This window comes from Malus sylvestris, chromosome 13, assembly GCF_916048215.2.
Source record: "Malus sylvestris chromosome 13, drMalSylv7.2, whole genome shotgun sequence".
Classification (NCBI taxonomy): Eukaryota; Viridiplantae; Streptophyta; class Magnoliopsida; order Rosales; family Rosaceae; genus Malus; species Malus sylvestris.
The window spans coordinates 24,252,605-24,324,693 of record NC_062272.1 but is presented as its reverse complement, the minus strand read 5'-3'; the positions used below and the strand labels follow the sequence as shown (position 1 = coordinate 24,324,693).

Sequence of the window (72,089 nt, the reverse complement as noted above, 5' to 3'; positions counted from 1 at the left end):
CACTTTGGCAACGAAGGTTTCTGTTCGTAGCACAAAATGTAAACGGTGACATAGGTTTCCTCACACAAGAAAAAGTTTGTCAAGCGATAAATTGGCTCCAAATCTTCATTTCACAGTATTTTCCCTATAAATTGTGCAATGAATTACCCAGTTCGTCATGCAAAGTCATCTTGCGAGACGAACTTCTTCGTCACCTAAGGTTTTCAAGTTTTCTTGGCCGTGACGATATTTTGCGACGAAAGTTGAGCACTTGCACGGTGAAATTTGCCTCGTCGTCTAAAATTTTGTCGTGCAAATAATTTTTCTACTAGTGTGATTTGATATAAATATGTATCTCCCTAATATTACTCAAAAAGAAAGACTGGTCAAACTACCCAGTCTCCTAATTAAGAAACACCAAATGGGGACATTACTCGCCAGTCGTTCTTTCTGAGCGGAATGGAGAAAATTTGCAGTAACGTTATATTAACATATATATGAGCCAAAAAAAAAAACTAGATAAGTTAACGTGTACAAATATTCCTGTTTCTACACGTATTACTTATTTATCAAAACATTCAAAACTGTATATGAAGCCCATGAAATTTATTTACAGACTAGACCTGCATGAATATATATAAACACAGATACCCCATTACCTATATATACGTACATATACGAGACCTATAACTTTGCAAAACCACTACTTTTTCTAACGCAAGCTACGTGATCTTCTCAAGGGGCTTAGGCTTACCCAAGTCAACCATCGATCATACTAAGCATATAAACCCCAATAACCTACATGCATACATCCAACATCATGAATTTTCAATACAACCCCAAACAAGCGCGCACGCGCGCACACACACAATATTAACCCCATCCTCATGAGTACGAAGGCTCATGATTCATGAACATACGTAGTTTTCTTAATTTTCTTTCAACATTTTTACCCTTCACCGACTGAAGTAAGTACGGGGAGAGAAGAGGCGACGGGGTGAGAACATCCCCATATACCTCGGTGAAGCAAGGCCGTCAATTGAGCGGTACTCGGGCATGATGAACCCTCCTCTCTCCTCTCGAGGTCCGCTTCGGTTGGCCCCATTGAACGTGCCATACTTCACCAACTTGCCCATCCAAGACTTCTTCTTTGGCGGAGTCTTGTGGCCACCATTCATTTTCTCACTAAGATACTCCTTCACTGAATGCAACCCTTGCTCAAACACCTCAGGAGGAGGAGAAACCATAGGGTTTCCTTCCACAATGAGCTTCTGAAGCTTCTTGAGGCATCCAATGGAGTCTGGTAGGGCTGTGATCTTGTTGTAGCTGACGTCCAATTCGACTAGAGACAAAAGGAGGCCAATGGAGTACGGTAGGGTTTCGAGGTACTGGAAGTTTTGGCTTACATTGAGAACTTCAAGGTTGATAAGGTTCTCGAGATCTTCAGGAAGGGACCTGAGGCAGTTGAGACGAGCATCGAGTACGTGCAGAGACGTAAGATGGGTGAGGGAGCGTGGTAGAAAGACAAGCTTGTTGGAGTTCACTGATAGCTTCTTGAGGCTATTGAGTTCAAAACCAATGGTGTCTGGGAGGTGGCTCAGCTTGTTGAAGTTGGCATTCAGCTCTTCCATTGACCTGAGTCATTGTAAAATCACAATTAAGTCCAATTGGCTTTAACAATAATCTAGTCTGATGCACAATTATACATACATACATACATATATATATATATATATGTATGTATTATGAAATTAGAGATTAAAAATATATAATCAAATTTACTGATAATATTTAGAGATTAAAACTACTCATCTCAATTGAGTATGTGTTGTATTATCTCTCATATGTAATCAATTAAGCAAGTGTTTTAGTTTTATTTTTCACTTATTTCTTTCCTTCCCTCTTGGTGTACTGGCTGATATAAGTGCCTTGTTTACTTGTGAGACCGCTAGTGGTGAACTATTTTGTATTGGGTTTGACCTCGTTAAAGTGCCTTAACCAGTTTGTATTGTTCAGCTTACGGTTGTACGGCCTAGGGTTACACCATGTCTTTGCATGCGCGATACGTGCAAACTGTTACTAGAATTTTCAGTTTGACATTAATTACACTTTTGACTTTTTTGGTTGTAAGTTCTCCACCCACACCATTCATTTGGCTCCCACAAGTCAAAAAAACCAATCACCGCATCAAGACGCACTTCCAAAAATATTTATAGTTTTATTTGGAAGTGATCAAATTGTTGACTGCTAAGTTGATTAGGCATATACAAATAAGACTCACTCAAGTACTAGAGCATTCTATGTGCCTTTGGGACAAGAAAAGATACACATCAACCAGAAAACAACGTCTTGTACTGGAAGGAAAGACAAATCAGAAAATTAACGATCTTCCTTGAATAAATTAACTAATCAGAAAATTAACGATCTTCTTGAATAAAGTTAACTATATTTTTTATTCAATATCAAATTAATCTGGTCATGATAAGGACTAGATGTGTAATTTCTGGTTTACTTAATTGTCAATAAATTTCATGTGATGCAATGGGGGTCCAATATATATATATATAAGAAAGGATGACATCAGAACACTTCGTGTTGATAAATATTAGATGTACGATATATGATACTAATTAAGGTTTTAAAAAATTTGCATGATGTCATATGTATAAATAAAAAAATGCATGTAAAAACAAACCACGAGGTTTGCAGATTTGTTAGCTAAAGATTCACCTTAATAAGATCGCTTGCTTTGAAATAAAAATGCATGTAAAAATTAATTTACACCACGGCCAAGTGTTTTTTTTTTTTCCCCTCTCCTTGAAAGAGAAGGGCTGTAGTGGATTGGCTAAGACCTCCATATTTAGTTTAATTACTAACTAGTATATTCATCCAGAATGTGCCAATAAATTAAGGGAATTCTTCAGGTACCAAATTTATTGTTTTCCATGATCCTAATTTTCAGAAAATCACTAATAAATATATAGAGATAACGCTTGTATATACATTTATATCAAACATTAATCAATGAGATTGTTCTTAACTTAATTGGAACGAGGAAGAGGAAGAGATGACAACGAACCTGCAATTTTCAATAGTTTTTGGGAGATATGAAAGAAGGTTTCCGGCAACATTGAGAACCTTAAGCTTGGACAAACAACCAATTGAGTTTGGAAGAGATTTCAGCTGATTTGAGTGCACGTCCAGCACCACCACGTTTAGTAATCTTGCTGTTAAGGATTCTGGTATGTTCTGTAAAATTTAGAATACGAAACAATATTAAAAGAAATATTTATATGAATATAATTTTTACATAAAAATTCATTAAAAACCTAAATAGAACAACGCTCTCTGAATACCTAAAATGCTAAAAGGCAGTAATATAAAAAAAAAAAAACTATTAAAATTATGCCCATTCACCAAAAGATCTCACAACTACGTACCTATCGTGTAACGGGAGCCAATTCTCTCTAATGAAGATTATATCCTTGCAGACGTGACGTGATAATACAAATTATGAGATAGATGATGGAGAGAATTGGACGTATAACACAAGGCTTTCCCTCTAATGGAAATGGAAGCATATACAATTCAGTGATTCACCTAATTACGTACCTGAAGATTGTTATTGGAAAGGTCAAGCTTGCAAATAGTCCCCAAATTAAGGGAAGGATTGGGAAGGGCATCAAGAGACATCCCACTCAAATCCACAATTTCAAGCCTCTCTTCTTCTATCGATCTCTTCCTCTCATGAGCAGCTTTTTTCTTCGTGTCCATTCTAATTTGCTGCTGCTGCTGTTGCTGCTGCTCGTACATCATTTCGCCAACCCGAGAAAGATTCTTCAATTCCTTCACGAGAGAAAACTGAAAATCAAAGAGAGAAATTTTCTAGAAGAGGCGTTTGTGTTTGTGTGCTGTGTTTAGTTACGTGCTTGTTTGGAAGGAAAGAAAATTAGGTATGGATATATTTCTAGAGAAAGGGAGAGCGTATGGAACGTACGGAAAGAAAGGGAGAGGGAGGGAGGAGGTGAAAGTACTAGGTGACACGTGTGCATGACGTTTGTCAGCAAGTACAAGTCGTATGCTTTGGGTTAGGGGTTGCGTGGCCATGTTCCCACTTGGATCAAGTCAACCCTTAAACTCCGGCCATCCGCCAATGTCGCCCACTTTGGCTTGTTCCCAATATTCTTTATTTTTAACGGTTGCATGTTCTCATTATTTTTTGCTGCCTATTCTAATCACCTAGTATTTCTTGGTGTTGGACCAAATCCAACTAGCTTTTTTATTTTTATTTTTTATGTTTAAGACTTTAATCATACTACTAACATCTTGTAGTTTCCTTCAAAAATTGTCAAATGGGTAAGAAGAGGGAGCTGTTGTAAACATGTAATGGCAATATTTAGGGCTGGTTTGGTATTGTTGTGTTTTAAAAAAAAAAATTACTTCTGCTATGCGTGAGAATATGCTTATTTTTGTTGTTTCACGTTTTCAACTTTTTTTCACCCAAAACTGCGAAAATAAGCTTTTTTTAAGTGTTTACCAAACACATTTTTTAGCTCAGCTTTTTTTTATACCAATTTTTTATAAAAGCATTTCAATACCAAACCAATACTTAGAATTGTTTAACTGAGTTGAATTATTTAAGGTCCATTTGATATTTAATCCAAAACCTTTAATCATATTTTAAAACAACGCAAAAGAACTTGTCTTAAAAACAGTTTGTTTGGTATTGAACTCATAAACTGTTTTAGGTCAGGAAGGTCCCGTTCCTATTGATAAAGTTGTTGGACCAATATTAGAAAATACGAAATTAACAATATAATTCCAATGATAATAATCATAAAAAATTTCACAACATTAATTATATATGAGATTAATATAAAGAACTAGAAAGAAAGTTAGAAAAACTGACAAACTTGGAGATTGAGGCTTGCATAAATGCAATGTCCTAAAGACAAAATTTCACCCATACTTTTGTGCTTGTAGTTCAGTAGGCGTCCATCTCCCAGGATTCAACAATCTATAATCCGAAGTCAAAGCGCTTAATCTTCAGACTCTAGCGAACTTCATAAATTTCGTACTCTCAAGACACAACTCGAATTTCTACTAAGATATTAGAGAAAACTCTTCTCTTAATCCTATTAGATAGGTGGGATGCTTGAGTTTATATAGAACTCAAGCCACCCTTTTTGAAACAGTATGACTATTGCCTAAAGTTCCAACGAACATATACAACTCATGAATTTGAATTCAACTATAACACATGACTCCTATTTTTCATTCATACAAAAATTAAATATTATAATATATAATTTCCAACAAAAGTAAATAAATTAAGATCCCATTGGCAACTCTCTTCCCCACCTTCTCCACCACATTGTCGACACCATCCAACGCCGGCAACTCCGTAACCTTTCCGTGGTAATAACTAGGGGTGGTTCGGTATGGGATACCATACCGAAACTAGTATCCCGAATCCCAAACCAAAATTTTTCGGGATGGGAATTTAAAGACCAATCCCAAACCAAATTTTCGGGAATCCCAAATTTCGGGAATCCCGAAATATTTTCGGGATTTCGGGACAAATTGGGAATCCCAAATTGAAATATGAAATTATGAATTGTTTTTCAAATATATAATTCAAGAACACATTCATGAACTAGGAATGTCATTTCATTCACACTACCATTTAATCTAAAACTGGCATGTCTGACTGTTTTTATCAGAATCAAAATTCAAATTAATTAAACCCTTTTTGCAATCTGTTGAGAGACAAAAGAATCAAGCTTTCTGAAATCATCAGCCATGGTAACAGCAATAATAAAATCCAAATGAATATCAAACAAAACATGAAAAATATGCAAGGTGTAGGGCATTTCAGGTTGTGGAGCATGAATTAGAAACTACTAGCATCAATTATAAAAGAATAATATATATAATATATATGTATATATATATATAATAATTAATATTATATATTTTCGGTTCGGTATGGGATTCCCGAAATATCGAGAAGCCAATCCCGAATGCCGTACCAAAATTTCGGGATTGGTTCGAGATAGCATCCCGAAAATTTTGGGAATTTCGGTTTGAGAAATTTTTGGTCTGGGATCGGAATTTTTTCAGTTCGGTTCGAAATTTTCGGGAATTTTTTCCATCCCTAATAATAACCAAGTAGAGCTATGGCGGAGTCGAATCGGCACTTGAGACGAACACAAATTGGCGCTAGCGTTGGACCCGAATTGACACCTGGCGGCCGGCTGGACCGATCGATGCTGACAGCGAAGAGGGAGATGAGAAAGATGAGGGAGAAGAGGGTGAAGGTAGGGTTGTAGAGTTTTGTGGTTGGAGGTTGCCGAAGGACTTTATTAGTTTGGTGTTTAAAAACTCTAAAAAAACACACCTTTTTTGTTTTTATCAAATATGCAATGTTTTTAAGTTATTCTTAAATTCAATTTTTTAAAACATGCCAACTAAACAAATATTTAAGTTTAGAACTCAAAACTTGTTTTTGAGTTATAAAAACTATATCTGAATTAAATACCAAACAGACGTAATTTCTTAATTTGATTTGTACAATCGTGAATCAGATTTTGGGAAAAATCATAAACAATAATAAGTTGTATATACAAGTCATTTGGCACAACTCCATATTTGATGGAACAAGCTTCAACGTCTCTATAGTTAGAATACAATATATAATATTGTTAAGGGCCTTTTTTTTTTTTTTTTGTTGGAGAGAAGTACAATATTTATTGATATAAGGTAAAAACGTAAAAAACGGAGGATGATGTGCTTAAATGGGCCTCAATAAAAAAAACCTTGTTGGGCTTTCAACTCAGTCGAAGGGAAAACGAGTATCCCACACAAACAACTAACTTTACCTATCCTCACACCAAGAGAGAAAACAGCCAAAATTATAAAGAGTTGTCTTCCATAAGAGTATCCAGCAATAGCTCAGCAACAATCTCGATCGAGCAAGTCGAAGCGGAACTGAACTCCTTACGAACATGATTAAGCTTAACGTGGGCAGCGGAATTGGCCTCCTTTCGAACATGTTAAGGGCTTGTTTGTTACACATCGTTAAGGGGAGTAAACTAGCTGCGACTATAATCCCACATTTGGTACGACAAATGATTAACTTAAATGAGACTAGCTCGGATTCATACTTCACGGATTGCTAAGAATTTTTTCAAATAAGATGTCAAAATGTCTAAATTAGTAATAACGGTAAGAAAAGACATCAATAATGTTTTCCAACCGAGCAACCAAATGATATGGCATAACATGGAACATCATCTGTTCTCATTGCTGTCAAATTTAGGAGCAGCTTCAAATATTTTTTTAATTCATTATTTAATGTTTTTTATTAAATTTTTTTTATCAAATCTCCAACTTTCCTCTCTCACTGGAACCTAGAATCTCAGTCACCACTCATCCTTCTTCTTCCCTTTTCTGGGAACCAAACCCAAAAACAAACCTCACGATCTCAACCTAAAACCTAAATGTAAGGATTGCTGATTTGGCGTTTAAACCTAAACGTAAATCTGATGTGGGGTTTATTTTTGTCTTTTATAAGAGCATCGACGCTCGTCCTTCTCTATTTCGCACCGTAGCTCAGACAAGAGCTCTTGAATCTTCGTTGCAATCCCAAAAAAGAAAGTCCATGGAGTCCATCACCACACCTGCAAACGGAGTTGCAGGCCTAAAGGTAAAATCCGCTCTTCCCTTCTTTGCCCTGGTCCTCATAGTTGGATTTTTTCTCTGCAATTCACCTCTCTCAGACCCTGCGTAAAACGAGAGCTTGTGCACTGGGTACAACGTTTTAATGGAAATTAATTCGTGTTCTTATCTGTGCACAGGATTCTCTCTCCCGTTCCACAGTTCCTCTCGTCTTTCTCCTTCCTCTCTCCTCCCTTTCCACAGTATCTTGGAATCAGCCGTTTTTCAAAGAAGACTTTGTCGAGCACCACTCTGTCTAGTGGAAGCTGCATCAATCTTGCGAATCCAGATCCATTAAAATATAAATATCAATTTTTCCCCTACAGCAATCCCTTTTTTTTTTTTTTTTTTTTACTTTTTCATTTTAAATTTATCATCAACGAAACGAGAAAAAAAATGAGATTGAGAGAATGATGGAGAAGAGAAGCAGGTGGATATCCAGAGTTTCAGAAAAGAGAGAAAGAAGATGATCAGGAGAAGTCTAAAAAGAAGGGCTGGGCTTCGTTTCGCGTTTAAAAAATAAAATAAAAAATAAAAATAAAATAGTGTAATAAAATAATAGTTTAATTTAACATATTATGTGGAGAATAAAACTTAAAAAAATATCAAAATGTTACGTAAGCCGTCAAATTCAAATTTTATATTTAAAATTTAACATCTCTTTTAGCAAGACCCTCCATTGATTCTTCTTCTATTGATCTTAAATTATAAAATTAGTGGTAGTTGGTAAAATAAGAAATGAGGTATATGCATTTATTATTGAATGAATTTAAAAAAAAAATTTTAACGAAACACTTTTGGTATTGTTCACTTGTAACGAAAAAACACATTTTTATCTTTTTTTCTGGTATCATTCATTACACCTTTATTTGTCTTTTTTCGCTAAAACTAAAGTTTTTTTAACTTTTCGTTAGTTTTCTTTTAAAATAATGCAAGGAAGGAGGTTGCTAGGAAAGTTTAAGAAAAATAAAAATGGCAAAAAAGAAAAGTTTTTGAGTATAAAAATATTATAGTCCGAGACATAGTCCGCAATTACACCAAACGCTTTATTATTTTTATCCATTGTAGTTTATGTCAAGCCAGTCTAACTTAGTTCCTAAAACTAATCTAGTACAAGATAGTTTGTTGTAACAAAAGCACCCTTGTTGTGCTATCACAACTTGAAATATTATTAATACTTGCATGAAGAAGGAAACAAGAACTAATAATTCTAAAGGATAAGATGCACGGTTTTTGTTGGATAATACTTGCATGGTTTTTTATATTAACACTACACATATTGAATACACTTCACATTAAAATTAATTATTAAATAGCTTATATATCTTAATATGCAATGGTAATTTCGACCGCATAAGGTTTCAAGAAGTTCTAAAACACACCAAATCACATTTAACGTGTATATGAGTATATCTCAAGATTATTATATCTTCTTCAACTCTCAAAACCACTCTTACCATTCATTGTAGAACAAAACCCTAATCAATGGAACTACAAACATGTTGATTGAAAAAAAAAATTATTTTTGACCAATGGAATGAAATCAACGTTTTAGAAAAATAAGAAAATTTCGTCCATAATGGATTCTCAAATCTAAATATCATTTTTTTGAAAGGGAGGAGAAACAACATAAAAATCACTTCATAATTCAAAGATGTGAAGAGTCTGGGGTGTAAAAAATAAAAATAAAAACATAAAATATGTATTTGCATCTAAGATGTGAAGAGTGGGGTGTATGTTTGTTGGGAGAACGAGGTGCGAGGGTATAATGAGAAAGTATATGGGGTTATTAAGATTAAGTGAAAAAACAGATGTAGCATGTATTAAGTATGTGGACGCTTCTTCAACATAGAGAGTTTATAATCAGAGTCGTTAATTTATTTTATTGCATTTTGGTAAGTCAACAATCACCAATTTGAATGATTTTTTGTAGAGAATATTTTCAATTGAAAATTAAGAGATTGAACAATTCTGATTATGAAATTTTTATAGTAAAAATACGGTACTTACAAGTAAAAAAAAATGAGCTCAACACTCAAAAAGAGAATGCAAGCATTATGCGGTGCTTATTAGCTCAATTAATATGGTTTGTATGTATATTCAATTAATCTTAGTTACTTCGCTACTGAGTCCTAACAAGAAAGAACCAAATAGTGAAAGAAGCTGTACTGGTCAAACTAGATAATTTATTAATTAAAAAAAAAAAAGACTTTGGATGTGGTCTCTAATTACCAATATTCTTTGACTAAAACATTTGTGGTTTTCAGTTTTTTATCGAAGTCTTCAACATTAATGTAATAATGTATTTCTATGTAGATTATTATATTTTTAAATTTAAAATAAAATTTCCAGTTATTTATATCAATGAGATTTTAAATAAAATCCATAATTTATGGAATTAAAAATATTAAAGACAAATTATACTATCCAATAGATTATGTATATATACACATGGGTACGTTCATCAAAACTAACCAAAAAATTATTGTACCAAAACATAGGTACATTTTTCAAAAACACAAACAAAAGCAAAAACAAAAAAGATATTAGGCTTTATAACATTATTAAATTTCTTCTATTAAACTTGATATGGATACATTTTCAAATCAACGAAATAGAATGTACCCATATAAGTTAAAAAAATGAATTAGAAAAAAGATTGAATGAATTTTATATAAAAAATGAGTACATTTTATATTTAAAAAAGGGTACATTTGACATATACCAAATTGATATATTTAATTAGAAAAAATTGAAAAGTTATATGAATGGGTACATATAAGATTAAAAAATTAAAAATTTTGTATAAAAATTAATGGGTACAGACTTATTCTAATTTTATTTTTATACCTTGGAAATGTTATGAATTGAAAATTAATTAGGAGTTTAATAAGGGTGCGAGTATTAAAAACCTAAATCAATTACTAATTTTTATTTAAAAAATTATGTAACTGACATGTGGTTCATTAAACATTAATGTTAGGGACTTTGATCAAAATCTAAAAACTGATAAGGTCTTAATCAATGAATGTTAGAAATTAGGGACTGAATACTAATTTTTCCTTAAAAAAAAACTAGTACAAGATATAGAAAGACCGCAAGACAATTCAAACCACTCCAATTGTGATGTCATTGCAAATCCACCACCACCATGACGAAGAATAACAATGAACAAACTGGATGAAACGCAAAAAGCACTCCCATAATTCTACCAAATAGTGAATAACACTTTAACAACCATCCAACATCAAAGTGTGCCACGAAGAAGAGGCATTCCATGAGCCGAGTAGTAGAGTTTGGTGGGTGGAAGATTGATGATAGAAAGAAACACTCGAGGAAGAGAGGTGCATAAAAGCCCATATCTAAGTCAAGCTCAAGGAAGTTAAGACAAAACCTCAAAGAACACTGAAATTAAGGGCCAAAATGAAATAGAAATGCATAGAGGTAAAGGAGATGAGAAAGAAGTAGTGGAGATTGGCATGCAAGTAATAGGGTTTGCCACCGACCCCGTCAAAAGTAGGAGCCGGCTGCAGGGGGGTGTTTTCACGTTTTTTTATTGCTTTCGGATGGAGAGGTAGAGGATGGTACAGCCGAAACTAGACTCTCTATCACAAAATGATTTAGTGATTTGAAAGAGCTAAGAAAAGCAATGTAATCATTTAATTGCTGAAACTAAGGGCAGTCCACTTGGATTCTCTGCCCTCCCATTTCGGTGCCCTCTCCGTGCTCTCCTGTTTTGTGTGATCACGGTTAATCCATGCTAACATTTTATATTGTTTTTTTATAAAAATAATAAGACAAAAAAAAATAGTAATATAAAATATTGACGTGGCTTAACCGTGACCACACAAACAGGAGGGCACGGGGAGGGCACCGAATTGGGAGGGCAGAGAATCCAAGTCCGTCCATAGTTTCCATACTATAGATTAGATTAGAGGGGTTAGACGGCCACTTGTCTTATCAAACTTGGGATATTATATTTAGGGGTATGCTATCTACACACCCTTTTTTACTTCTTCCACATTCCTTATTAATTTTTATCTTTTGATATTCTTTAATTCATCCGATCCGACATCCGAAAATTAAAAAGATATGAAAGAAGTAAAAAGGGGTGTGTGGATATCACACCCCTATACTTATATGCCAATTATATTCAAACATCCAACCTTATGAGGTGGAGAGTTTGGAATTGTCCAAAACTATACTATCCCAGCATACAGAAAAAATATGTTTATATACTGATTTGGTAGAGGAATATTGGACCGAAAGCTAAAGGTAGCATAAAGGTTTCAATTGAGGGCTTATTTGAGAATTATCACTGGTAGGTTTTCGTACAAATATATATTTAATTATCCGAGTCATTTAGTTTTTAAGAATTTTTTTTAAAGATTTTCGTTACAAAAAAATCATTTAATCACTCAATTAATCTTGGTTATTTTAGGATTGGTTTGGAATTGTGGTGCTTTAAAAAAACAGCTTGTTAAAAAATCTGGAACATTAAATGTGTTTAGTAAAACAAAAAAAATTGTTTTTGACATTTGTGCCCTTATTGGCAAAGTGACGTGGACATGGTTTTTCGGCTTTAAATTATTTTTCTCGTTACGTAATTAAATAGTACTTGTTGTTACGCACGCTTGGGAATGAGTTAGGCTCAAATCAGACTTGTAACGAAAAAGTTACGATACGTTAAAGTGTGTTGACAACGGGTAAATTTGTACACGTGTGTACTAATATTCCAGTGTTGAAAACACTGTTTTCGATAGGGTACGTTAGATTACGTTAGATTTCGTCTGACTTCATTTGTACAAAAGCCTATCCTTTTTCTTCTTTTAAATTGGAACCGTGACTTGTTGTTCACCCACCAATCAAATTCATCCCTCACATCTCTCTACCAATCAGACTCACCCTCTCACTTCCTTATTCCACCAATTAGAAAACATCATCTCACTTTCTCTCATCTTCTCCTTCTCTCTCTATCCTGAGACTTTCTCTTCTCTACAACACCAAGGATCATCATCAAAACCTCACAAATTAAGCATAAAACCACCATCATTTCCTCACAAACCCAACTATACCAGCAGATAGTGAAATGACCAAGTTTTAACCCATCAACTCGAAAGGTCCGACTCGGTAGGTTTTGCTCTGACGAGTTTCAGGCCAAGTTACAAGGTTTGAGGACATGGGGAAGCTTCTACACAACTCCCTAGGGTCCCTAGACTAAGTTCGGAGTTTAGTTGACGTCGAAACAAGCAAGTTTGAGTGAGTCGAAGTTTAGGCCAAACATTTCAAGGATTATTCAGGCCATTTCCCATCCATTTTTGGAATTTTGAAAGGTATAATCTTGTTCTCCTCGTCATGGGCTTCATTTCCATATAAAGATCATTGAAAATGGTTGAGAAATGAGCAAGTTATGCGATTTTGAAATTTTTCCCATAAACAAAAAACCGGTGAACCAGACGGCGGTGGATGGCAAGGCTCACTGGAGAAGACGAAGAATATTCCGTCAAAGTTGACAGAATATTCTAATGGCGTCAGGTTACATCGTTACTATTTAATAGAATATTCCATCAATTCTAAAGGAATAGTCCTAACGTCTGTCAGTCTCTGTCAATCAAAGGCTTGTGCGTGGAGGCGCGTGTGGCCGTGGGCTAGCTGGCGCGTGAGGGCGCATCCGGCCATCGGCTGGCGAGTGCTTGACATGTACAGGTCGATGACTTCGTGTAGATCATTTTCGTATATTCAAACCTTTCGTTTGAGCAAAGTATGGGAAACTTACCTACCCTTTTTTAATATGTCCTATTTAATTTATTAGTTTAGTTATTTCACATATAGGTGAAAATTATCCCGACGATGTACGAAGTCAAGCAAGGCTACCACGTATTAGTGAGTGGGCATTTGTTTTCGTGTGTGTGTGTGTATATGTAAACTTTATAGTTTCCACAAATGCTTTTGAATTGAATTATGCATATCATGCCATTATTGTTTTTAGATTGATATTATGCCTATTATGCCATGATTAAATATATTATAAGAAATGTTATATTGCTGTGAAATGCCAAAATAATCTTACGGGATGCACAAGTACGTTTATTATGTTGACTTGAATTATTTAATGGTTATGGCAGGTTTATATTTATGCATGTAGTCTGCTCATCACTGATGCACCCCGATGTTAGTGCTTGCCCAGGGCCAGGGCTAGTCTTTCACATGTATGTTCTCCTCTGCAGTACACGCTCACCCTGGATCCAAGTAGGTGTTAGTCCTGTCATACAGGCTGCATTAGGCAACTCCGACTCGTAGGTGATTGCAATTATCACTAGTCTTCACGTGATTCTAGCATTAGAGCGTACTTATATATTACACCTCAGTCCTGTTCATGTTAGAAACTATCTTCATGAACTCATGTGCAATCGTAGATTGATGAGCAACCTGTTTTCATTATGTTATTGTTGAAATATTGTAGTTTGGCGTAGTCTGGCATTATTGTTTAATTACAATTGTTTTCATACTTATACGTACTATGATTTTATGGAAACTATACATGTTTTACAGAGAGGGGTTAGTATGTTCTGAAAAATAAATATGTTTTATAAACTTTTGTTTTTGCCCACTCACCCTTCTATTTGTTGCCCTTCCAGGTCCTAGATAGCAGAATTACTCTGTGGTATATGAGGATTCGCTAGCGATTCTGACATATCCTCGTTTAAGTGTAGGGACTTATCCAGTTGTGTACTAAGTACTTAACTAGTTTCAACTGCACACTCTTTGTCATCTATGCTCTAAATATTTGTATTCTATGGGTTCTACCCACTACTGCACACTCATTTTATTAGTTTAAATTAGTTCTAGTTTTGGTTTTAATTTATTCACATTTTTGCATCACTTACACTTTTGGTTATGTCACCTTAGGGTGACGACCACCTTGCCTCGACTCCGGTCGAGGTGTGTCAGTTTGGTATCAGAGCATAGGATTTTGGCAGTGTTGCATTCCTCGTTTGTGCTATAGGTCCTAATAATTTTTTATCTCTTATGTCAGAGTCATGCCACCTCGTAGAGAACCATGTGTCCTTTTTGAGACTAACTTCCCAGATTTTGGGCAACTGGGTGAGGCGATCGCCAGCGCCATTTAGTCCACACTTCATCCTCCCCAAAGGACTACCTTAGAGACTACATCCCACCTGCAGATAAATAATTTTTTCGGTAATGAGGGGCCTGAGATATTCGAGATTTGGATCGACCATGTTGAGAAGACTTTCCAAGTTATGCAGGGACTGGGGAATCTTCCAGATGATAAATAGGTCGAGACAACAACTTGGTTCTTCCATCTAGGAGCTGGATCATGGTGGGCTCAGTGGTCATGCCCATTGTTTGCTCAAGATGCCACGAATTTGAATGTGTTCAGATGCCTATTTGAGGTGAGATTCACACCTCTAAAGTATAAGGACCGAAAGAGGGAAGAATTCATAAAGCTAAAACAAGGTAAGATGTCAGCCTCAAATACCATCAAACGTTCATTGACTTATCTCGCTATTGGCCCAAGATTGCTGAGAATCCCAGATAGATGCTCTATTATTTTAAGAATCGTAAGCAGTTGCGTTCTTTGACGACTTCTACTTCGTGCTCTACCTACCAAGAATTCTTTGAGGTTCTGTTTCGTGTTGAGGATTCTAAGAATGCTCCTGATGATAAGGATAACAGTAATGCCCAGACGAATAATAACAGAGAGCAGTCATCTTTTGGCCCTAGAAAGACTCAGAATTTTAAGAGAAATGGAAATAGTTCTGGATCGTCAAGCGGTGGTTCAAGTTCCAATACACAACGAAGGGCCGACAATAGTGCTCTACTTTGTCGCAGATGCAATAATCGTCATCACGGTGAGTGTAAGAAGGGGAGTAGTGGATGTTATACATGCGGTCAGATGGGGCACATGGCTAATTAGTGTCCACAGAAATAGCAGAAACCTCAGCCTCCTACTGTACCACCTGCAGTTCCTCTTCAGCAGATTCCAGGTTTTGGTACATACCTGAAGATAAGCTATGGTGGTGCTTACCACTACTAAGGTGACATAGCTCAGTATCCAGGATGAGCATATCAGTACCCACATGATCCCTACTACTAGAACGATTATCCTCAGTACCAAGAGGGTTACACGCTGTATACGCCGTATCCTGGCGACGAAGCTCAATGGTATGCTGGTAGGTAGTCCTAGAATCTTGATATAGCTTCCAACAACAACACATCAACCAGGCAGCCTAATCCAACAAATCAAGGTCGAGGTAACCAAGGATGCGACAACAAGGGAAACAGGGCTTGAGGAGGCCGACAGCAGGCATAGGGTTAAGTCAATCACATCACCTTGCAAGATGCTCAGGGTAACCCCGACTTGATTATGGGTACGTTGAATGTTCTTGGCCATTTTGCTAGAATATTAATTTTCTCGGGTGCTACCCATTCTGTTATTTCCCATACATTTGCTCAAAAGACTCAACCTTCTCCCCACTCCCCTAATTTACGAGTTGGAGTTTTCGATGCCTAAGGGTGAAGTTTGTTATGTTAGTTGGGAGTATCGAGGATGTCCCGTCCTTATCGAGGATGTCGTAATGCCAGCCAATCTTATTCCTTTGGATATCGTTGACTTTGACATTATCTTGGGCATGGATTGGTTAGATTAAAATCGTGCCATGTTGAATTGCCATCAGAAAATTGTTACCTTCCATCGACTGGGCATGCCAATGGTAACTTTTATCGGCGAACATAGCGGTCTAAAGTATGGAATTATCTCTACCCTGAGGGCTAAGCGGATGTTAAGGAAAGGTTGTCAAGGCTAATTAGCTCATATAATAATGATTGAGGAGACTCTTGCTGGTGTAGAAGACCTTCAAGTAGTCAGACACTTTCGGGATGTTTTTCCCGATGACTTACCTGGTCTACCACCAAAACGTGAAATAGAGTTCACTATCGACCTAATTCTAGGTACCGATCCTATTTCTTTAATTCCTTATCATATGGCTCCTACAGAGTGAAGGGAATTAAAAACTCAATTGCAAGAACTTGTTGAAAAAGGGTTTATTCAGCCGAGCATTTCCCCTTGGGAAGCTCCACTCTTGTTTTTAAGGAAGAAAGATGAAACTTTCAGCAGACAGCTAAATCGGGTGATGATTAAAAACCATTATCCATTACCTCGTATCGATGATCTTTTACACCAGCTTCGTGGTGCTTGCATTTTTCTCAAAAATCGATTTAAGGTCTGGCTATTATCAATTGAAGATTAGAAGTGATGATGTTCCGAAAATAGCATTCCGAACTCAATATGGTCATTATGAGTTTCTTGTGATGCCATTCGGGTAAACTAATGCTCCCACAGCTTTTATGGACTTGATGAATCGGGTATTTCGTCCGTACCTTGATAGGTTCGTAATTGTCTTCATCGATGATATTTTGGTGTATTCTAAGAACGAGGCTGACCATGCTAGACATCTACATCTGGTTTTGAAGAAGCTAAGGGAGAATCAAATGTATGTTAAGTTCAGTAAGTACTAGTTTTGGTTGGATCAGGTGTCTTTCTTAGGACACGTGATATCAGCTCAAGGTGTTCTCGTGGATCCGAAGAAAATAGCAGCAGTGGAAAATTGGGAGCAACCTCAGAATGTCACTGAAGTTCGGAGTTTTCTTGGTCTTGCGGGCTACTATTGACGTTTTATGAAAGACTTTTTAGCCATAGCCCTACCTCTAACAAGGTTGATCAGGAAATGAGTTAATTTTGAATGGAGTGATGATTGTGAACGAAGTTTCCAATAGTTGAAATATTATCTCACTCATGCGCATGTTTTGGCACTTCCCGATGACTGTGGGAATTTCGAGATCTACAGTGATGCCTCTCTGAATGGCCTGGGTTGTGTGCTGATGCAGCATGGAAAAGTGATTGTGTATGCTTCGCGACAGTTAAAGCCCCATGAGATGAACTATCCTACTTATGATCTTGAATTGACAACTATTGTTTTTGCTTTGAAAATTTGGTGGCACTATCTTTATAAGGAAACATGTCAGATCTTCACTAACCATAAGAGCCTCAACTATATCTTTACTCAGAAAGAACTTAATCTTCTGCAGTGTAGATGTATGAAGTTGATAAGTGATTATGACTGCACTATCGAGTATCACCTTGGCCATGTGAATACTGGAGCAAATGCTCCTACTAGGAAATCTCATGGCCGACTTAATGCTCTTTATGCATGTCATGTTCCTCTTCTGACAGACCTAAGATCCACTGGAACGATTTTGGGAACGGATTAGCAGGGAGCTCTGCTTACCAACTTTCAAGTTAGGCCAGTTTTGTTGGATCACGTTCTAGAAGCTCAGATGAATGACTCCGAATCTCAGGAGTTAAGGCAAGCAGTATTAAATGATCTAAGGATTCAAATGCATGATGGTATGCTCATGCAAGGCGATCAGATGTTTGTACCTAAGGAGGAAAAACTGAAGAAAGAAATACTCGATGATGCACATATTTCAGCTTATGCGATGCTTCCTGAAAGTACTAAAATGTACCATACTATCTGACCTTTCTACTATGGCTAGGAATGAAGAGAGAAATAGTTGAGTACATGAGTCACTGTTTAGTCTGTCAGCAGGTCAAGCCAGAAAGAAAGAAACCATTTGGGTTGCTACAGCCACTTCTGATACCCTAGTGAAAATTGGAAGATATCACAATGAATTTTGTGAACGAGCTACCTCGTACACGTAATGGCTATGACGGTATATGGGTGATTGTATATCGACTTACCAAGTTAGCGCATTTCCTACCTGTTCATGAGAATTACTCGCTAAGTCGGTTGGCCGAACTTTTCATCTTTGAAATCGTCAAGTATCATGGTGTTCAAATTAGTATCATTTCTGATCGGGATCCCAGATTTACTTCAAAATTTTGGATAACTTTTCAAGAAGCTCTAGGATCAAAATTACTCTACACCATCGCCTATCATCCTCAAACTAATGGGCAATCAGAGAAAACTATTCAGACGTTGAAGGACATACTAAGATCTTCAGTCCTACAGTTCGAAGACGCATGTCACAAGCGCCTACCTTTGATAGAATTCGCCTACAATAACAGCTTTCACTCCAGCATTGGTATGTCACCATTTGAGGCGCTGTATAGGAAATCATGTCGTACACCGTTATGTTGGTCCGAAGTAGGTGAAAGAGTTTTGGTTGGTCCTGAGATCGTGGATGAGACGACACAAAATATTTAGGTGATTAAGGTTAACCTGAAAGCAGTGCAGAATCAGCAAAAGAGTATAGCCGACAGAGTATATAAGGTTGGAGATTGGGCATTCTTGAAGTTGTCGCCATGGAAAGGCGTTGCACGATTCGGGAAGAAAATGAAGCTAAGCCCTTGTTACATCTGACCATATCAGATCATTGAGCGAGTTAGTGAAGTTGCCTATCGACTTGATCTACCTCCAGAGTTGTCAAGGGTGCATAATGTGTTCCATGTGTCGATGCTACGAAGATATGTCTCTGATCCGTCACATGTAATTCCTCCTCAAGAGTTAGAGATTAATCTGGATTTGACTTATGATGAGGTTCCAATGACGATTTTTTACTGGAAAGAAAAAGTTCTCAAGAACAAGACCATTCGTACGGTGAAGGTCTTATGGAGAAACCATGCGAGATCTTTATCCACGTCTGTTCTTTAATTATGATCTTTAGTAGTGTTGAAATTTCAGGGATGAAATTTTCTTAAGGGGGGTTGATTATGACGACCCGTGCCTAATTTTCCACATAATTTTATCCTCGAGTATGTAATTTGACATTTGTGCCCTTATTGGCAAAGTGATGTGGACGTGGTTTTTCAGCTTTAAATTATTTTTCTCTTTATCGTAATTAAATAGTACTTATTGTTACGAACGCTTGGGCATAAGTTAGGCTCGAATCAGACTTGTAACAAAAACATTATGTTACGTTAAAGTGTGTTAACAATGAGTAAATTTGTACACGTGTGTACTAATATTCCAGTGTTAGTGTTATGGCAAGTTTATATTTATGCATGTAGTATGCTCATCATTGCTGCACCCCAGTGTTAGTGCTAGCCCGGGGCTAGGGCTAGTCTTTCACGTATATGTTCACCTCTGAACCGCACGCTCGCCTTGGATCCAAGTAGATGCCAATCCTGTCGTATAGGTTGCATTAGGCAACTCCAACTTGTAAGTGACCGCGATTATCGCTAGTCTTCACGTGATTGTAGCACTAAAGTGTACTTATATATTACACTCCAGTCCTGTTCATGTTAGAAACTATCTGCATGAACTCGTGTCCTAGCGTAGATTGAGGAGCAACCTGTTTTCATTATGCTTTTGTTGAAATATTGTAGTTTGGCGTAGTATGGCATTATTGTTTAATTATAGTTGTTTTCATACTTATACGTACTATGATTTTATGGAAACTATACATGTTTTACTACGATGGGTTAGTATGTTCTGAAAAATAAATGTGTTTTATAAACTTTTGTTTTTGCCCACTCATCCTTTTGTTTTTCGCCCCTCCAAGTCCTTTATAGCAGAATTACTCAGTGGCGTACAAGGATTAGCCAGCGATTCTGACATATCCTTGTTTAAGTGTAGGAACTTATCCCGTTGTGTACTAAGTACTTCACTAGTTTCGACTGCACACTCTTTGTCATCTATGCTCTGAATATTTGTATTCTATGGGTTCTACCTACTAATGCAAACTCACTTTATTAGTTTAAATTAGTTCTAGTTTTGGTTTTAATTTATTCACATTTTTGCATCACTTACACTTTTGGTTACGTCACCTTAGGGTGACGGCCATCATGCCTCGACTCTGGTCAGGGTGTGTCATTTTGCCCCTACATTATTGTTTTTAATAATTATTATATCACATTAAATATCATACCATTTTTAGTCATTGAACATATTCAAAGCAATTTATATATAAGTTTACCAAACATTCACATACTGCATTTTTTTTATTAAGAGCATTTTTACAAAAAAAAATTTACTAAACACTAAACAACTTTATTTTACAGTTGTTTATTCCCACAGAACAGCAGAATCAATTTAAAAAAAAAAAACAGAATAATACCAAACTAGCCATTAATCTATTACGTTTCCATAATTATAATGCAATCTAAAGTGAACCTCACGAGATGTCTTCAAGTATCTTGGTAGAGGAATTCCTTAATAGACTGCATATATTTTAGACATTTTCTTTCCGAAGGTACGATATTTCATTGGTTAAAAAATACAATGCAAGAAGATTGGGTATTTAAAACCTTGTCAAGGGTTAATCCAATTAAAAATAAAAAACTAAGTCGTACTGCTAGATTTAATTAGAAACAATCGACGGTTGAGGACACCTGCTTTTTAGTTGGCAATATTTTAAATTATTAACTATTATATCAAGTATTCTTAATATATATATATATATATATATTACCAAACAACAATTCAACAATAATCCCAGTGGTGCTGTGCACTTGACCTAATTAATCGAGGACTTTCCAATCAAACCATTATCATTATGCTGATATTCTTTGCAAGTGGTCATTTATTGCAGTGGTGGAAATGTGTTGAGACTTACATGACAGGATGAGTTCAAAATCCGTCAGTGACTAATCTAACATTTAACATAACAAAATATATTGTTTGACAAAAAAAAATCGATATTCTTTTTCATTAATGGTTGTTAGCATAATTGGTGCCGGAATAATGCTTTTATTATCAACATAAAATACGCCAACTGTGTGTTCATGTTCGTCAAATTAAGATATGATTTAGGATTAGCGATGAAGTAATCAAGTTTAAATGCCAACTAATTGGATAGGGTTCCTTAAAGTCTTTGCTTTTCTTCTGAACCGTACATTATGTTCCTTGTACAGCGTAAGCACTAGAAATAGACATTCATGATAAGACCAGGGACTTATTCAACCTGGGCTGTCATCCATTCCATTGTTTATGAGCAATGATATCATGCTACAACATTAGCCACTTTAATGTCGTTCATGATTTGGACATGAAGTTGGGAAGTTGAACTACAAAGTCATACGGCTCCTAGTCGAGAATTTTTCTGTGTGAACAGTCGTATACAGCAGCTACATACAAAAAGTCGGATCATATGAGAATTTTTTTGTCGGGTGCACGATTTTAGAGATCGAGAGCGCCTTGTGCCGCACAGAGATGCCCCGCATGAAAGAATTTTTCATGTTTTTCCCCAACCTATTAAGAAAAGATTTTGAATTCTATACTTTGTGTACACGTCAATATCTCTCTCACTTTCTAATTTCTTTCATTGTTCTCTTTTTCTGTTCATTTCGTTTAAAAACTAACAAAAACAAAATTAGGTAAACATTACTAGGAAGCTTCCTCATATTTCTCCTATATATGTCCATTGTTTAGGAGCTATCAACACGATGATTTGGAGATAAAAGTTGAGAAAAACATTAGCCACTTTAATATGCGGACATACTGTATAACAAGTCTTTCACGACAATTTTTTGAGACAAAAGCTGAGAACATTAAAAATCAAACTAGTTCACGTTTTCATCAAAAGGGACAAAATTCGTGTCTTATCACATTTGCTATTCATTTTTAAGATTAGCTGAATATTTATAAAAAGAATAAAAGAGCGTACATATAGTAGGTCTGTCAAACATAATCAAAAGATTATACACGTCAAAAGAAACACCGTAACATCAAAATTACAAACTCCACAATACAATTTTTTTCCTATGGAGAACCCACATCTGACCATCATAAAAAAAATAACACTCACAATAACTAAATCTTAAATGTTGTAAAACTATCGTAGACGCATAATGAAAAAATGACCGCACCACCCTTTGATGATCATCAGCAAAGAAGCATTGTTATGAATCATCATCAACAAACCCAAGTTCACACATGTATGCCTAAAGCCAAGTTGGGTTTGTCCTTGATCGGACCTGAAGCCCCAGCCCACGCCAACACGACCTGTCGTCATTTGCTGGGCTTTTGCCTTGCCTCGGCCCACATGCCGCAAGCCTTTGGCTTGCTGGGCTTATCCTTGCGGCTTAATTGACTTAAAACCCAGCTTCGACTGGGGTTTCCTCGCACCACCCATAAGCCAGCCTTGGGCTGGGCTTGCCCCATGCACCAGTCTCAGCCCATAACGCTAGCAGCTTGCTGCTGGGCTTCCTAGTCACTCTGCCCATGGCCTGCAGCCATGTATTGGGCTGCTTCTACAGCCACCCGAGCCCAATATGCCCTTTAGGGCTTTGCCCTACTCACGGCACCCAAGCCCAATGTTATTAGACTATGGTTTTTCGAATCCAATGCTAATTTTTGACATTTTAAATAATTTTAACTCAAATGTTATAATTATTTTTGCTTCTACGATCAACGCCGAATGGTCCCAATTTATTGAATTAATTAAAGTGATCATCAGTCCATTAATCTAAAAATTAATCCAAAATTACTGGCATAAAGCTCACTTTTTGTCAATTAACGATTCAACATATTATTTCATTTCTTTGAATCGTTGACTATGTTTCATAATCTCAAAGCACTCACACTTGGGTTCCTGAAGCAATCCACAAATCCACTACACTTTATTATATATTGTATTATGTGTTCTTGCAAGTACCTTTATATATGAACTGAACGTTCATAACTAAATCGAACCTGTAGCTTCGACTTTAGTGCCTTTGAAATCCGAAATTTTCGTTCAAAACTTACCACATGAAACCTGTAGCTTTGATGCTTAAATTAAACCTACATGTCTATAACCTGAATGTTCTACAATATATGTCTATGGCTTTCCAAATGACTAACCACATTTTGTTATACCTTCTGTTTAGGGACATGTCGAACTTAAACAAGCTTAATTTCACCACTATGGAAGTCTCTGGAAGAAACTACCTGAAGTGGGTTCTAGATATGAAGCTTCACCTTACTGCAAAGAGTCTTAGAGTTACTATCAAGGAACCAATCAACGATGAACCCATCGACGAAACTCAGAAAGCTATTGCTATGATCTTCATTCGAAGACACATCTACGATGCACTGTAGACCGAGCACCTCACAGAGGAGGATCCACGTACCTTCTGGCTTGCTTTGGAGAATCGCTTCAATCAATAGAAAGATATTTTCTTGCCTGAAGCAAGATAAGAATGGCAACATTTATGCTTCCAAGACTTTAAGTTTGTGAATGAATACAACTATGAAATTTGTAGAATCCGATCATTACTCAAGTTCTGTAAAGAAGACTTAACCGAACATGATCTCTTGGAGAAGGCTTATTCAACCTTCAATGCAACTAATGTTGTCCTGCAGCAACAATATAGGGCACAATAGTTCACTAAATTTTTGGATTTGATTTCTATTATACTTCTCGCTGAAAAGCAGAACCAGTTTTTGATGAAGAATCATCAAGCTCGACCCACTGGCTTGAGCGCCACATTTGAAGCGCATGTGACCAATTCTAGCAGCCACAACCAACGGAAACCCTGTCGTGGCCATGGAAAAGGGCAGTAAGTCCCACCACAGGCCTAAGGTCCACCGAACAGAAGCTCATCCAAGAGAGGAAACTTGACCTAAAAGCGCCAACCCCTTGCCCCTAAGGCACCAAACTTCAAGAACAAGGGAAAAGTTACCATTCAATTGGATTCCACTGAAATAGACATATGTTATCGCTGTGGATCAAATGATCATTGGTCACACGTATGTCGAGCTAACCTCGAGGCTATTGCCAAGTATCATTCTCATCGTGAGACTAACTTTATGCATGTGGAACATCCCGAAGATGCTACTACAACTCTAGAGGTTTCAGATTTTAAGGAGGCATCCGCTCCTATGGAAGAATAAAGTTTTATTTTTCTAAGACATGTTAGGGTGTTTTTATACCTCTAGTGGCCGACCCACTAGGAGTGGCCGAACCCCCTCCTAAATTTCTAAGTTTATGGTTTAATTTTTGGACAATTTTTCTAAGTATTTAGAATTATTTGTTTGGTTTTGGTTTGTTTTGAACTATGGATATTATTTCTCGAATTGATTAATTGAATGAATTTAATTATATTTATGCATGTGACCGATTCAATTAATTTATTTCTAGGTATGACTAGTGGGGAAGTTAGTTGACTGGCCGATAGTGCAACTACGCACACCATACTGCGTGAGAAACACTATTCTACTCACTTCATACTTAAGAATGCATCTCTGACAACCCTTTTAGGGCCATCTAACCTGATAGAAGGATATGGAAAGGCTCGTATAATGTTGTCCAATGGTACTGAATTAACCATTAAAGAGACACTATATTCTCCACGTTCCAGAAGAACGTTGCTAAGTTTTAGAGATATTCGAGATAATAAATATCATGTTCAAACCACTAAAGAGGATGGTATCGAATTTCTTTATATCACTTCTTACGAATATGGCCGGAAGCGTATTCACGAGAAGCTATAACATCTCCCGAGTGGGTTGTACATAACAACCATTCGAGCCCTTAAGACACACCATGTGGCCGACCCTATGGCTGGGTTCCGGGACACTTTCCTGCTTTAGCATGATTGAATAAGACACCCCGAACAAGATATGATGTGTTGTATCCTCAAAGCATCTCATGGGCATCACTTGAAATCTTATATTGGCCATCCGCTTTGCAAAGCATGCTCCCTAGGGAAGTTGAACATTCAACCCTCAACTACAAAGATTATTCACGACCCTCCTAAATTTCTTCAGAGCATTTAAGGGGATAATTGTGGACCTATCCAACTAACATGCGGACCATTTAGCTACTTTATGGTGTTGGTTGATGCATCGATGCAATGGTCACATGTCTACTTATTGTCCACATACAATGTTGCATTTTCGAAACTCCTAGCACAAATTATTAAGCTTAAGGCTCACCACCCTGATTATCCGATCAAGTCAATTTGACTAAATAATGCTAGAGAGTTTACGTCATAGACTTTTGACAATTATTGCATGTCTATTGGGATTGAAGTTGAACATCATGTATCTCATGTTCACACCCAAAATGGCCTGGCAGAAGCTTTCATAAAGCGCCTTCAAACGATAGCTCAGACTTTGGTTATGCGAACCAATTTGCCGGTATCTGCCTAGGGCCACGCAATATTGCATGCAACTATGTTGGTCCGCCTGAGGCCCACCGCTACCTTACCTCATTCACCGTTACAGTTGGTTACTGGATACGAGCCTGACGTCTCGCATTTATGTGTGTTTGGGTGCGCAGTCTATATGCCAATAGCGCCGCCACTACGTACCAAAATGGGTCCTTAGAGAAAAATGGGAATCTATTTCGGTTATGATTCGCCATCCATTATACGTTACTTAGAGCCTTTGACAGGAGATCTTTTTACCGCACCTTTTGCGAATTGTCACTTCGATAAGATAGTCTTCCCGTCATTAGGGAGAGATAAGATCACTAACATTTGTCACGCCCTGATCCCGACATATGTCCAGGATCGACACGTGATGTCACCAAATACCCGTATCTCTAACATACCCTACCTCCGGGATATGGGCAAAGCATAACTCGAGATCCAACTGTGTAATAATTTTTCATATTCTTTATGACTGCATCTAACCTTCTCGTTAGACTACCTACGTACCCTAAACAGGAATCAAGCCATTCGTTGTTCGTCCTTCACTACACTCAAACAATCATCAGATAAATCACTATGTCTCAACATAATACCACATAACAGGCACAAAACATCACAAGGAACATTCGACGAAACGCTACATAATCTCTAGTCATATTGGTCAACGAATCTAATCATAATAACAACAATCACAACCAACGTCATTCTATAATCACATCAATCAACAACACATATCATACATCAAAATGCAGGACTAGAACGACACAGTTCGGTTGAAGCCTACATCTCTGAAGCTGAAATATAATCCAAGGAACCAATAAGTCAAATGATGCGATTTCAGACCACTCAACGAAATCCATCAACATCGGGTTTCAGACCATTCAACGAAACCAAAACACCAAGTGGGATTCCGGACCACTCAATGGAATCCAAACTAAGATATGATTCTGGACCACTCGACGGAATCGCGGAGTAAAAGGGATTCCAGACCTCTCAATAGATCCAAGCGGAAGTCCAAGGAACATATCAAAGGCTCGAAGAAACAATACAAGAACCAAGTATGCAATTTGGAAGGCTAAATGAAATGAAACAAAGCACACGTACTAAGTTTAAAACGGATCAACGAAGCAACGAAGCCCCATGACGGTGGGTTAACGGTCCACTACTAGCCCTCACATTTCATCACATCATACCAATCATACAAATCAAACCACATTCCACAAACATTTTCAATGCAAAAATCAAAACAAACTTAATAAACAAGTATAATATAATACGATGCCACTAGTACGTGAATCGAGTCACACGTCATCATGATGAGCCCATCAAGCTCCATGAAATCTCAATTGCACTCCAAGATAACTGACACACTAGAAGAACTCGGGCTAGTTGACTAAAAAGCCAATCGTCGATCAAGGTCGAGAGTAGGGTCCACAACCTTAGAAATCTAAACTGGAAGATCCGCCTATCAGATTTCAGATCAGTGGCTTCCTAAAGTCTACATTATGCTTCTAGAACAACATATTAAAATTTCATTACGTTCCAACAGTTGGATCTCTGCCAATCGTAAATTCAAGTGGTGGTCAACATTTGATTTTACAAATTTAGAAATTCAATTTGGGAAGATCCGTATATTGGATTCCCTATCCGTTAGTTCCTAATGTTCTCAAATATTACATACTATTATGTATTAACGTTTGATACTGATCCAATGGTCAGATAGTCAATTCATATAATAATCAAGCGACGGCCAACTAGGTGGTCAATTACGAAACAATGTTAAAACATTGGAATTTTACTAAACGGATGTCAAATATGGAATCGAGGCATCAAAATTAGCCTAGGATGGTTCAATGGGTTCTCGGCCCACGCGCTGCCGCCACGTGCCATCGCACGCAATGGTCGGCCGCCCTGACTTACAGGAAAATTCAACTAACTCCAAACATTACCAAATTTTACAAAAATGTAGAACAAGTCAAGGTGAGCAATTTTCATACCTGGTCTGAAGTCCAATTTGACCAGGAAATGCCTGAAACCACCCTCAATTTGTCAGAACCCTAGAATTGGGTGTTTCTTGATTTGTCCTCAAATCGACTTTGATGTTGCAACCAATGATTGGGCATTGTTCTTGAGCTCAAGGTAAGTTGTTTGATGGTGGGGATCAATGGGGAGGGTTGCAGAAAACGGTGAATCGTCGTTGGGTGTCCTCGGAGTCGCCATCGCTGTATCCCACGAAACAGAGTCAAATCTTGTCAATTTTGTGTGGGAAATCGAAGAAGGAGGGTAGGCGAGAAGTTCCCGGGTGGTGGCCAGGTGAAATTCAGCAAAAAGTCATCGGAGGAAGCAGCGGAAAAGCTCTCAGGGGTCAGGATCTAAACCAATTCACAGGTTAGAATTGAGTCAATAGGAAAGGGTCATGGTTGGGTGTTACCTCGCCTCTCTCTTTTCCCCTCATTTCCCCTTCCCCTATTGGTCATCTCCCCTTCTCCCCTGCTTCTGATTAGCCAACTTCCCTCATTTTTCTTTCATTTTTTCTTCTCTCCTCAATCTATCTCTCTTATTTCTCTCCTCAACTCTGCATCATAGCCATCCATGTGTCACTTCCTCACTAGTCCAGATTTTGCTGGAGCCTTCTAGTTATGAAGGTTAAATTTACTAAAATGCCCATAACTTTAAATGTTAATAACTTTGTCGTTATAACTCCAAATTACGTTCTGTTTGCGCTCACGCGCTCGTATCAACGAGTCTTATCCAAATATGTAAGAAAATCTAGAAATCATGAAAGGATCAAATACATCCACAAAGAATTCTGTTTAATACAATAGGGGCACTTTTGTCATTTTACTTATCGAAAAAATATACGCCGTAAATATGAAAGTGTCAAAATTACGAATATGAATACGAAATACGAGATACGAATTTTTAAATGGGGAAATCCAGGGACGGGATTTCACAACATTCCTGTAGAACGCCGCAAATTATCATGGATTACTCCCACTATGTCTCATTTAGATCCCCGTACTCCTCAATCTGAAACTGAAGTACGACGCATTCTAGATCTTCAAAGCATTACTCAAAGCATGTCGGATGCTTTTACTGATCTAGCAAAGGTGACAAGATCACATATACCCACTGCAAACGCACTTGCAAGGATTGATGTACTTAACGTATGCCATAACACCATCTTAGAAGGCCGAACCGTCCCCAATGGTGGGGCGGCCGCACCTCCCACATAGCAAGGTACACTAGCAGCTAGCCAATCACCTACTTCTACCCTAAAGCGCGGTAGGCTTTCTGGTTCTAAGGATTCACAACTCGGAAGAGGAAAATGGCACAAACTAGTGACTCTAGTCTGATTCCAACCATTGGTTACTCATCTATTCCAACGCATAAGGTTATTCTAGATTACGGCGATGTCTTAGATGAGACATATCGGCCTCTCGAGAATTCGTGAGATTTCCGTCCATACGCAATATTGGATAAGGTTTGAAATCGAAATGAGATGATTATCGATGATGCATTCGCGTATACCATTACTTCCAACATCCTGCTTAGTGATGACACTGAACCACATTCTGTTGATGAATGTTGACGTAGAACGGATTGGTTAAATTGGAAACAAGCAATCTAGGTCGAACTTGATTCGCTCGCGAAACGTAAGGTGTTTGGGCCTATAGCTCCTACTCCACCACATATGAAGCATGTGGGCTAGAAGTGGGTTTTCGTGAGGAAGCATAATGAAAAGAATGAAATAGTGCGATACAAAGCACGCCTTATAGCGCAAGGCTTCTCTCAATGCCCTGGGATTGATTACAAGAAGACGTATTCCCCGTAATGGACATCATAACGTTCTGTTACTTTATCAGTTTGGTAGTTTCCGAAAAACCAAATATGCAGCTTATGGACGTGGTAACCACGTATCTCTATGGGGATCTAGATACATAAATGTACATGAAAGTTCCAGAAGGACTTTCATTGACTAGTTCAACTAGTTCTAGACCACGAAACACTCTCTCGATTAGATTGAGGAGATCACTCTACGATTTGAAACAATTCGGGTGGATGTGGTATAACCGTTTGAGTGAATATTTGACAAGTCAGGGTTATGTGAACAACTAACTATGCCCATGTGTGTTCATTAAGAAGTCACATTATGGATTTACGATCGTTGCAATTTATGTCGACAACATGAACCTTATCGAAACTCCCGCAAAGCTTGAGGAAATTGCCGCTCACTTGAAATCAGAATTTGAAATGAAAGATCTTGGGAAAACTCGATATTGTCTTAGCCTAGAGATCGAGTATTGTTCGGATGGAATCCTATTATATAAATCAAACTACACCCAGAAAGTGTTGCAACATTTTACTAAGGATAAAGCAAATCCTTCGAGTACTCCTATGGTCGTTCGAACTCTAGATGCTAAACGAGATCATTTCCATCCAAATGAGGATGATGAAGAGATTTTGGAGCCTGAAGTTCTATACCTAAGTGCTATTGGTACTTTATTGTACTTGGCTCAATGCATTAGACCCAACATCTCCTTCTCTGTTAATCTTTTGGCTAGATACAGCAATGCACCTACACGCAGACACTAGAATGGTGTTAAAGACATTTTCCGCTACCTTAAGGGTACGATGGATTTGGGCTTATTCTACACCCACGAATCCTCCAGAAGAGTCACCGCCCCCTCGGTCCTGGAGTTAATTCTCGCCTCATTGGTTACGCAGATGTTGATTATCTATCTAACCCATATAGGGCACGTTCTCAAATAGGCTATGTATTTACCGTTGAAGATACCACTATATCTTGGAGGTCTACTAAGCAAACGCTAGTTATGACTTCTTCGAACCATGATGAGATTCTCGCCCTGCATAAAGCCTCGCGAGAGTGCTTTTGATTGAGAGTAGTTATGGAACATATTCGAAGCACTAGTGGTATTTCTTCTGTCGTTGACCTTCCTACTACGATCTTTGAAGACAATGCAGCATGTATCGAGCAGTTAAATAAGGGATACATCAAGGAAGACAACACCACGCATATAGCACGTAAGTTCTTTTATTCTCACCAGCAACAACAACATCAAAACATTGAAGTCAAGCAAATCCATTCCCATGCCAACTTGGCCGATCTCTTCACCAAGCCATTGCCCAAGTCTACTTTTCAGAAGCTTATCCAAGGAATCGGTATGCATAAATTATCTAAGTTGAATTGCTTGTAGTTCTCTTATTTGGAAGTTATGTCTAACTCAGGGGGAATATCCTGAAGCAACTCACTTGATCTTAATGTACTCTTTTTCCTACTATTAGGAGCATTTTTCCCATTGGGTTTTTGCTACCTAACGAGGTTTTGATGAGGCACCCATCCTAGGATGATCATACTCCGCTGAGTTCACTACTTTCGTCTTGTTTGATGTTTGTTTAAGACATTATGCATACTTCTCACTTTTCTCCTTAGTCTATGGGTTTTCCCCATGCCTTGGGTTTTACCATAACGAGGTTTTGTGAGTTTTACTACACCAATGCGTACTTACTTTCTTACATCTTAGAATCACATTCACCCGTTGTGCCGATGACTTCATCAATTGTTTTACCTCATCTGCTGAAGATCTGATGTGACGTTTTGTTTGAGTATTTACATACTCAAGGGGGAGTGTTGCAGTCCTATTGGATTAAGAATGTGATTGTGTAAATCTTAGTGTATCTAAGAGTATCTTGTATATTCTCTTTAGTAGTTTAATTGCTATTAGAGATGTAATCCTATTAGGGTAAGAATTCTACCTATCCTACTAATATAAATAAAGGCATAAGGAGGTGATACAATACACACCTCAAAATTACATATTTCTCTTCTCTCTATGTGGTCGCCGACCCCTTTCCCTCTCTGTTCTTTATACACTTCAGTCAAATAAGCCTACAACAATTCCTATACAACATTCTGATGATATTCCTTTTTATTTATAAGTGATAGGTATTCGATTCTTGCCAAAGATGAATTTATGTGATATCGTTTGTTCAAACAAATTATATATTATTCACCCTCAATTTTCCTGAAACTAAGGATGAAATGCTTCCGATTTGAGGAGTCATAGAGAAAAATAAAAATAAAAAGTCAGAAGCAGAAGCAGTGAGAGCAAAGCTCCTGGCTGCGCGCGCGGAGCTCTCGAAGCCAACGGAGATGGCGATGACTGTGGCAACTTTCCAACCCAAAACACTTCGACCCAAAAGCCCTTACCTTCTTCCCAATCTACCCAGAAGAGTCTGCAACTTCAAGGCCTTCTCCCTCCACAATCCCCAGCTCCCATCACTCGTGGGTCAGTTCGAACCCACCATCCCAATAGAGAGAGCAGGGACTCCTCCCAGCTCATGGTACACTAATCCATCATTTTACTCTCTCGAAATCGACACCCTTTTCTACCGTGGATGGCAGGCTGTAGGTCAGCTTCCAATTCCATTTAATCTTGGGAAATTGGCTAAAATGATCCGAAATCAGAATTTCAATTGTTGAAGTGATCAAAATCAAATCAAATGTTAGCAACAAAGCGATCAGATGTCGACACATATTGACAATCCGATCACTTCGGTAATTGGGATTTGAAAACTGATCATTTCGGGCAGTTTCCCTTTTAATTTTACTGCTTGATATCTGTTTGGTTCCTGAGAAAAACCCAAATGAAAATTTATGAGCTTTTGAATGGTTGTTGGTTTTCAGGATATACAGAACAGATTAGTAATGCAGGGGAGTTTTTCACTGGCAGGTGGAAACTTTTTTACTAGTATTTAGTTAAGTTCTGTTTGGTTTTTGGTTTTTCTTTTGGATTTTGAGTTTTGATTTATTTGTTAACTCAGCAGATTGGGAAACGTAGAGTTTGTGGTATGCCAAGATGGTGATGGAAAGCTTCAAGCTTTTCACAATGTCTGTCGACATCACGCGATGCTCCTTGCATATGGAAGCGGCCGCAAGTCCTGCTTTGTCTGCCCTTATCATGTCAGTTTACTTACATTGCTGTTTGCTGATTGCTTCCAAGCAGATTCTTAAGGAAAAGAATATCAAATTCAATTAACTAATTACATTAGTAGAGAAATTACAGTTTTTTTTATCCATTTTTCAAACTCTGATGAGCTACAAAAGTTTTACCTTGTGGGTTTTGATTATAGTACGCCATTACATATGGGGTGCTCTGGCCACTCTATGTTTGCTTATCTTGGAAAAACTTTCAGTGCTTAGAAATAGGGTTTTGTTTATAAAAAATTTTGCTAGTCGAGTTAACTTTCCTGTGGTTTTACCTTCTGATTAAATACTTAAGCATGCAATCCCTTTTGCAGGGATGGACGTATGGGTTAGATGGTGCACTTCTCAAGGCAACTAGGATAACTGGAATACAGAATTTCAATGAAAACGTATGTTGTAACATTATTTTGGATGCAATTACATTCCTGCTATTTTTCAATACGGAGGGATAATTTGATTGATTTTGTGTTGCCATGAAGGGTAGGAGTTTGGACTTGTACCACTAAAAGTAGCAACTTGGGGACCGTTTATTCTTCTCAATATGGAACAGAATGTTGACAGTGATCCAGGCAGTGTGCAAAATGAATGGCTTGGCAGCTCCGCAGAAGTACTGAGTAACAACGGGATTGATACTTCATTAAGTTTTGTTTGCCGACGTGATTATGTGATTGAATGTAACTGGAAGGTATGCTCCATGCCTGTTCGCTTTAAAGTTTTCCTTACTGGATGAGTTTCCAGCGGTGATGATAATCTTTAATGACTCCTTGTTTAGGATGAAGGAGTCGACAACTGATTAGTCTTTCTTTTTGCAGGTCTTTTGTGACAACTACTTAGATGGGGGGTACCACGTGCCTTATGCACATAAAGGCCTTGCATCTGGTCTTAATCTTGACGGTTACTCTACCACAGTATGCTTCCGTTAACAACTCTTCTTGGCATATGTACTTGAATTGCAAAAAAAATTCTATTTACAACACTGAAGGTGTTTGGAATTGTACTATGGATTAGACGACTTTTTCTTCGAGCACAATCAAACCAAGGATTCATTATCTAGAGTAGTGTAAAGAGCCTTTAGTCTTGCAGCATAGATCCATCTAGTAACGTTGTCTTTGGTCCTCAATTTTTTTATTGTTCTGTTTCAGTGTTGAACTCCGCCTATGTCTTACATGGCCGGTCCCAAGCCCGGATAAAGGAGGAGGGGGAGGGCGTCAGGTAGTCGACAGCCGGCACTCCATGATCACGTCGAATCCTTATGAAAATGAATCCAGAACAAAATCGCGCTAAAGCTAGGGCGTCACCCGTAAGTGGCGCGCTGTGTGGCCTGAGCACAGTGATAAGTGAGCAAGGGTCGCTGTATCTCCATCGGCACCCGGATGCAGTGTTAAATGAGCAAGGGGGCCATAGAAACTTCTTTTCGAACGACTCCACTCAAAGTTGTTTGGGAGCATATGCTCCTATCAACTTTACCCGGGACACACAAAAGAAGTACTTTGATCCTATTAGACGGGGGAGGGTGAAGAAGCTAGGACAGAAGGGTAGAGTTCAAGAGAGCAAAATGCGTTTAGGAACGTGGAATATAGGAACCTTAACGGGAAAATCTATGGAAGTAGTGGAAGTTATGGTGAGGAGAAGGATAAATATTATGTGCCTACAAGAAACTAAGTGGGTTGGTAGTAAGGCAAAGGATCTAGAAAACTCAGGGTTTAAACTTTGGTATTCGGGCACAAATAGAACGAGAAACGGTGTTGGCATCATCGTGGACAAGACCTTGGTACAAGATGTTGTAGATGTCAAGAGGGTAGGAGATAGAATCATGGCAATCAAGATTGTAATAGGACAAGAACTTATCAATGTGATTAGTGCGTACGCACCTCAAGTAGGGTTGGATACGAGTTCGAAGGAGAAATTTTGGGAAGATCTTGGAGACTTGGTGCAAGGAATTGCTCAGACGGAGAAGTTATTTATAGGAGGAGATTTAAATGGACACGTGGGCAGGGAGACAGGCAACTATGGAGGTTTTCATGGTGGCCATGGTTTTGGGGAGAGAAATGAGGATGGGGAAGCTATCTTGGATTTTGCAATGGCATATGATCTCTTCTTAGCCAACACCTTCTTTAAGAAGAGAGAAGAACATGTGATCACCTACAAGAGTGGGTCGTCAAAAACACAAATAGATTTTCTTCTAATGAGGAAAGGGGATCGTATAACTTGTAAGGATTGCAAAGTTATACCAGGAGAGAGCGTGGCTAATCAACATCGCTTGTTGGTGATGGATGTACATATCAAAAGAGTAAGACAAAAGAACAAGACTTGGAAGTGCCCAAGGACTAGATGGTGGAATCTAAAAGAAGAAAAACAAGCAATTTTCAAAGAGAAGGTAATCACCCAATGTGTGTGGGATAGAGAGGGGGAAGCTAGCCAAATGTGGGATTCCATGGCTAGTTGTATCCGAAAAGTAGCAAAAGAGGTATTAGGAGAGTCCAAGGGCTTTGCCCCACACCAAAAGGAATCTTGGTGGTGGAATGAGGAGGTACAAACAAAGGTGAAGGCTAAGAAGGAATGTTGTAAAGCCTTATACAAGGAGAGGACTGATGAAAATGGTGAAAGGTATAGAAAAGCGAAGCAAGAGGCGAAGAAAGCTGTCAGAGAAGCTAAGTTAGCGGCTTACGACGATATGTATAAACGACTAGATACCAAAGAAGGAGAGTTGGATATCTATAAACTATCTAGAGCAAGGGAAAAGAAGACAAGGGACCTAAACCAAGTGAGGTGCATCAAGGATGAGGATGGAAAGGTTCTTGCTACAGAGAACGCGGTTAAAGACAGATGGAGAGGTTATTTTCATAATCTTTTCAATGAAGGACATGAAATGAGTGCTTCTTTAGGGGAGTTGAGTAACTCAGAAGAGTGTAGAAACTACTCCTTTTATCGTCGAATCCGGAAGGAAGAAGTGGTTGTAGCTTTGAAGAAGATGAAGCATAAAAAAGCAATAGGCCCAGACGATATACCAATCGAAGTGTGGAAACTTTTGGGAGAGACAGGTATAACATGGCTCACTGACCTTTTCAATAGGATTTTGAAAACGAAGAAGATGCCAAATGAGTGGCGAATGAGCACTTTGGTGCCTATCTACAAGAATAAGGGCGACGTACAAAATTGCATGAACTATAGGGGTATTAAGCTAATGAGTCATACAATGAAGCTCTGGGAGAGAGTCATTGAGCATAGATTGAGGCAAGAGACACGGGTTTCGGACAACCAATTCGGGTTCATGCCAGGGCGCTCAACCATGGAGGCAATCTATCTCTTACGAAGATTGATGGAAAGATATAGAGATGGGAAAAAGGATTTACACATGGTCTTTATAGATTTGGAAAAAGCGTATGATAGGGTCCCAAGAGACATTCTTTGGAGGATTTTAGAGAAGAAAGGAGTACGAGTAGCATATATCCAAGCTATAAAGGATATGTATGAAGGAGCAAAGACTGCCGTAAGAACTCATGAAGGACAAACCGAAAGCTTTCCCATAACTGTAGGATTACATCAAGGCTCATCCTTAAGTCCTTACCTTTTTGCGTTGGTAATGGATGAGTTAACACGACATATTCAAGATGATATTCCTTGGTGTATGCTTTTCGCAGACGATATAGTGTTGATAGATGAAACTCAGGAAGGGGTAAATGCAAAGCTTAACCTTTGGAGAGAAGTGTTGGAATCTAAAGGTCTTCGCCTAAGCCGATCAAAGACAGAATATATGGAGTGCAAGTTCAGTGCAAATGGAGGCCAAAACGAGTTAGGGGTGAGGATCGGAGATCAAGAAATACCAAAGAGCGACCGTTTTCGTTACCTAGGATCTATCTTGCAAAAGAACGGAGAATTAGATGGAGATCTCAACCATAGAATACAAGCTGGATGGATGAAGTGGAAGAGTGCATCCGGCGTGTTGTGTGACCGCCGTATGCCACTGAAGCTCAAGGGAAAATTTTATAGGACGGCAATAAGGCCGGCGATGCTGTATGGCACAGAATGTTGGGCGGTGAAACATCAACACGTACACAAAATGGGTGTAGCGGAGATGAGGATGCTTCGTTGGATGTGTGGGCACACGAGAAAGGATAAGATTAGGAATGAGGATATCCGGGGTAAAGTAGGAGTAGCCGAAATTGAAGGAAAGATGAGAGAAAATCGGTTACGGTGGTTTGGACATGTGCAAAGAAGGCCTACTGACGTTCCGATTAGAAGATGCGACTATGGGACAGAGGTTCAGGGCCGAAGGGGTAGAGGAAGACCTAGGAAAACTTTGGAAGAGACTCTAAGAAAAGACTTAGAGTACTTGGATCTAACGAAGGACATGACACAGGATCGAGCACAATGGCGTTCTAAGATTCATATAGCCGATCCCACTCAGTGACTTGGATTTTCCAAGTCTCCAACCGAGAAGTTTTCCTCATTCGGGAAATTAAGAGAACACTACCCCAACCTACATGCTCCACTCAGAAAGCTTCAACATACAAGCTTTAACAAAAGAAAATTCAAAGAACTTAGCGAAGAAGGCTTTGGTGTATTTAACACAATACGTTGAAATGAAGGAAAGCTTATTTATTGATATCCCCGATAAGCTACAAATATGTACATATACATGAGTCAAAATAAGCACACAAGAGGGAGCCTTCACAAAGGTTGCTTAGGAGAAGTCTCAGCAGTCGGTAGAGCCCCAGAAAGAGAAGGCACCGGAGGGGTATCATTTGGAGCCTCAGTACTGGACAGAACCCTAGAAGGAGGAGGCATCAGAGGTTGATCATTTGGAGCTTCATTACGCGGTACAGCCCCAGAAGACGAAGGCAATAAATGCCTTTGGAACAAACCCACAAATCTCTGATGATCAAGTAAAACCTGACCATCAGTTTCCTTCATCTGGTCAAGCTTCCTCTTCATGTTTGTAGCATAGTCATGTGCGAGCCGGTGCAACTGTTTATTCTCATGCTTGAGCCCTCTAATCTCCTGTTTGAGACTCATCACTTCAGCCGCCAATGATTCAACTTGGCGGGTTCGAGCAAATAGGCGTTGGGCCATATTAGACACAGAACCTGCACACTGAACACTGAGAGCCAGCGAATCCTTAACAGCTAACTCATCAGACCGTTTGGAAAGTAGTCTGTTATCTTTGGGAGTGAGAAGGTTCCTGGCCACCACCGCAGCGGTCATATCATTCTTCATCACGGAATCCCCAACGGTAAGAGGACCAGTAGGGGAGACGAAGGATGGGCGCCATATGTTGTCTGGAGAAGGCGGGGCTGCCTCTTCAACAAGGTTCAAGTCAAAACGACGGTCGGAGGGGCCAGACATTTTCAAAGGTGTTGAAGAGAGAAGAGGTCGGACAAATCAAGATCTTAGAAGTGCAAGAATGAAGCTTCTACTGGTGGAGATTTAAGTGTGCTTTGGAACTTAATGCCAGCCCCTATAAAAATCTGCACTCGACGAAGCTTCAGAAATCGAAGAGGCGCCTGCTCAGAAATCGAAGAGGCGTTTGCTTTCTCAAAAGCTGGGCTGCTTAGAGATCACGAGGGTTGATCTCAGAAATCGAAGAGGCGTTTGCTTTCTCAAAAGTTGGGCTGCTCAAAGACCACGAAGGCCAATCTCAAAAATCGAAGAGGCGCTCGCTTTCTCAAAAGCTGGGCTCCCTAGAGACCACGAGGGCCGATATCAGAAATCGAAGAGGCACCTACTTTTCCAACCTTTTCCAGCCTTGTCAGCACCTGTCACACGCACACTCAGTTTTGCGGAAATTATGGGCATTCTGTCAAAGACTTCTGGGGAAGTAGAAAACACATGAATCTTACTGTTCAATCACCCACTTCCTACACGCAACAATAGCTCATGGGTACCACAGATAACTTTGCCAAAGTTCTCTGCCAAAGTTGAGCACGTGAAGCTTGCAGCTCCCACTACATCGCTCTGACCAAGAAGGGTAAAAGAATAGCAAAGAAACAGCACTAACAAAGTTTAGACCCATAAATTTTGAAGGTCTAGCTACCATATTATTACCCACAAGGGTAAAGGAACAGTACCACTGCTGGATAATTGGAAAGTCCCTGTGTGTCAACCTCTGTGCTTCGTGGCAAGGTAGACTAGCAAACATGCCCAACCTTTACTCACATTCGAGAAAACACTCCCAATAAGATTGCTTGCTCCAAAATCGAAGAGGCACCGTCCTCCGAATCTCGAGAGCCAGACTCCCAACATGACTACTTTCTTAAAAATCGAAGAGAGGGTAAAGGAACAGTACCATTGCTGGATAATTGGAAAGTCCCTGTGTGTCAACCTCTGTGCTTCGTGGCAAGGTAGACTAGCAAACATGCCCAACCTTTACTCACATTCGAGAAAACACTCCCAACAAGATTGCTTGCTCCAAAATCGAAGAGGCACCGCCCTCCGAATCTCGAGAGCCAGACTCCCAACATGATTACTTTCTCAAAAATCGAAGAGACACTGCTCCCCGAATCTCGAGAGCCAGACCCCCAGCATGATTGCTTTCTCAAAAATCGATGAGGCATCGTTCTCCGAATCAATCGAAGAGGCGCTCGCTTTCTCAAAAGCTGGGCTGCTCAGAGACCACGAGGGCCGATCTCAGAAATCGAAGAGGCACCTACTTTTCTAGCCTTGTCAACACCTGTCACACGCACACTCAGCTTTGCAGAAATTATGGGCATTCTGTCGAAGACTTCTGTTGAAGTAGAAAGCACATGAATCTTACTGTTCAATCACCCACTTCCCACACGCAACAATAGCTCATGGGTACCACAAATAACTTTGCCAAAGTTCTCTGCCAAAGTTGAGCACGTGAAGCTTGCAGCTCCCACTACATCGCTCTGACCAAGAAAGGTAAAAGAATAGCAAAGAAACAGCACTAACAAAAGTTTAGACACATAAATTTTGAAGGTCTAGCTACCATATTATTACCCACAACTGTAAAGGAACAGTACCACTGCTGGATAATTGGAAAGTCCCGGTGTGTCAACCTCTGTGCTTCGTGGCAAGGTAGACTAGCAAACATGCCCAACCTTTACTCACATTCGAGAAAACACTCCCAATAAGATTGCTTGCTCCAAAATCGAAGAGGCACCGTCCTCCGAATCTCGAGAGCCAGACTCCCAACATGACTACTTTCTCAAAATCGAAGAGAGGGTAAAGGAACAGTACCATTGCTGGATAATTGGAAAGTCCCTGTGTGTCAACCTTTGTGCTTCGTGGCAAGGTAGACTAGCAAACATGCCCAACCTTTACTCACATTCGAGACAACACTCCCAACAAGATTGCTTGCTCCAAAATCGAAGAGGCACCACCCTCCGAATCTCGAGAGCCAGACTCCCAACATGATTACTTCCTCAAAAATCGAAGAGACACTGCTCTCCGAATCTCGAGAGTCATACCCCCAGCATGATTGCTTTCTCAAAAATCGAAGAGGCATCGTTCTCCGAATCTCGAGAGCCAGATACCACAGACCACTTTTTCAAAGTGCTCTGACAGAGTTAAAACATGTGAAACTGGCAGCTCCCACTACCGTGCTATGACCAAGCAGGGTAAAGGAATAGCATTACTACTTGTTGTTAGGGAGACTCCTATATATGTCGACCTCCATCCCCAACGGACAGGCAGACCTGCAAAAATGCTCAACCCTTCATCATATCTGAGAGGGCACTCCCAACGAAGCCTTTCGAAATATTCAGCTTTCTTTCCCCCCGATAATACCTCTGCAAACAAGCTATACTAGAGCAAGAATATCTCATATCATCAGGGTTAAAAGCAAGAGTATCCCATATCATGCTTTTTCCCTGTCTTTTCTTTTGGCCTTGTTTTTACCTGCAAGACAAGGAGAAAGAGAGCAATTAGTCAGCACTTGGAATCAAGCTTCCAGCCAGGAACTGACTGCCTGGAACCCCTTACCTGATTACTTACCTGGCATTGATCTCGAGTACTCATCTTCAACATCTTATGTTTCTAGGGAAGATTCCGCATCTGCTTGAGGAACAGATAGGGCAAGTGCGAAGGATACAAGGAAGCATGTGGAGACAAGCGTAACAGCACACGTGCCGATACATTCATTACTCTGTCAAAAGCAAAAGTATCCCATATCAGCAGGGTGGAACGTACTCTAGATTTGATGGACTTGTTTTGACCCTCAAATTCTTCAGTCGGCCTTATACTCTGGAGGAAACCAGAAAACCCTCCAGCTCAGTTCAAGAATAAGCCTGTGGAAAGTTACTTCTTCAAAAGCAAAAGTATCTCATATCATCTCTTCTCATTTTTCTTCTCTTTATCCTTCATGCTGCTGCAAGATGGGGAGAAGGTGAACAATCAGTCGGAGCTCTGATTGCTTACCTTGTCTGTCACCTCTTTCAGCAGACCCCCTAGCTCGGCGACTTGGGGGACTCCTACTACATGGTTTGTATCGCGCTTGACCAAGCCTGAAACTACAAGTAAGCTTCAAGTGAAATTGATACATTACCTTGTGCATCTCCACCAGTTAAAGATACCACCCCTGGATGGAGGAAGAGTACTTCCAGAGAAGATGCCACATCTACCTATGAGACAGATAAGGCAAGTCAAGACGACACCACACTCCGATACTTAGAAGTTTCGTGATTACGAGATCATTCTCCCACAATATTTCCTAATGTCATTTGTACTAAATCATTCACTTGTACTCACTAAATGAGAGCTTGAACCTATGTACTTGTGTAAACCCTTCACAATTAATGAGAATTCTTCTATTCCGTGGACGTAGCCAATCTGGGTGAACCACGTACATCTTGTGTTTGCTTTCCTATCTCTATCCATTTATATACTTATCCACACTAATGACTGGAGCAATCTAGCGAAGATCACAAAAAGCGATCGTTTTCGCTACCTAGGATCTATCTTGCAAGAGAACGGAGAATTAGATGGAGATCTCAACCATAGAATACGAGCTGGATGGAAAGAGTGCATCCGGCGTGTTGTGTGACCGTCGTAGGCCACTGAAGCTCAAGGGAAAATTTTATAGGACGGCAATAAGGCTAGCGATGTTGTATGGCACAGAATGTTGGGTGGTGAAGCATCAACACGTACACAAAATGGGTGTAGCGGAGATGAGGATGCTTCGTGGGATGTGTGGGCACACGAGAAAGGATAAGATTGGGAATGAGGATATCCGAGGTAAAGTAGGAGTAGCCGAAATTGTAGGAAAGATGAGAGAAAATCGGCTCCGGTGATTTTGAACATGTGCAAAGAAGGCCGACTGACGCTCCGGTTAGAAGATGTGACTACGGGACAGAGGTTCAGGGCCGAAGGGGTAGAGGAAGACCTAGGACAACTTTGGAAGAGACTCTAAGAAAAGACTTAGAGTACTTGGATCTAACGGAGGACATGACACAAAACCGAGCGCAATGGCGTTCTAGGATTCATATAGCCGACCCCACTTAGTGGGAAAAGGCTTTGTTGTTGTTGTTGTTGTCTGTTTCAGTGTTGGTTGCCTTTGCATCTGACGTATTGCTATTGGTTATATAGATGTATGAAAAGGTCAGCATTCAAAAGTGTGAAAACGGCTCGACAGAAAGAAAAAATGATTTTGATCGGCTTGGGTCAAAAGCGCTGTATGCTTTCGTGTATCCAAATTTCATGATTAATAGGTAATTGATCAGTGACTTGTATTAAGTTACTCGTATTAAGTTAATTCTTCAATGAACTTGGTATAACTAGGCTTTTCATGGTTTCTTATAGGTATGGACCTTGGATGGATACCAATCTGGTATTGCCGCTCGGACCGCGGAAATGTCAAGTGAGATTTGATTACTTTATTGAAGCTTCTCTTAAGGTAAAACTGAATTTACTCTGCTTGATAATCCATGTCTCTCTTATCCACAATATTAAGTTAGGATGTGGTCTTCACACCCAATTATTTAGGGTTACGTTTAAAATTGAAAGTTTAAAATTGAAAGTTTCTTATGTCGTCGGAAAATTCATGTTTAAAATGTCGTAGCACGCTGACTGATTTGCTCCTTCCAAGTAATATCAAGTCACACAAGAACCAATTAAGATGGGCACAGCCCGCGGCATAGTTATTGTATCGTCATGTTGATTTCTGCTGTGCTGTCTTGTGTTTATTTGATCTTTTGGTTCTCAGGATGACAGAGATTTTATAGAGAGAAGTTTGAAAGATAGTGAAAGAGTACAGGTATAATCACTTCACTCCTGGTTCATGGAATGTAATTTGTATTATCTAACTCACAACTGGTCTGGTCAACAGACGGAAGATGTCATGCTATGTGAAGGCGTTCAAAGAGGTTTGGAATCGCCCGCGTACAATATCGGTAGATACGCCCCGACTGTTGAGAATGCCATGCACCATTTCCATTGCCTGCTTCACAGGAGCTTAACAGAATGATGAACTCATTGCATTTGGGTTCTCACTCTCTTTAGAGGAGGTATTGTTCCAAGGCTTTAATGTCGCATGTGTACCTAATGGGAATTTGTAGGTGTAACCGGAGGTGTATCTGTATATTTACACCAGAGGTGTACATTACATCCGAGTTGTATCTTGCAAGGCGACCCTCGGTTTAAATATTTCTGTTTTTATAGACACATCCAACATTCCAAAACAAGTCAAACTATAAAACCCCAAATCACTCTTTAGGTACATAAACTGCACAAGTAAATTCCAGTGAGCAGAGACCAAACCGACTAATACTATTGCTTCTGTAAAGCTGAATGCTGCAAGTACATTCCCCACTTAACAAAAGATTAGTTAGTGGATTCTGTGCAATGTTATCTGTCGTTAGCCAAAAACCGACAAAAGAACAATCCAGACCCAGAAAGCTATGAAACCGCCACTCTAACTGCAATATATCTTCCACACTTCCTACTGACTAACCTGAAAGGCGAAAGGGCAGGTGACTAAATCACGGGCTCGGAATATAGTAATACATTTTAATCCTCAAGTGAAATATACAAGAACTCCTACCTCTGGATTGTTTCTTCGCCTAGGGATCATTCTTGTGAAATACTTGTATAACGGAGTTTCTGGAACCGGAATCAGTTTCCCAACAACAGCGAGAGGCCAACTGCAAGGGAGAAGAGTTGTGTCAACCAACAGAAGGAAACTAAACACTCTTAAGAGTGTTCTACTTATATTACAAAACACGGCATAATCATAGGTTCGTTTGGGACAAATAATAAATATCATCGTAACGTCAATCAAACTTTAAACGTATCTTCACCAACTCACCTGATAAAAGCTATTACAGATGAAATCAGCCAAAGATCCCAAGTAAGGGGTTTTGTTTTAGTGAACTTCCCAAGGAACTCGACGATGATAATCTAAAGAAAAGCAAAGCCAGGTGTAAACAAATGCAAACTTTCACCAAAGCCACATGAAAAAAAACAGAAGCACTAAAGTATCACCTGAAGTACGAGAGTTACTGCTACTATTCCCATAAAAAGGAAGTTCTTGGTTATCCCTTGGAATATATTGAACTCATCGGGCTTTCGAGCATTGAATTCATTGAAAATCTGCAAGTTGAACATTACACTTATTAAAGACATTGTATGTTGAACATTTCACTTACTAAAGACATCCTTTTGATAAATCATGCTTACAAATACAAACAAATAAACCCTAGCAGCTTCACCCTCAACCAATTGGTAAACAACACTAGAAATGCATACAATATTCCATTACAGCTGAACTGACATGTTGCATATCATTTTCGACAAATCCACTTTAGTAGCAACTTAGTGCAGAACTTAATAGGAAAACTCGAAGTGAGAAGCTTAGACTTACTTGACAAAGGACACCAGAAAAAAAAATACAACAAACGTAGACTACTTAATATTAACCAGCTATGACTTACTTGACATAGGACAAATGCATTGAATATCAGAGTATTCTTCACTGTGGTAGCATTGGGACCATGCAGCTTCAGTATACTTATTCCTCGGAAGGTGAGGACAAGTAGGACAGTGACTTGGTAGAAAGCCTGAAGTTCAAGAACAATATATCAAATATACAAATGACAATGTAGACTATGTAGCACGACAATACACGTTATAGGGCACCAATACTTCAATTTACATAAACTTAATAAATGCATGTACCTGAACCAACAAGTTCCTCCACATTATATTTGTTATGAGCGGCTCTCTGTAAAACATTGTACCATAGGTTCATTACTATAACCATCTCTAAAGCAAATAGTCTGCTTAATGACATGAAATATCCAACAATATGGGCCAAGAAGAAGGGACGCACATTCAAAACAATAAAACTATACTTTTAGATTCTGTGCACAAAAACACAGTAACAAAGAGGTTGGAAATTTCTCTTGCAATCCCACTGATGCCTTACAATTTCAGAATTTAGTTCCTCCATGAAAATATATATGGCTATGGTAAGCATTGTCAAAATGACACGTTGACAAGGACTTGAAAGATAAATGTAACCGGTAAAAAGGAAACCTAACAGAAACACACTTTGACACAAAATATTGTAACTATTTTTGTCACAGAAAAGATCATGTCCTGTTCCCTTGCCTCCCTTTTCAGGGTAGAGATCTGGAGCACTACGAAAACAAGAACTTTATCCAAAACAGCATGACAAAATAATTATAAAAAAAAAGGGAAGAAATGACATTGTTAAATCAACTAAAACAAAATGCTCACAAGTTTTCAGAAACTTTAGGTGACTAACAAAGATTAAGACAGCATATTTGGTGATATAAGCGATTTTATTTTATTTTTTGTTTTGTAAAAAGAAGCCATCATCACAGAAATCTTACCTTCGACCAACAGGGGTTCTGTCCATCAAGTGATCTGTAGGTGGCTCCGTAGCCAATGCTAGAGCTCCAAGAGTATCCATGATAAGATTCACCCACAGAAGCTGCACAAAGCACAAGAAAGGCATCCACAGGTGTACACATGGAGGTGAGAGATATATGTGTGTGTGTGTGTGTGTGTGTATAGATACAGATACAGATATATATATATATATATATATAGAGAGAGAGAGAGAGAGAGAGAGAGAGAGAGAGAGAGAGAGAGAGAGAAAGAGAGAGATCAAAACCTGAACAGCATTTAGTGGAACGTCACCAGATGAAATGGCTGCCACGACATTTATAATTAGTGCTGCAACATTGACTGTAAGCTGGAATTGGATGAATTTCTGAATATTTGCATATACAGATCGACCCCATCTAACAACCTACAACCATGAGATAAACAAAACACTGTTAAAGATTTGCAAATTTGGGTTTCTGAATCGGCACTCGAAATAATAATGAAAAAACAGACCAAGATAGATACACATATGGTCAGTTTGTCACCATGCTGACACTCCCTAAACAACTGCTTTTTTTGTTTAATCAACTTTTTATTCTTTCCCACTTTTTGCTTTCCGCTTCTCTATCCCAACATATTTTCTGTTAGATTCAAGTTCTAGGAATTAACTCTCAGCCATCTCCAAAGCTATTGACATCTCTCAGCCTGATGACACCAATTTCACAATGCATAACAAACCCTCCCTATAGGTGTAAATGGTTCCCAAATCAAAGAGCCCAGATTGGAAGGCTAAGACGAATGATTTCTTGGATGGTTCTAGAAATAGTCAAACCATTTTCACAACATGACTTGTCATGCCTTTTCTACCTAAGCAGAAAACCAAAGATTTCTAGTTCTAAACCACCATAAAATTTCTTTGATGGGCTAATCAATTATAATCTCAATCTTCTTCAAATTCTCATGTTTTCTGGGCATTAATTTCTTTCAGTGACACTGTGATACTGAGGATGAATAGGTCACTGATGTTCTCAGTTGTTTGCCATTTTTGTCTAGCAGTGAGTCAATTTATTGAAGCAATATTCTTGACAATGTACTCTATGCTATTTTGCTGCAATTGTATAACTAAACAAAAAGCAAAATTCAGTGTATACAAGCCTAATGTGGAAAAGTATGTTATACATCTGGACACCATATATGCACACTGAGTGCTATCCTATTCACTTAAGGGTGGGGGATGCAAGAAAAATTAAAAGTGAGAACTGAGAGAGAACAAAGTAATAAATTAATTAAAAGTATGTATCATCCGTTGGATGGAATTTACCGAATGAAACACCTGAACTTTTGTTAACAGTCCAGTTAGAAGAATGAGCTTGTGTTTATGTTACTGATTAATTAAAGCACTACACAAAATGTCTATTAAAGAAAGGAGTTATGAACAGAAAGGTAGAACAGAGTACTACAATACAATAGACAATGACATTACTAAGATAAACTGCAAAACGTTCATACAGTTGCTAACCTTCACAACTGAAGCAAAATTATCGTCCAAGATAATGATATCTGAACTCTCTTTGGCAACTTCAGTCCCTTGAATACCCATTGCAAGACCAATGTCTGCCTGAACTCATATGTGGATTATTTCCAAAAGAAAAAAACCATCAAAACATAAACTCATTTAACGCTACAGCTAAAAGGGACAAAAAATGACCCACTACAAAACTAGTGCAGGGATTCAAACACATTAGGCTGCTACAATAAAATCAAAAAAAGACAACAAACAAAAACTGAAGTGAAAACATTTGACAAACCTCATGCAGTGCAGGAGCATCATTAGTGCCATCTCCGGTTACAGCAACAACATGACCCCTTCTCCTCAATGCTTGCACAAGCAGAAGCTTGTCATTGGGGGAAGACCGCCCCATCACCTGCACATTACACAAAAAAGAACCAATTTTCCTCAAATCTGGTGTTCACACTTCAATCATCAAAACATGTCACCAGAAACAATAAGTAAATATGAGTAGATATCCAATTACTCAGATCATACCGAAATCTTTTCAGCATAATCTTCTTTCTGCTTATCCGAAAGTTCACGGAAAACTTTTCCTTCAATAAGAGTTGGCTCGGTAGCATCTGAATCTGGAGCAAGTATGCCACATTCCATAGCAATTGCTTTCGCAGTTTGAACATTGTCACCCGTGACCATGCGCACCTACAAAATTCTCAGATTGGAAGGAGAATTTAAGATGCAACATCCAGTTGTTCACTTTCTCCAAACAGTATTTAAAATGACACCCAGAAAATAATTTATGAAAAGAATATTTAAACTTTACCAAATTTCTTTATAAATGAAATTGATTCTTCTGATATACAGTTACTATACGACTAAACTACAGATACAGACATGTATCTGAACCTAACTAAATTTTAACCATAATAGGACATACATTGACACATAATGACATAATGAAATTACAACCAGTGCAAAAACTGCATTTAGACCAAGTGTATAAAAACTCAAAATAACGATACAATTTTTAAGAGAAAGGAACTGAGGGAGGAAGTGGAGGCTGAAAAAAAAAAATCCTACAAAACAATATAATAAATAAATATACATAGGACAGCCCTATGAAAAACAAAGAGGCAAGTTGAACTACCATTGTTGCACAATAAACAAGCAATTGATACAAGTTGACAGCTGAACTTATTAAGCATAGAATCTTTGGGCTTTCTTCAAATTGGGGACTGAACCCTTTCTGTTCTCTCTGGCGTAATAAACACTCTTAATCCGAAAATAAACACCCTTTTTATGAAGATCAAAAATCCGGAAGACCATTCACATAGATGTTACTAAATAATACCTTAACACCAGCTTTTTGGCATAGTCGCACTGCATCCCCCACCCCAGGCCGACAAGGATCCTGCAATTTTTTCAATTCTCTAAATAAGTTTAAACAAACTACAAGTGAATGCAAATCTAGAAGGTGCCAAAAGAAGCAACATATCAGCTTAGAACAGAGGATATTAAATGTTACATGCTCCTTATCTAAGTTAGCAATACAATGTCACGCACTACCTTTATACCAACAATAGCAAGCAAGACAAGGTCATCATCAGGCAATGCCCACTCAGATAGTTGTCCATCAGTTGGAACATCTTCCAATTCATGTGGTCTATAAGCAATGGCAACACAACGCAAACTGCGAGCAGCCATATCCTCAATTGATTTCCTGAAAATTTTTGACTGCAGACAAAGGCATATTTCATTCAAATGAAATATTAGACAAAAACTTCCAAAGTTAAAGTCACCATAAAATGAACACAAAAGTAGTAAGAAAATAAGTTTAGGAACAAGATTCATACAATTGATATTAGGGATAATTTGTACAAGTTCAAATTTTGTCTTTTAAGCTTAAAAGAAGGTTATAATGTCTTGCACGATCACAAAAAACTAAAAGGGTGTTAAAATCATCTCAAGCTGGAAAGGAATGACTAAATTAGAGGAAGAAAAAATAGACTGTATTATACAAGTGTTTCACTAAAAGAGATGCAGAAATTAACTATCATTTTATCATGCCAAAGTTTTCTCCTACCTTCTCATCATCCATAGCTACCAACTTGTCATTTGGATCCAGGTACTTTGTACAACAGGCCAAGACTATTTCAGCAGCCCCTTTCCAGTGTATATGAACTTCGGAATTGGGCTGTACAGATAGAAAAAAGGCAATCAACCATTACTTGCAGCTCCCTTGAATGCAAAAGAAGTTATCCACAATGAATACTAATATTCTTCCCCATGTACTGTAACTGATACATGAAGACATTTTACAAAAGAGAACATATAATATTAAGATCATCCAGATTCCTGACATGTTTGTTGCAACCAGGAAGGTAACAAATGAAACACAATATTGAATACATAACTACTAAAACAAAATTCAAAATGTACTATCTTAAGATCCGCATAATATAACCATATAATCAAGAACTCTTAGTGTGGCAAGGTAAGATTCTTAAGTTCCCTACCAATTTAACCGCAGCACCGCCTCTTTTTTTCTCAGAGTTGAATGGGAACACATGAAGAAGTGAAGACTCAGACCTTATGACATCAAAATTCATTCCAAGCTGCAAACAAGTTATCAATTATTAGTGGTGAGTTCAAGGGATGAAGTCACCCATGAGCAGTAGCAAGATACATGAATTGGAAAACCAAACGAAAGAACCTTGATTCCCAATTGCAGAATTGCCTTTTCAGTTGGTGATCCAGAAACCTCTATATCACCGCCGGTCTACAAAAGGGAAGAAACAGCAAATTACAACCTTACTGAACCTAAGCCTTCACCACTCAATATTCTGCTTTAAAATCTTTCCAAGAAAGCAACACAAATACTTTAAGCATACCTCAGGCATATAAACACTGCCATTTGTATTGAATGCGATGCCTTCAATAAGCAAAGATGATAGCATTGGAGACAAGTCTGGCTTATCGCCAGAGAGAACGATTTTCCTCCCACCCGTAAAAGCCTCAACAACAGTCATCTATACTCGAAGAAATGTAGAGAAAAATATCACTCATTAGCAATCTTAAGCTAGAGAACAAAAGAATGAGAAGGAGAGAGAGCAAGAGAGACAATTAGAAATAAATGTCAATAACATTTGTTCTGCCACGTCCACCACCATTTTTTAATCTCACAACACCCACACCAATTGACTAAAATTTTCCCTTAGTAAGACAACACTTAAGCTGATTTGAACCCTCAAACTAACTTCATCTGAACTAGCCTAGTTGATGAGACCTCAACACCTCGACCGTCATATATTTTACAATGAGAGAGAAACTGGGCATTTAGAACTCCATTTAGAACCCCATTGTAGTGTAAGTTATACCCACCTGGTTTAATGTTAAGGTTCCAGTCTTGTCACTGCAGATTGTAGTTGCAGAACCCATGGTTTCACATGCAGACAGCCTCCGCACCTACATTTAGAGATCCATTGTTCCAAAATTATTATATGCTAACCCTAAGAAAAGTACATATACTTAAAAATCTATGAAGGCATAAAACTGAAAGACAATTAGACTTACCAAGGCCTTATCTGCCATCATTTTTCTCATCGAGTAGGCAAGCCTGTGTCATAGCCAAAGAATGAAAGGGGCAAAAGTAAGGAATGAGGAACGTATGCAATAAAAACGTATCCCTTTACAAAAGAAAAAATAAAAGTTTTATATTTTATGTTTGGCTTGCGGGAAGCCCAGGGCCACAACACATCGTACAGAAAACTTAGTATCGAAATAATCATTTTTCTGATAGTAAGTTACTCAGTGTAACACACGAGTGAAATTAAAAAAGGAAAAAAAGAAAAAGAAAAACAGGTTTAGCACAAAACAATGAGCAGACTTACGTCAAGGTAACAGCTAAAGGGAGCCCTTCAGGAACAGCAACCACCACAATGGTGACCTAAAACTTTTTCACATTAATCAAATTCACAAAAACGCTTGTATTTAAAGTGAATAATCAGGTAAACAATGAAACATCACAGGCAAGTATTTATTGAAAACAACCCAGGAGTTATTGACATACTGCAATAGTAACAATTTTAATGGCTCCATCTATGGCATCTCCAAATTTTGTCTTTCCAGCGGTAAACTGAGGTTTTCCAGTTGTATCTTTTGTATGGCCAGTAAAGTATCTGCACAAGTTATAGTACTCTATCATAAATCAAGTGTCCCTGTCATCGAGAAGGGGTCACTAGTGATAGTACTCTTATCATAAATCAAGTGTCACTGTCATAGAGAAAGGGTCACTGGTGAAGATAAGGAATATACCTAACCAACAGGACTATCAAGACAAGAAAAGCCACTGTGAGTCCGACAATACCAATGAAAGTCGCAACCCCGTTCAAGCGCACCTATTCAAAGATGTATATGTTTGAGTACAGAATTCCATGCATCAAATGAAATTATTCAAGTTAAAAGTTCATCGCTGACCTGCAGAGGAGTTTCTTCACCAGTATCTTCAGAAATACTAGCCATGAGCATTCCCCATTCAGTATTAATCCCAACACTAGTTACCTGAAGAAACAATGATAATAATATTAAAACATTGACAGTTCTATTTCAAAATTACATGGGCAGCAAATAAAGAAGCCTCCGAAAAAAAAGTCTCAGCACCCACAAAGATTTCAGATATGCCATTGACTGACTCTAGAAAAACTATTATGAATCTATATAAGTATCATGGGAAAAGGAAAAGAAAGATAGGAATCTTTACCAGCATAGTACCATTTCCATCTGCTACCTTGCAGCCAGACATTAGAAATGGGTCCTTGGAGTCCTTGCGAACCTGAAAATAGGAAAATATATACATCATATGATTTACAGAAAATAAATGGTCAGTGTTCAAACAAGGCTAGAGAACATGTATAGAGGCTCACAATCTTGCTCTCTCCAGTCATACTCGACTCATCGATTGAAAGTGAGTACCCAGTTATTAAAATGCCGTCAGCAGGGACCTACATATAGAATCACAATATTAATAAACTTTTCAATTGGAATGCAATTGCGAAATATACATGAAACATTTACTGACAAATGCGCATACCTGATCGCCGATATTAAGGGGTACAACATCACCAACAACAAGATCATAAATTGAGACCTCAACACGTCTACCACCTCTAATGACCTGCACATTACCTCCAAAGCTAAATATCGGCACATGAGAAGAAATAAAATTCACATAAACTGACGGCGAAGAGCACCAGAAGCTCACTTCCAAATGTATATTTCTCTTTTCCTCATTTAAATTCTGGAACTGAAGAGATTGTCTGTAATCACTAACGGCTGCAGGTAAAAATTATAGGAAAAACTGATGAGTGTGTACCACTTCAGATTAATAGAAACTCCCATTTATTTTAGAATTCAAGTAATAAACTTGTATAAGCTCATGATTGACATATGCTTAAACACCCCACAAAAGAGCATAAATGATTAAACATCATCCAAATTTGTAAGAAGCCCATATACGGCTACAAGTGACATGCATAGCATCCCCTCTAATAATGGCAGATATATATATATATATATATATATAATATGTATATATAAGTGCACACACATATACACACGTAAACACACACACACACACATACATATATACACACAAATATAGAAAGCGAGAGAGTTAGAAAAGATGAATAAATTTTGAACTCAAGGCTTTAGTGTCAAATAATGTGCTCAAATGTGGAATTGATGGATTCTGGCCACCATGAATAGTCTTCACTCAAATTAGTTTTTGGGAAATAATTACAAAACTTGCTGAGCATATTCACAGAATTTTATTTGAATATGGAGAGGGAAAGAAACAAAACTGTTAGACATCTATAATATATATGCCTAATATTTAAAGCAAGTTGACTAGTACATCAACACACCAGCCCCTACAAGCAAATTAACTAAAATGTTGGAAACAAAAATGACAATCAAATATATAAATTTTAGACATCATTGAATAAACATGCTAAGTCAATACCTGTGACAACAATGACAAGGAGAACTGCAAAAGCAATGCTGCCCCCATCATACCATCCCTCCTTTATACCCTGTAAGCTACAAAGAATGCATAAGACGAACACCATAAACAAATTTCGTATTTAAAATGAATAAATAAAATGAGATTCACAAGGGTTTGTGATATCACTCTCCAAATATGATTATGAAATCATCAACATTCACACAAAAAGTGACAGATTTGCAACCATATAAGCACTATATCTGTGGTAATGATAGAGGTCATTTCTCTAATAATGGAACACCATGGCCCTCGCAATATATGCAATCAAAAGGGTGCACTATTTAAGAAAAGACAAATCATGCTACAACAACAACTCAGACTCCAAAACAAACAGGACATTATCAGAATATAAAAATCACCACAACTAGCAGATATTCATAAGAACACCCTAAAAGTTTCACATCCTACTCTGATTAAGGATGAAGCTATTAAGAAGCCAATGCCAGCTCACCTCTGTTTTTATACCCAGCGCTAAAGAAGCCACTGCAGCTACCATCAAAATGATCAGAGTAAGATCTTGCCAAGCTTCCCAAAGAAATCTCTATCAGACAGAAAAAGAAAAAAGAAATATATTATGACAGCACAAACTTTTCTTCTTTTTTCTTATTATATCCAATATGGAAACTTCAAAAGTTCACAACTGTAGCAAATTTACCCAGAAACTTCTTGCTTTTTTCCTAGGATATGTGTTCGACCCAAATGCATTTTTCCGTTTTAGTAAATCAACATCATCTCCATGAATTCCCTTGTCGAGATTTGTTTTCAATAGGTCCCCTAAGCCTGTGACCTGATTTAAGGAAACAACAGAACAAATATAAGCAACAGTGTTGATGTACCAACTCAGATCACAAAAGAGGTTTTGTGGTGGACTTGCCCCCCCATATTGTTGAAGAGCAGCAAAATTATGATCCCTCGTCACTGGAACTAGTTCCTCTTGTCCAATTGGAAAATCGCCAGTAGAACTTGGTTTTGGTACTACGACTCCTAACAATAAAAAGCAAAAAGTTAACTCCAGAACTACCACAGAGAACAGTTTCCACACCAGGATTTATGCATCACGATAGTGGAGCAAATGAGAGAGATCTCTAAAACACAATCCTAAAAAACAGGGTAATACCCTTCAAACAACGAAAATGAATATTTACAATAATGTTGCATTTTTTTTCCGCGGATAATATTTACAAAAAAATTAATGGAATAAAGAAAAAGAAGTACCATTCACTTGCTGGTCTCCAGCTTCCTTGAAAAGATATGCAGCCTATTTTAAAAATAAAGAAAAATCATATGTTAGGATACTGATAGTACATGAGTGACTTGAGACACATTTATTTTGAAGTGATTTACTCGTATGGCTTGTGCATGGGCTCTAATCTTCCTTAGTGTCTGCTGCTTTTCTTCTTCCTTTTTCAAGTCTAAGGTGTACCGGAATCGACGAGAAGCATTCAGCACAAGTGCCGCTTGCTAAAACAAAACAAAACAAAACATAGTTCAGCCAGAAGCCTCAATAAAAAAGATCGGATCAAATAAAATAAAACAAAATAAATGATTTCCAGTAACAATGTCTCGTTTGGATGTGCTTTTAAAATGACTGAAAGCACTTTTAGAGAAAATGTTTTTAGGTTTCAAAAGCACTTTAAATGCTTTCTACAAAAAGCACCAGTTATGTGCTTCTTCCAAGAAGCACTTTAAGTGCTTTTCTAGGATTTACTAGCATTTTTACTAAGGATTGTTTCTAAAAATATTTTCACCAAAAGTGCTTTCAGTCATTTTAAAAGCATATCCAAACAAGCTCGTAAACTACGCACCCAAAAGATATATTTCCAATTCTATTGATTTTGTTATTAAAAACGACTCCCATATCAAAAAAGATACTCGTAGAACTTTTCGCCAACAATTTTCCAATTTTTCTTTCAACTGTACAACACTACTTTATAGGTTTAATCTTCTAATCCTGGCCATACTAAACCTAACACAATTTCGGAAAGTACTATTCCCTTCTTGAAAAATTGAGACTAATCTATTCACATAGAGGGAGCAACTACACTATTAATAGATATTTACCATCCGGTACAGAAAACCGACATTACAATCCGAAACCTAAATCGTAGAGGCAGATACACAAACAGATAGAACACTGGACCAAAAATACACCCGCAAAGCAACGTAAACATATACATATCCATACATACAGAGATGAAGAACGAATTGCAGAAACAAAACAATATATGTGTAAATACATATAAAAATGACTGTAAAACTGCAAAATGTTATATAGATTGTAAAGCATACCCTCCAGCGCTTGAGGCGGTCGACCGAAGCATCCTTAGTTCTGGCAATGTCAAAAGGACTGGACGAGGACTCGTCGTCCAAGTCGCCCGAGCGGCTGCCGCCGGCCTCCAAATCCGCCCGTGAGCCTCTCGATTGACTCATCGTTCGTTAAAAACCTGTCGCAGGAGAGATGGCGCCGTTAGTTTCTTCAACCGCCGGGCCCTAACAACCACTCGAAACCCCTCTCACACTCCCAAATTCTCACTCCCCGAACCCAATTTCCAGCTTTCTAATCTCTAATTTCGTTTCAAATTTTCTAAAACTCGAATGCTCGTCACAGTAAAAACAGTGCAACTTCCAGTCCGAAATTTCGAGACTTATCTGGAACCGCCGCTCGCTCCGCCGCACTTGGCAGAAACGTTAGGGTTACTAACGAAAACCCGGAAAGTTTGGCTACAATTTATAATAGCTGGATAGGGGTTCACTTTTACAGTCGAGACTCTCTGCCGTACAAACTTCCTACTACCCCCGTCCCTTCCTATTTTATTTTATCTCTCAGAATATATAAAAAAATATTAGACCAGGGACAGTAGAAACAGATATTTTGGCAAGCGACGGTTACGGTGGAGAAAAATGTTGATGTTACCTTGGTTGATTGGGTTTGAATTTCGTCGACTTTAATCTAATATTTTCATGTTTCAAGAAAAAGATATTTTGAACAAGGGTTTAAAGGTAATTACGATTTCTCCACTCAGCCTTCTTCAGAAAACCCTAGATTATATCCTCTTCTCCACTACGTGTGTATTGATATTCTAATTTATGTAGATTTTTCTTGATCTTCTACGTCATCTTATTCATGACAAAAATTTAAATTAAAGAATAGCACTAGCATATACCTTATAATGGATGCTTGGAGAGTAGCAATATGCGTTTTTTTGCATGCACAAATCAAATTGTTAGAAAACTGAATTTTAGTTTATGAAGAAAAAAGACAAATGGATATATAAGAAACGAGTACCCGAGTGAATAATCTTTCAATCAAAGCGAAAGTTTTAGTTTACGAAAGAGGAAGATAATTGGATAGACAAGAGATAGGTACTCGAGTCAAGAATCTTTGTGACCAACTGAAGTTTTAGTTTTTCGAAGAAAAAAAGACGATGAGTAAATAAATAAGAAATAATCTAGTGGTATTCTTCTTCAGTTGTAAATAAGAAGTTGTAAAGTGCCCACTCCCTCATCTCATTAATGTAGTACTATCGTTGCCTACGCGAGAAAGTGAGTGAATGAAGCAGTTTTGGTGAAGAAACACATTTGTGATTGCGAACGACACACGGTTCCGTGTGATGGTAGTTGCCGTGGGGGAGACCTCAAGAGTGGCGGTGCCTTTTCTTATTCCTTTGATTTTCATTTTCTCACCTGTTTTCTTTCCTTTTCTTTTCTTTTCTTTTTCCCTTTTTCTGTGGGATAATTAATTTCCTTATTAGGGAGCAAGTTAGGAAGATGTTTCTTGGAAGCAAAGAATCGAATCATGTGATCGTGTTTTTTTCTTGCAAGTGAGGTCGGAATTTACTATGGTGTTTGTTGGAAGCAAGGAAATAATCAATGGCGATGCTCAAGTTTTACCTACAACAGCTTTTCTCCGTTGTGGTCATGATGAAATAATTCAACTAATAAAAAGAGTTCTAAAAACGGGTGCTAATACTTTTAACTTACCTATTATTTCCAGGGAGAAAATTGGTTGAGTGACTCTTTAACACGTGGAAACAAAAAGCTAGTGTGGAAATTAGTTTTAAAATGTATTGGATTAGGCAAGAAAATAAAGTCCTATAAAAGGTGTAGAAAACTATGGCAGCAATGGAAAGATTGTTGAGTCGGCCAAGAAGACAAGGTAGACACGGTTGTAGCTCACACTTGTGTTTATACTATATTTTGATGTCGGTGGGGGTTTTGATAGATTGTTGATTTGATCACACTAGTGTTTATACTATATTTTGATGTCGATGGGGTTTGATAGATTGTTGACGTGTGGAAGGGCAGAGCAGACTGTCAAAAGTTTCGATAAGCAAACGGCGGGGCAGCATATGGGGATGACTTGTGGCAATTTGGAACTATAACTTTGTACCTTGGAATAGGAGTATGGGGGTGACTTGTGGCAGTTTTATTAGACTTTTCTTGCTTGGTCTGAATTTGATACGTATATTTTTTTTTCTGGATATGAATGAAATGAAAGCAAAGATAAGTAAATTATAATACGTACCTGAAATTTGCAGAATATCCAGAACAGCTACTACTGAAGTGTTGTATGATATATCTTCAGAAGAAAAAGCGATGATCAATATCTCCGCATCGCCAACGAGATTGAGATGTTATATATAATTGAGGTGGCCTTCATATTCCCTCTACTAAATAATCCAGCATGCATGTATATATATTATTCTTCTCTAAGAGTACTGCGCATGCCTGAAGTAATTTCCAGTAATTAAGTATTTATTCTGTGTAAAACTGCAATCAAAACGGACTAATGTAAACTGGATGCAGCAATCATATATATAAGAATATCTAGGGTGGAACTTAACCCCAAAAAAGTGCACGAATAGGTGGAAAGGTATTAAAATGATGCAATAATCTGCTTATTTTAATAAAAACGTGTCCTAATTTAGAGAAAGTAATATTAAATGGATAAAGAATAACTTTGCAGTATTAGAAACCAAAAATGTACATGAATCGGCCTGAAACCTTTCATGCAGACAGTACTTAAATCAGCTAAATCAATTGGTAGTGTCTGCTGGCTTTGATTTTCACCTCTTTATAATTAACAACTAAGTCATTTATGCATATATACTATATTTTTTTTTTTTGATAGATATGCATATATACTATAAGTGGAAAGGGAGTTCTAGCAGTTTCTTTCATCCCCACCATATTTTTCTTGGTTGTTTTAATAATTTCTAATTGTTCTTGTTTGGTCCATCGATCTGTGTGCTTAGGTGGGGTGACCTTTGCTTGTCAATTGGTTTTGGCACTGCTTAGGGGGCATGATTTCACGTCCAAGTAATCTGTTCTGATGTTAATCTTTTAGGTTACTCTTTATTCTGAAAGATTTCTCATTAGCCAAGGTTTAGGTTTTAAAAAATTCTAGTTTGTTGAAAGTACGTAGAAGACGGTCTTGATTCTTTGTCGACGAATGTACTTCACCATCTCCAGGTAAGTAAGCTTGTATTTAAGTTTAGTCTTACTTGGTAAAACTAAAGTTATTAAGCTTTAAATTGATAGACAAGCGACAATGGTCTCAAAAGCTTAAGCTGTGAGAACGGCTGCCGATGAATATCAAGCTTAAATACTCTTTCTTGAGTGCAAAGTTATTAAGATTTAAATCAATAAAACTTTACTATTTAGCCATATATCAATGGTATGTTTTTGTTTGGACTTAATCAAGGATATATTTTTATTAACTAGGCATAGGTCAGTAATGAATGTCACATGAGCTTTAAGTTATTATAAATAGCTAAAACTTGACTCTTCTATCCTTTCATTATATTAGAACTTAACTATTTTATTCTTCTCTCTATGAATGTCATATGGCCTTTAAGATATTATAAATAGTTAGAACAAGAATATTCTATCACTCCCTCCCCCCCCCCCTAGTTTACATGGAGGAATTTGCTCAACTCAAGGAAGCGGAACCAGGAAATGGACACTGCATTGCAGTATATCTGAATCCAAATCTAAAAAATAGAGCCAAAAGACAGACACTGCACTACAATGTCTTAATTCAAATGTAAAAATGAGAAGTCGTGTGAGGATATGAGACATGTGAGTGATGGAAAAAACTAAAACGGACATTGCAACACAAAGTCTGAATCCAAAAGCTAAAAACAAAACCATGAAATGAACATTGCGTTGCAGTATTTGAATCCAAATGTAAAAAATTAAAAAAAATTAAAAAAAATAAAAAAAGAAAAGGAAAAGGAACATGTAAGAGGCATGGGAGTGATGGAAAAAACAAAACAAGGAGATGGACACTGTAACGCAGCGTCTGAATCCAAAAGTAAAAAACATAACAAGGAAATGAATACTACATTGCAATGTCTGAATCCAAATGTAAAAAAGAACATGTAGGAGGCGTTTGAGTGATGGAAAAAACGAAACAAAATAATAGACATTGTGTTGCAGTGTCTAAATCCAAATGTAATAAATAAAATAAGGAAATAGACACTGCGACACAGTGTTTAATCCGTGTCGATTTATTCCAAAATATAAAAACTATGAGAAAGGGGGTCTTAGTTGAAGTAGGTGTCAACTGTAGTGATAGATAAGATGTGAGGATCCCTAAGGTCCCCACAATTTGGATCCGAATGGGATCCAAATCCATTTTAATTCTAGTTCAATTTTTATGTTTCTTTAGTAATGTTTAATTATATGTTTTACTTTACAAAAAAAATCAGGGGTTGAGGAATGGCGAGCGACAGGTTCACATTTCCCGAAGGTGGATGTTTGGGGGGAGACACATGCCAATTATGACATCCAAGTTGCAACGGCATTTTTGTAAGTATTCTTTTCTATGATTTAATTGTAAATTTCATTACAATAAATAAGGTTTAAATTATGATAAAAAATCTTAATTGATTTCCCCTTTTTTTTTGTAGGCTTTTATGACACTAAAGAAGGACGAGTACCTCGCCTACTATCCCAGCAGCAACCAGACATGCCTATGGAGAAGCTGATACCTGATCCAAAGGTGTATCTACAGTTACTGATGGACGAGGTTAGGCGATGGAAAGGCAAAGAACTTTGCGGCCTATGAGCAAGTCGGGTTTAAGACCTCAGAGGTCGTCTTCTTCAGCGAGTTATAATCCTTCGACCGAGACTGATTCCAAACTTCAGCATGTAGAGATGGAGTTAGTGCACCAAAAAGAAGAAGTGGTGCGGAGAGAAGCTGTTGTGCGCAAATTAATGTGCACGTACTTTGCTAGGGTAAGCCAATCCTTGTCAGCTTCTAGTATAAGCATTCATGAGCCCCTGAGCGACCTTCATAAGCCATTCCTCTAGCCACCTCAGCATCCAGCCGAGTAGTTTACATTTATATGTTTAGTTTTTTTAACATAATTGTACAGACAATTTTATTCTGAATGTAATTAAATAAAATTTTTAAAGTTGTCATTAATTATAGCTTTTTAAATTAATATAATTACAATTAAATAAATTATTTATTACAAATATTTTTTTTAACATTTTCTAAAAATTTTAAAAAATATTAGCCCGACGAATTTCGTCCAGCCAAACATTATATTATTTTCAAATTTTGGTTACTTATAGTTGGCCCGACAACTTTTTCATCGGGTCAAATTTATAACATTATTTTATTTGATTCTGGGCAACGAAATATCCTAGTCGAGCAAGATGATTTCGTCGAGTCAATACGATCAACACATGTTTGCCCGACGAATGTATTCTTCAGTCTAACTCTATTGTGGCTGACGAAATAGATATTTCGTTGAGTAAAACTTTTAGTGACTGATTTTGTCCGACTAATCTTTCTCGATAAACTTGTGTCGGTTAAAAGTTTATGGCAATGAAAACAACTTTGACCTGACAAACTTTTTCTCTGGCAAGGTTTTTTTTTGGAAGTGTTATAGATATAATTATCATAGGTAAATAGTTGTGTCACACTCGCTAATTGATCTGTTTGAATGTTTTTCAAGTGCAAATCATATTGTTGAAATTTTAAATTAAAAAACCATATAATTAGGAATTTTCAATTTAATTTCATATTTATTATTATGGGCAAAATAGTCATACAAATGAAAAATGAATGCAAAAATTTAATTTAATTTGAAACCACATAAATATTGGATTAAATAAAACTAACTATATATGTTCACTGAGCCTAAATCAAAAGACCACTATCCTTTCAAAAAATAAAAAATCAAAAAAAAAAAATCAAAAGACCACTAAGCTCCTTGGGATCAACATCCCAAAATCCATGCGTTGAGCAAACTGTGAACTTTAATTGAGTACTCTAACCAACATCGTCTCGATTAGTTTCTGAGTAGCTCTAAGCCTCTAGCCAACAGCCAATTTTAATAAGGATCAAGTAATGTTTGGCATTATTATCTTGGACAATACAAGCAAAGCATTCTCCTCTTAGGAGATGAGCAATTTCTCCCACTTGCAAATAACGTATCTCCATCGTAGAAATTTTATAATCGGAACCATTTAATCTCTTAGTTTTCATTTGAAGATCATTCGTACTAAAAATCATTTGAATCGGATATCGTTTAATCATCAAATGTATCAAATAAATCAACAATGTCAGTACCAAGTTGCAAGTTCACGATAAAAGGTTTATTGATTTCATACATACTAAACAATATCTGATTTGAATGATTTTTTTGTAAGGACGATCTTCAAGTGAAGATTAAGAGATAAAACGGTTCCAATTATGAAACAGTAAAAATACGTCATACGTAGGTGAAGGAACGAACTCATCTCTATAAGGGGGGAATGCAAGCATTAACCTTGTGCCTTTGTTTTACTTTTCTCTCTATAATTAACAAGCCCATCTTTTAAATATGTATATTTAATTATGTTTTTATATACATTCTTAGCCAAAATGATGGTTTACATCCACTTAAATTTTTTTACATCCACTTAAAATTTGTTCCTTGAAATTATTGCCTTTTGCATTCCGCCCGTTAGACCTCAAACTATTTGCTAAGAATCAAATATGAAGTTGCGAGGATTTGATTTCTTTTTATTCGTTTCCCATTCAAAGTAATTGCAAATTTGCATTAATGCAAAAGGAAAAACATGAATAATATACTGCAAAAGATATATATAAAGTTTTTTAGCCAAAATGGTCTCTGAGATTTGCATAACACATCACTTTGGTCTCTGAGATTGAAAATCAATATAAATGGTTCCTGAGATTGTCTACCATCCATTATTTTGGTCATTCCGTTAAAAACTCCGTTAAATATCTTGGAACTCTTGGCCTAAAGTTTGGGCAATTTTTAAAGCTTCATAACTAAATTGTTTCTTAATAAAATTCAACCCATAATATATCCAAATGAAGATAGGAAAGTATCGAACAAGATTATACCTATTTGGAAGCCCAATGGTTGCCGGAGATGGCCGGAAAATAGCTGAAAGGTAACTGGTCGGCAGGAAAACTAGAAAACTCGTCGAAAACTGGGTAAACTTTAAACGTTAATAACTTCTTCAATACTCAACGAAATTGAGTGATTCAAAAACGAAAATCATACTTTTCAACGAGAAAAAGAGAATGGTACCTTTCTTTATGGCTAATTTACCATGGTTTATCCGGAAAACGGCTTGAAAGTGACTAACTTGAGACCAAGACAGCCACTTTCGAGCCGTTTTCCGGCCAAACCACGACGATTTAGCCGTCGAGAAAGGTCTCATCAAGAAGTATGATTTTCGTTTTTGAATCACTCAATTTCTTTGAGTATTGAAGAAGTTATAAACGTTTAAAGTTTACCTAGTTTTCGGAGAGTTTTCCGATTTTCTCATGGACCAGTCATCTTTCAGGCTATTTTCCGGTCATAACCTGCAATCAATGGCTTTCCAAATAGGTATAATCTTGTTCTACACTTTCCTATCTTCATTTTGATCTATTATGGGTCAAATTTGGTTAAGAAACGATTGAGTTACGAAGCTTTGAAAATTGCCCAAACTTTCGGCCAAGAGCTCCGGAACACTTAACGGAGTTTTTAACAGAATGACCAAAATAATGGATGGTGGATAATCTCAAGCACCATTTCTATTGATTTTCAACATTAGGAACCAAAGTGATGTATTATGCAAATCTCAGGAATCATTTTGGTTAAAAAGCCATATATATATATATATATATATATATATTGGAAAAGATACACATACCTACCTTAGCGAGAAACCAATAGAAGGAAATTTCCAAGAAACTTCGTGTATATATTGCTCCAGAAGGAAATTGAACTTAAAAGATCGAATCAGCTGGCCTCCGGGGAAAATGCAGAAAGATCAGATGATCAGATATTCTTATGTTTGATATTCTATTCCATATGTCGAAAAAAGGAGAAGAACAACTTCAAGAAGATAGAGTAAAAGAACATAACTTTATTGACAAACAAAGATAGCATCAAAGCACATACGTACGTGTAAAAAGACCGATTTTGCAGCAATATATATTCCTCCCAACAATTTCAAGACACGCATCTTCCATAAACGAGTGAATATCTTATTTGCACATATACTGACGGACTTGCAATGACTCAAGTATTCAGCAAAAGGCGTTTCGCTCGATTTGAGAATGATATTTTTCTTTCTGCTGTGCGTAATCCGATTCGATGGGCATCAAACGTAGTACAACTTCTAAGGATGAAATGTGTGGACCTTAAGATGGGATTTGTCATAATATAATTTGGACTCAGAGATTACTGACTTTCCCGGAAGTTGCCCACAAAAGTCTAATTCAGTCACCGCTCGTCACCACAAATCTATTTTTGTTTGTTTGGACATGTGAAATGAAGACTTACAGACACTCTAGTTAGAAGATACGGTTACGAGACAGAGTCTCAAGGCCATAGGGGTATAGGAAGACCTAGCTAGTAAAACTTGAACAAAGATTCTAATAAAAGACTTGGACAACTTGGATTTAACGGAAGACATGACACAAAACCGAGCGCAATGACGTTCTAGGATTCATATAGCAGACCTTACTTAGTGAGATAAGGCTTTGTTGTTGTTGTTGTTATTGTTGTTACATTTTTGTACTACCATATGATCTCTGTACTACACATATATATATATATATAAACGTCAGAAATTTGTCCAAAGGGGGATTAATTCTGTAATAGGATATGTTTACTAAAAGATATATACATCATTTGGAATCGTAGGAACTTTCCAGGAAAAAATGAGTGAAAGAAAAACCCTTAAAAGACAATAGAATTAAAGACTTGCCATTACACTCCAATATAATTCAGGACCCAGCAGGTAGATATGCTTTCAATTCCTACCTGGCTAATGATAGATCAACAACTAATTAACAGGTAACCAAATTAAACCAACAACTCCATAATTTCTTCTGCTGCCGCCTGGGCCAAAGCATGCATGCGTTTAAAGCAATTTTGTGAGGATCAAGGGGATCGATATATTGAAGCTCTTTCGATTGCTTTTAGTTTTTTTCCACGCAAGGCTGACCATTAAGTCACCGAATATGACAGATGCAAAAATGAATGAATTCGATTGAAGTCACTAAATATACTTAATATCTCTCTTTATTCTAAGCAGGTTGAAAAAAATAGAAATCCATGTGACTGAAATTGCTCGGTAATAAGGTTATGAACTTCCCCGGATCATAATCCAAATAATTTTTTATAATAAAGAAATATTACACACTAATTGATGCAGGTTGGCCCAAAGAATGCATTCATGGGAATTCGAACTGGGGTTGAGGTTTCTAAACCTTTACTTGATTTTCACTCCACCAATCTCTGGAGATTAGCATATCCAAATAAATTTTTTTTTGGGGGGCAACATATCCAAATACAGATACATGCTAGATAGTGGATATGGATAAATATGTACGTATACAGTAGTCTTTAGCTCAACAGACAGCCTTTGATATGTAGAAAAGTAGAACAAACTTTAAGTTCGGGGGGACAAGGCCAGAGCATAACACGTAATTTTCTTGCCCTACAAGCTTCATTTGATTGAGGGTTGCATTATAAATCAGAGACAGAGTAGATAAGCTTAAGTATATATGCAGGTTTCCTTTGCAAATGTTGGATGCATTGACACGTACGGTGCACCAATCAACAAAAGCTAACTGAAGTTATTTACCATAGTACTCTAGATTGACGATATCTTGTAGAAAAGCTTTCGATTGCCGGCCGGCTCCGGCAAGTCTCTCATATGAGTTATCGAATGAAAGTTTCCACGCGTAATCCTTGCGCAATCCTAAGACCCCGCGCGGCACTTATATTAGCGTCTTTTCCTGGTAATTTCCCTTTTGGTAATCGAGTGGTCGTCGCGGTGTCTATAAAAAAATTCTACATCTCTATCTACAACTACTCCACTTGATGACAATGAAAGCTATACGGCCGGGATGGACTATTATTTTTCCACTGACATCCAGCCTGCATTTGCAGGCAAGGCAACGGCTACTCAGTGGTTGGTCTTCATCGATGTTTTTTCTTCTCCTAGTACCCTAAAATTTCCACAAGACTAGTTCTGGTTATGCACAAGGGATGGGCACGGTGCGGTTCCATCCCTAAATTGGAACCGAAACCAGAAAATATCAATGGTTCGATTTAGTGCGGTTCCGCTTAAATTTATTACTATAATCGTACGGTTTGGTCTATACCAGTTCCGATTCCGGTTCTTGCTGGTTTACGGTTCCGAATACTAAATTATTTGAACACTAAATCATCATGCATTCAAATACGTCTTCTAAAATGATTATATAAACTTGCATACAACACAAATCCTTTTTAATGCAAATGTCTTTGGCAGTGGCACCAAGTTAACAAAAAGAGAAAATTAAAAGAAATGTGCATTGGTTGGTCAGCAAACAAAAAAAAAAAAACATAAAGAACTTAAGCAGCATCGGTCTCTTGATATTGGTTCCCTGATATTGGCAGCAGTACCAACAGTAGCAAGCAAAAACATTTTAGGGTGGGTGAGCCTTAATTTGGATGGATTCACTGCTTTGCAACTTGGTGAAACTAATTTTTCAACCTATTATACCATGACACGTGTGTTTATATATATATATATATATATATATATAATTTATTTATTTATTTATTAGTAAAACAATTCGGTTTGGTTCCGACCGGTTCTTGTTCCTTCGAAATCGGAACCGGTTTGAACTAGTTTGGTTCGGATTTTTACTCAAAGTTGACTTTTCCGATCAACTCGGTTCTTTTCGGGTTTTTTCATACAATTCGATGCGGTTTTGCAGTTTTTATGCCCACCCCTACTACCAAGTCTTCTGGGATATTATAGATTATCATATTTCATCACTGGCCGGACGAAATAAATGAAATATGTTTGAAGTGTTTCTGCTTATTTAACGAATAACTAAAGTGGCCAATTTTTTTTTGGGAATATTGTACTCCAAAAATCTAATTATGCACTTCTCAAAATTTGTTTTTCTTTCTAAATATATAAAGTTTGGAGTGCAAAATAAGAATTTTGGAGTGCTAATAACAATTTTCTTTTTTATATCCCTTTCTTTTTGGTAGAAAAAGAAAAGAACAGTTTTATGAATCTTTTTACATGATGGTAATTTGACACTACAACGTGGTGTTATAATTTTACTGAAATTATAAAAATGTACATATAATATGAACTATATTTTGTCTAGGGATGACAATGGTTCGGTTTGGAGACGGAGATGTCATATCTATTTCCATAACCACGAAAATTAACTATATTCATAACCGCAAATTAACCATCAGGGATTATCCATAACCATACCTAAGGGGTAACATATTTCTCATCGGTTAACGGTTATATCCATCTTCGTTAATGCCAAATAATTATTCGTTCAACTGACACATTAGAATTTAATGGATTCTAATTCCATCATTAAATATCCACATTCAAATCTTAAAAAACTTAACAATACTTTCTTCAGATATTCATTATAAGCCAAATATGAAAGCAAATTAAGGCAAATTGGTCCTAGAAAAAAAAAAAGGCTGACAAAAGCAAATATAATAGCCACTAAGGGAGAAAGACAAAACAAATTATTAAATCATTTAAATACGTGAGAATATTATATTCAGATTAGATTTGGGGACAGATACGGATTGGGGACCCCTGTAAACATATCCAAACTCCTAATCGAATAATATTAACGGTTTTTTCCCATATCCAAAAAATATCTGAATTTTCATCCTCAAATTTGCGTCATTCGAATGGTTATCAGGTTTAAGGGGTTGAATAATCATCCTTAATTTTGTCCCCTCATATTATAATACGTGAAACGGTAACATCATGGGGCAAGGTGTTCCCGGCACACAAAATTTCTCATCCTTTTGCAACCAACCAATAGCGGAAAAAAAAATTAATTACATATACGTGATAATACATGGTGTTGGTATAGCATGGTTCCATCCCATGATGAAGGATGGTTTGGAATCTCTAGAATTCTTTAGAGAACTAATGATTTGTTGAAGGATACTACATTCAAAGGAATGTAATGTTTGGTTCATTCACCCTATACATTGGAATTACAAATAAGATTAATCAAAACATGAGAACTCTATGTGGTGCATGAATATATGAAGTTTCAAGGCCAATTCATTGGATGGTGCATGAACGTTTCGACTTCCAATGATAGTGGTGGAATTAATTCTTTGACTTAGTAGGATGTTTCATGTATGCATATAAATAGAAGTGGCATTTTACTATTGCTGATCATCCAAAAGCAAGTATACCACTTTGAAAGACAGAGAGAGAGAGAGTGTGTTCTAAGAGTTGTTCCACGCTAAGGTTGAGAGTGAGAGTGTTCCATCACAAATTGTGACATTTAGTCAGAGAGAGTGTGTGTTATACTTTCTTGTATTCATCAAGCCTTGTCTTCGGCTTGGTAAGATTGTTTTGGTTGTACCCATTATTTTGATTTAGTGGAAGATTGATCGTTGCGCCGTGGATAGGCACAAATTGTCGAACCACGTAAATCCTTGGTGTCTATCTTTCTAATTTAGTTTGTGATTTTCTCTATCCAATAGGACTGTCAATCCTAACATGCGGATCCCTTCCTACCCCATGCAAATAACATATCTTCACAATTATAATCAAAACCACTTAATTTCTTAATCTTCAATCAAAGATCATTCCTAAAAAAAAAAATCATTCCAATATAGTTGGCTTATGCATTCAAGTATGGAACAAATTGACGGTATGAGACAAAGTAACATATTTATGATGAATTCTTTCACTTTTTTTATTTTTATTTTTATTTTTTTATATATACATTTGGACGACTCAATGATAAAAGTCTAGCAAATGCTAATTGGTTATAACATTAGCATTAGACCAAGTAACATATTCAAAATGCTTATAACATTTTAAATCTCTCCACAAGTGTTATTTGATTTTAGAATGTATGTTTATGTTCTAACATATCATCAGACCAACAATCATACAGTCTAACATGCTCTCACGTCATGAATGTGTAGTCTAAATTAAGAGTTCATCATAAACAGGTACTATTTACTATGAATAGGGTGAGCAAAATACAAAAGATTTTTTTATTTATTTAATGAAGGTGAAAAGGAACAAAATTATTTGTACAATCTTGTACACCGTAATATAAGCAAAACTCACTAATGTGTTCCACACGTCGTATTCCTACATTTTAGGTACAAGGCCTATGTGGTGCACATGCTGAGTAACTATGAGCTAACTATGTCATTCTTGTGAATACGGGTGTGCCAACTTACAACTGAATTTGATCGGGGCAAGTAGAATATATGTTGTGATGGTGTCAAATGTGCTGCTAACTTATGTACTCGAGCAGTTAAGGTTGAGGAAGTAACACATCTCGCATTGGGTTCTAGAACTTGAAGACTAGGTTAGGTCACTGCAAAATTTAGGATCTCTTGCACTATGTTCAGCTGCATCGACTATATATATTCAGGAGATATAGGTGTGCCGAATCGGTATCAGGTTGTAGGGACACATGTACTCAAAGGAGGTGAGCATCTTTATGGTGAACGTGGTTCAGCCGTCTAAATGCCGAATTGCAAAATGCACTTGAGAATAATCAATTAAAGAACACTCTACTTCGTTGGAAGCTAATGAAGTAACTTCTTTCGGTGAATAAGTTAAAAACTTGTTTCCGGCCGAGACTTGAATAGATAACCAACTTACTAGAACTATTGTTGTTAATACAAACTAAAGATGCTTATTGATTGCTTTATTCTATGGCTCTAGTATTATTGGTCCAAACTTCGCCGGTTGTTAACACAGTATTATCCAAACTAAAGATGTGTTGACGGGAATGTCAAGATAATTAGTGTTTTCCTCAAGAAGTGTGAGAAGAGTTTCACGCAGAGTGAGAGATTTCTCATAGAGCGTTTGAGTTGTTTGTTGAGTTGAAGGGGCCTTCAATGTTGCAGAGCCTCTTCTATTTAAAGGTGAGACTTCCTTGATAAACAAGTTTGATGAGGTAGAGTCCTAATAGGACTGTGTTTGCTCAACATTTGCTTGAATATTCCTTTTATCCCCTCTTAGTCAAAACTTCATTTTCCTCTATTGTCGGTCTTTTTTATTGTCAATAGGACCCTGAACCTAGTCTCATTATGAGATTCATCCATCTTTATCTGATCATGTATGCATTATGATCCCTGGGATAATCCACATTTATTCATGGTTTATTCTAATCCTTGGTAATTACATGTGTGTAGGACTCGACTGAGCCACCCTTATCCTTAATTTTTTCACAGTCCTACTTTCATAAGGACTCGGTCAAACAGATCCTTTCGTGGGCCAAAATCCTATTGACCTAATGGATATTTGCTGGGCTGAGAACTGTGGTCCTTAGGTCAATCCATCTCGGCCTAAACAAATATATAAAACATATAGTTGATCGAGTGAAATGTTTAACACATGCTTTCTACACATTTTGACACACATTTTTTTAAGTCTATTATGTAATTTATTATAACAATCTGAACTGTTTATCTTTTAGATCTTCCCTCAAAGATTATGTCTATAAAAAATCAATCAAATCTGAAACCATATGAATGTAGGAGTAAATTTAGTTTTTTTTTTGTAAAACCATATTTGTTCATTTTCCTCACAACAAATTTATGTCTTAATGGTTTTAGATTTGTCTAATTGTTTGCAAGGATCATTGTAAATACATTAAGAATTGGGCCTTACAAAATGAGTTATTATATCCTAATATAAACGGTTCGGATCGTTGAAATACATTACAAAGTAAATCGTACAAAATGGGTGTCAAAATGTGGGTCAAAAGCATGTCCCAGATCCAAACCCATGTATATATATATATATATTAGAGTGGCTAGAAGCCTCATCTGATTAGGTCTTCTTACTGTCATTCTTTCCCTGCAGAAATTCTCTGGTTAGGAAATCAGGGATACAATTTTGACTACCTTTGATGTATTCGATTTCAAAATAAAAAAATACTTAATATAGCTTGTCATCATGCAAAAATCTATTTTGATGCAATGTTTTGAACATCTTTTTGTAAAACATGTTTTGCATATTTACAATCGACTTTGATTAAAAACTTTTGATTTAATAAATCATCTTGAAATTTACTAATACATAATACTATAGATAATATTTCTTTCTTAATAGTATTATAATTACTTTGTGCTAAATTTCATACTCCTAAATGGAAACGAACAATTTGTTCAGGGGATTTGAAAGAAATTGACTATTTGAGAATACCCCCGTAACTAATTCCAGAGGCATCAGTTTCAACAATTTTGAAGGAATTAGGAGTTGGAATGCCAAGAAAGGGCAAAGTCTTAACATGTGATTGATTTGTTTGACTATGGAAGTATGAGTATTGGATCATGATGATGGATTTTCTTTTAGACAACCAAACAAGGGTTTGCATTGTTGTCTAAGATGTGGATAAATTTATGCAACATAATTTAAAAATCCTAGAAATATCTGTAATTGGGTTTTGTCAGTGATGTCATCTGGAAACTTATCTGCAAATTGAATTACTCTATCTATTGGTTGAATGGTGGATATTGTATCCTAAAAACCTAATTTTGGTTTGGAATAACTTAATTTTGGGTGCTGAGACAACTAATCCATTTGACTTAATTATCCTAGCAACATGTTTAAGTGTTTCCAATGCTCATCTATCAATTTGGAATAAATGAGAACATCGTCAATATAAACAATTGAGAAATGGCTGTATTGATTAGATATTTCGTTCATGATATTCTGAAACTCACTAGGTGCAATCTTAAGACCTAATGACATTACATTCCATTCATAATGACCAAAAGGAGTGACAAATGCTGTTTTGTATTTATCATCTTCATGAATTTGAATTTGCCAAAATCCAGACTTCATGTCAAATTTTGAGAAGATTACAGCTTGACTAAGTCTCTTAATTAAATCTCTTTTGTTGGGAATTGGATACCGTATCCATTCCAAGACTTCATTAAGAGGTTTGTAATTAATGATTAACCTGGGAGTTCCTCTTTCTAATTCAGCATTTTTCTGGACATAAAAAGCAGGACAAGACCATGATGTGATTTGCTTTTCCTAATGATTCCTTTATTGAAAAGTTCTTAGATTTCTGTTTTGCAAAATTCCATAACTTCTTGTAAGGAAGTTGAACAATGTATTGTTTTTTGTGCCAAAAGGCGTTGGGAATATCCGAACAAATTTCATTAACAAGTTTCTTTTGAAAGTTGTCAATGCTTTGTAACAAAGATTTGTTTGTTAATTGTTCTTCAATTCTTTTGTAATTAATTTCTTCTTTTAAGAAATTAATTTGTTGTGATTTTTGGGTAACTAGATTGATGGTTTTTGAGATGCTATCTTTTTATAATTGTCTTAATTTTTTAGAGATATGTTTCCATGCAAAATTCAAATG

General features: G+C 37.4%; 3 protein-coding genes and 1 long non-coding RNA gene across 6 annotated transcripts; 2 read left to right on the top strand and 2 right to left on the bottom strand.

The window, feature by feature from the left end:
• Positions 1-499: 499 nt before the first annotated feature.
• LOC126594758 (plant intracellular Ras-group-related LRR protein 6-like) lies at positions 500-3,938 on the bottom strand. Its single transcript, XM_050261020.1, has 3 exons — positions 3,592-3,938; positions 3,059-3,228; positions 500-1,614 (listed from the first exon to the last, which is right to left on the bottom strand). The coding sequence occupies exons 1-3, from the start codon at positions 3,793-3,795 to the stop codon at positions 936-938; spliced, it is 1,053 nt and encodes a 350-aa protein (XP_050116977.1). The 5' UTR covers positions 3,796-3,938; the 3' UTR covers positions 500-935.
• Positions 3,939-31,866: 27,928 nt separating this feature from the next.
• Positions 31,867-43,448, top strand: LOC126594757 (choline monooxygenase, chloroplastic). 2 transcript variants are annotated; one of them, XM_050261018.1, is made up of 10 exons: positions 31,867-32,253; positions 32,529-32,574; positions 32,666-32,804; positions 33,143-33,217; positions 33,313-33,513; positions 33,641-33,736; positions 42,375-42,496; positions 42,588-42,681; positions 42,991-43,041; positions 43,114-43,448. In XM_050261018.1, the coding sequence occupies exons 1-10, from the start codon at positions 31,995-31,997 to the stop codon at positions 43,249-43,251; spliced, it is 1,221 nt and encodes a 406-aa protein (XP_050116975.1). In that variant the 5' UTR covers positions 31,867-31,994; the 3' UTR covers positions 43,252-43,448. The 2 variants fall into 2 exon arrangements, with proteins under 2 accessions (XP_050116975.1, XP_050116976.1); XM_050261019.1 differs by having other exon boundaries at positions 31,868-32,253; positions 32,669-32,804.
• LOC126594756 (calcium-transporting ATPase 10, plasma membrane-type-like) lies at positions 43,419-56,068 on the bottom strand. Of its 2 annotated transcripts, XM_050261017.1 has the most exons (34): positions 55,499-56,061; positions 54,554-54,670; positions 54,425-54,467; positions 54,084-54,193; positions 53,865-53,996; positions 53,661-53,750; positions 53,168-53,237; positions 52,409-52,479; positions 52,238-52,321; positions 52,071-52,148; positions 51,908-51,979; positions 51,625-51,708; positions 51,463-51,545; positions 51,218-51,326; positions 51,039-51,094; positions 50,722-50,764; positions 50,530-50,613; positions 50,040-50,177; positions 49,862-49,927; positions 49,665-49,763; positions 49,232-49,342; positions 48,715-48,882; positions 48,500-48,559; positions 47,686-47,850; positions 47,447-47,563; positions 47,158-47,256; positions 45,925-46,062; positions 45,641-45,741; positions 44,961-45,006; positions 44,717-44,842; positions 44,268-44,375; positions 44,092-44,183; positions 43,828-43,927; positions 43,419-43,737 (listed from the first exon to the last, which is right to left on the bottom strand). In XM_050261017.1, exons 1-34 carry the CDS (start codon positions 55,637-55,639, stop codon positions 43,726-43,728), a joined length of 3,213 nt encoding a protein of 1,070 aa, XP_050116974.1. In that variant the 5' UTR covers positions 55,640-56,061; the 3' UTR covers positions 43,419-43,725. The 2 variants fall into 2 exon arrangements, with proteins under 2 accessions (XP_050116974.1, XP_050116973.1); XM_050261016.1 differs by having other exon boundaries at positions 53,865-54,193; positions 55,499-56,068.
• A 2,523-nt stretch (positions 56,069-58,591) lies between these two features.
• LOC126594761 (uncharacterized) lies at positions 58,592-60,583 on the top strand. Its single transcript, XR_007613411.1, has 3 exons — positions 58,592-58,681; positions 59,923-60,022; positions 60,124-60,583. It is a non-coding gene; the product is annotated as an uncharacterized LOC126594761 (long non-coding RNA).
• The last annotated feature ends 11,506 nt before the right edge of the window (positions 60,584-72,089 follow it).

Bases quoted from the DNA above. Each gene is read 5' to 3' on its own strand.
- LOC126594758 (XM_050261020.1), bottom strand. From the start codon at position 3,795: ATGATGTACGAGCAGCAGCAACAGCAGCAGCAGCAAATTAGAATGGAC. The intron at 3,229-3,591 runs GTACGTAATTAG...TAAATTTTACAG, and splicing joins TTTCCAATAACAATCTTCAG to AACATACCAGAATCCTTAAC. The intron at 1,615-3,058 runs GTTCGTTGTCAT...ACAATGACTCAG, and splicing joins AAAACTATTGAAAATTGCAG to GTCAATGGAAGAGCTGAATG.
- LOC126594757 (XM_050261018.1), top strand. From the start codon at position 31,995: ATGGCGATGACTGTGGCAACTTTCCAACCCAAAACACTTCGACCCAAA. The intron at 33,737-42,374 runs GTATGCTTCCGT...TTGGTTATATAG, and splicing joins TTGACGGTTACTCTACCACA to ATGTATGAAAAGGTCAGCAT. The intron at 42,497-42,587 runs GTAATTGATCAG...GGTTTCTTATAG, and splicing joins CCAAATTTCATGATTAATAG to GTATGGACCTTGGATGGATA.
- LOC126594756 (XM_050261016.1), bottom strand. From the start codon at position 55,639: ATGAGTCAATCGAGAGGCTCACGGGCGGATTTGGAGGCCGGCGGCAGC. The intron at 54,194-54,424 runs GTACTTCTTTTT...TTTTATTGTTAG, and splicing joins TGGAGACCAGCAAGTGAATG to GAGTCGTAGTACCAAAACCA. The intron at 51,095-51,217 runs GTATGTCAATAA...AAAAAGTTTTAG, and splicing joins TTAAAATTGTTACTATTGCA to GTCACCATTGTGGTGGTTGC.